This window comes from Pleurodeles waltl, chromosome 4_1 (assembly GCF_031143425.1).
Source record: "Pleurodeles waltl isolate 20211129_DDA chromosome 4_1, aPleWal1.hap1.20221129, whole genome shotgun sequence".
NCBI classification, from domain to species: domain Eukaryota; kingdom Metazoa; phylum Chordata; class Amphibia; order Caudata; family Salamandridae; genus Pleurodeles; species Pleurodeles waltl.
Genome location: NC_090442.1, coordinates 878,682,607 through 878,754,695, shown reverse-complemented (window position 1 = coordinate 878,754,695; position 72,089 = coordinate 878,682,607).

The following is a 72,089-nucleotide window of genomic DNA, read 5'->3' as shown; positions in this document are numbered from 1 at the left end:
TCCTTTCAGCATTGGATTGAGAACAGGACCCTCACTACATTTGGTAGCCTGGGTGCTGGAGGAAGTGTCACAGGAAACACTTGGGGACTCCCCTAACCTACCCAATCTTGGAGAAATCCAGTACCTGGTTGGCTTGGACCCAGAACTCAAAAATTGTCTTGAGTGATCCTTTTTGTGAATTCTACTTATGTAGATTCTCAGCCACAATTTTCTCTGACGGTGTGAACTCTGTTTCATCCCCTTAAGGGTCAAGTTCCATCCTTAGTCCATCATGAGATAGGTATCTTCAACTGTTTTCTGAAAGCTGTAACCCTAATCTGGGAGTCCAAGCAAGTATACCTGTCACAAAAAGTTACAGTCTCAATCGACTTACAATAGCAAACACCAAAATGGTAGCCAAAGTGTTAGGCAGGAAGCTTAAATTCACTCCTAAGTCACAGTTTTTTGTTCAACCGCACATCTCGGTGATAGTAATGTTCAACCTGCAAAATGTTTTGCCTATTAGGGTTCCATGCTTTCCTTTTGTCATTCTTCCTAAATGATATAACTATTAATTTTGTCAGATTGACAACTAGTGAAGTGATGCATAATCATATCTTTTTCTCACCTTTTGCATATTGTTCTTGGTGACTCACAATTTTCATCACTGAAGTGTTACACTGTTGGTGGGAGCATGCCACATTTGGCATGAGTGATTAGTGAAAAGGTTACTACTTCTGAACCATCGGAACACCTAGCAGTAGAAGAACATCCTGCCACTAGACAGATATTTCATGAGTCTGTGAAAACAATGCCTTCTGATCCTGGTATTATTGACTGCATTTTTGAGCCACACCTAACAGACAAGCAAGAGCTAGAGGAACCATAAATGCTGGGAACCCGAAGTTCCTTGGTCAAAATCTATGCTGTGAACAAAACAAGTAACAAAGCAAGTAAAAGAAACATGTAGACATAGAAAACAAAATTAAAATGTCTTGATCTAGCATGTGGCCAAAGGAAAGATCAGCATTATCTCAGACCTGTGGATCTCTGTGTCATTTACAGGGCGCTCGTGTTGGCGCGTCTGACTATAATGAGTAAACTTACCAGGGGATGCGAATAGGCTGATGAACCTTTTGACTGTGCTTAAGATGTTTCCACCATATATCCTGCAGCATGCAGATCAATAATCAATGACAATCAATAACATTAATAATAAATTGGAGTCAGCAATTGTCACACACCATGAACTTGCAGTCATGAATAACTACACCTTTATATAAAAGTTAGAATATTTATTCCCCTATGTTAACAATGCTAAGGTAATGTAGATTAATCTCAAAATCAATTGATAAATATACCGAAACAACACTGGATGTCCAAAGTGGCAGAAGAAACGCAATCTAATCAATGCTCGAGCTACTACACGTTCCAAAGTTATAGTACATATTAGTAGCAGGAATAATTGTGCAAATGATATCACATACATTTAGATTCCGCAAAGACATCAGTTGTAATTACATATAGCGAACTTCATCATTGAGAACCCTGACTAACACCAGATTATAATTAGCATGTTTGAACATGCAAAACAATTTAGTCAACACAAATTTGGAAAAACATCTAATTATGGCTCTATCAAAACAGCGCGGTTGGTACCTAGAAACAAAAGCAAATAGACAAAGCCGTCAAAATCACAGTCAATATACCTATACCTAAGTTTGGATCAGCAAGCTGTGACAGTCTTCGTCATCAGGACATCAGGCCGGTCAATAAGGCATCAGGATTCAGCATCAAAGTTCAGAAAAGGCAAAGTCTTTAACCAGTAAAATTAAGCATGCCTCTTGTCAAGACGGAAAATGGGCAAAATGGGGTGCCTTCTCTCTGTGCAGACTCGCTAAGTTAGATTCCCTAAAACTACTTCACAAGACCCTATTGGTCAAGGGATCACATGTTCACACTTTGTCCAATAAAACTAAACTTCAAATCTACATTTCTACTAGTACACGGTTCATATGTCGATGATTGGCTCCTTTCATACTGTTCTCATCCAACCGGCTCATCAGGTAACAATACTGTTGCAGCTTACTCTCCATTCAGTGTGTTCATTGTACTCCCCTGAGAAAGGCAGTCTTACACACATTACATTTAAAATGTTGCATAAGCAAGAACAGTTCTCATGAGAAAGACTTTTAGCTATAAGCACATTAGGTCAGCACAGTGGAAAATCACAATTTAATTCTCTGAGCAGACATTTTGTCAAACGCCTAAGAGATGCAGCTTGACGTGAAGCAGTGCAACTAGGCCAAGACCTCTGCTAAGTTAAGACCTACAATTAATAAATCTAATTCATAATACATAACCCTAAATATGACATATTACTACATTATTCAAACATAAGCTCAACATTTCATATTACTTAGACATTAATAAGTACACTTCGTGAACATTGGCGGCCACTCACGTGATCACACTTTCAAACGTGTGCATTATTTTCTCTAAGTTAATACATTTTCAATGCAAATCCAACACTCAAAATACATTAATATTCATTAATAATTTCATTAAAAACTTCTGCGTTAGCACTCGATGTCTACCCTCAGCAGGAGTTTTACCAGACATATCACTGAAGTTTGTATGGAACAGTTCCAACCCCAGTTTTCTATGCAAATCCAACACTCAAAATATATTAATATTCATTAATAATTTCATTAAAACCGTCTGCGTTAGCACTCAATGTCTACCCTCAGCAGGAGTTTTACCAGACATATCACTGAAGTTTGTATGGAACAGTTCCAACCCCAAACTGTCATCATCATTAACTCTGCTTTATAGACCTTAATTAGAGCCCTTACAGTATCTCAAGAAAGCAATCTCAAGTTACAATATCAAGAATCAGAAAGTCGACCATCTAGGTGCCAATAATAGGTTTTTTAACAAAATCATACAATGGGAATTTTCAGATAAAATTCAAAGCTAATCTTGATGGCCTCAATTCACAAAGTCATTTACGAGTATGTGTAATGGTACTGCTTCACATACTAGTAAATGCACTTCACACAGGTTTAGGCATAGATGTATGCCTAAAACATTCCTATCTCTCATATATTGAGTTTTCTCTGAGAGTGCATACAACTATAACCACTGAAGGACAACAATCTTGAAACACATTCAAAAGTATTTGCTCTCACCATATGCTACATACAGGACCCAGAATCATTTCTGAACCAAATTAAATCCTAAATGCCAGATGAGAAATGTGTATTAATATATATGAAGGGTTTCTCGTGAATGGCGTAGACACTATTGTGCACTGGGTCACTTAAAGACTAAGGGCCAGATGTATGAAAATATTTTGCACTCGCAAGCGGTGCGAATCGGTAAATTTCGGCATTGAATCGGCACTGTTTGCGAGTGCTAAATAGTGGTCTGCAATGCATGAAAGGCATTCGCAGACCACAAAGTAGAAATCGCTAAAATTGCGATTTCTAGCGTTGCAACCTGGATTTTGTGAATCGCAAAATCCAGGTCGCAAGGCAATGCTGCAAAAAATTGCAAAATTGTGATTTTTCACAGAATGGCATTTTGCACATGCAAGATACCATGATCTGCAACCAGGTAGTAACCTGGTGCAAAATTTAAAAATGCAGTTAAACTGCATTTTTAAATTGAACATGTAAAGCTCACATGCCCTTTTGGCATGTGTGTACCTTACATGTTGCTAAAAATTATTTTGGGGTGCAGCAGAGGGGCCGTAGGCCCCCAGCACCCTAGCCTTTTGCATTTCCAAAATTGCGATTTCTGGTTCAGAAATCGCAATTTTGGAAATGCTAAAAATTTGCAGTTGGCCCATAGCTGCGAATGGGGCTGGTATCGCAATTTGCGATTCGGTAATAGCATTTGCGATTTTTAAGAAATCGCTATTACCGAATCGCAAATGTGATACATGGCACTTTGCGAGTCGGTAATAGCGATTTCTTTAAAATCGCTATTACCGAATCGCAAAGGGCTGTGATGATACATCTGGCCCTAAAAGTCGTGTCAGTATGTTCAGTGGCACTTGTTGAGGAAGGGTTTCCATATGTCGCTGAACACTGGGACACAAAAAATGGGACCCTCTGCCACTAAGTTGGAAATCACATGTTTTGTTTGCATCTGCCAACCTCACCTTTACAGCAAAGTAAACATATTCATTGCGTGGCAGGAAACGTGTAATTTTATATACATTAATGGAAAAAAGACAGCAACACCTAACGAAAATAATTCATGTCCAGACAGAGCTTGAGAACTGGAAAAGCAGAAAGGCGGAACAAAGATGTGGGACGGGACTGAAACTTGTGGCAAAGGATCTTTTATTTACCCAGAGGTAGACTGCAGCAACTTAAATAAACAGGAGTGACATCAGGTACTGGTTCAAAACTCATTGCGATCTTTTCCACTTATGTCTTCGATCAGGTGATCTATTAAAGCTAAGGGCCACAATCCTCTCTTGTCGATTGCGATAGAAGTGTGTTAAGTGCTGCCTATTTCGAGTTCAAAATTGAGTCATTAAACACTTCCAAATGTAATTATTTATTTAAACATTTGTTATGTCGCCACATACAAACCATAAAAGTAGCCAATGGGGTTGGATTTACTTTGGGCACTATCATAGTCCTCTTTATAATGGAACGTAGTAATGCTTATTGTGAAAATATCTCCTTCAATCTACTTCTAGTATTTCAGTATTAATAGGTGTTCTTTGAATATATTCCCAAAATTGTAGCATCAAGTGAAAAGATCAAATTATCGAAAGCATGTTTTGCCAAGGAAGATAAGATTCAGTTTCCAATTCAAAGACATTGTTGGAAAGTGATTTATTAGTAGATGGAGGGAGGTGCCTACAACTAGTAATAATAGCACAATCACACCTCTGCCCGCCAAATCTTAAATCAGGCCCTATGTTCCATCACCAAGCTATGTTTGCATCCATGTCTAGAAAGGGAAGCCACCTTCCTCCAAAGATTACCATTAGGGTGTGTCCCCTATCTGAAGGTCCTTAGCCTGAAAGTAGCTGGGCTACCCCGTCCCAAAAATGAATTAAGTAAACAATTACATGGTGGAAATTCTTAAGAAAGGTTTAATTTGCCGTTTGCGGTCAGCATCAGAGATCTTACACAATTTTCACTTAAATATTGGATGGTGAGAGCAACATCAAACATATAGTGGAAGTTATATTAGATCATGAAAATGCTCAGAGATTCAGTTAGAACTTGCTAGAAACTAAGGGCCACATGTACAAAGATCTGGTTTTGCGACTCGCAAACTGCGAGTCTTAGAGACTCGCAATTTGCGAGTCGCAAAACCGGATGTACAATAGTGTACTTTACACTGTTTGCGATTCACAATGGGGTTGCAAATGACCTACCTCATAAATATTCATGAGGTAGGTTGAAATTTGCGACCCCATTGGGAATGGCCGCCCTCACAGGGATGGTGGCCTGCTGGAGACAGCAGACCACCATGTCTGTGACTGCTTTTAAATAATGCAGTTTTTTTTTTTTTAAATGAAACCCGTTTTCCTTAAAGGAAAACGAGATGCATTTCAGTAACAGAAATTCAAAGTTTTCTTTTCATTTTTCCAGAGCAGGCAGTGGCCCGTGGGATCACTGCCTGCTCTGAAAAAATATTTTTGCTGCCATTCACAAAGGGGAAGGGGCCCCATTGGGACCCTTCCCAGTTTGCCAATGGGTTAGCACCAGTTTGAAACTGTTGCTAACTTCGATTGTTTTGCAACCACATTCACAGTCACAAAACAATCATACATACCGTTTGGATTCGGTATTAGGGAGGGACGCCCTTGACATGCCCATTCTTAAAACTGAATCGCAAAACCCAAACTACGATTCGGCAACAAGTTACCGAATTGCAGTTTGGGCTTTGTACATTCCAAAAAAAAACAATTCAAGTTGCAACCGGGCCGATTCTGTGAATTGGTCCCTTTGCGACTTGAAAAATGCTTCGTACATCTGGCCCTAAGACTAGTATTTATATACTATTTCGCATTTGCAAGGATCGACAGGAGGACAGGGGCAATCCATTTGCCAGAAACGATCCCATGAACAAGGTATGACGTAAGTAGCAGGGCTGGCAATTGCCTCTAATAATAAGGCTCTTCGGTGACCAAGTGCATAAGAACCACCCTTTTTATTGAGAGAGACGAGACGATAAGGCAGCTGTGAGTAACGTCAATCTCTGTAATAATTCCATACAAAGTGAGTAGTGCTTTCTTCATGTACACTGAAGTGTTTTTACTTTCTCCACTTTTCTCCCACTTAGTGCACCAGGTCCTTCTGGCTGGATAACAAGAAAAGAAACTCAAACATCAAAATATGATATGGTATTAAGAAATTGAATCAGTACATTCGCAGCCACTAACACGAAGCCGATGTCGGAACCGCTGCTGTTGCACTAATGCAAAGGACGCAGCTGAGAACATGACGGAAAGCTAAACTACAATTGAGTGTAAACAGACTGTGTGCACAGTGTTTTATGTACAAATCAGTGCGTTTCATTTCCATTTTGTAGCCAGTATGTGTGCATGAAACAGATAATAAAATGGCGGCAAATTACTGATCTGACAAACACGTACATCTGTTCTTTTTGGTTTACTTTCACAAACATGAAACAGCCAACACACCTGCTTTATGATATTTAGGGTTGCTGGCCTAGAGGGCAATCAGAAAGGCCCTTGGGGCTGCTACTCTGGCAAGTTAGTGTGTGTGCTCGTTTTTGGCTGCTTGTCAGCCTGTTTTATGGGCTGATGGGCAGGTTTTTGCTGCTGATTTCTATGATATTACCAAAAACAATGCCTGCAGCAAGCACAAATGTGTGCAGTCTCCAATACCTTGCAAGCAAGGCTAGTCTTCACGCATTTAAAGCTATCCTGATTTTCAAATGTTGGCCACTTTTTAGCTATGTGATTCACCAATGGGTGCTGTTTTTAATTTGGTGCCTGGGCCTATTTTGTGCCCCAGTCCGACTCTGATCATATTCCCACCACAGGGGCCTTGTTTCGTTCGGTAATGTCTCCAATATATTATTTTGCTTCTATTCTAGGGCAGAGAGCCCTTCGCACTGGCATCCTGGCGTTTAATGTATCTCGGTGGAGCTAAGAGTTTGATGAAGGGATGGATCTTTCCAGGAAGGCCTTGGGATAATCCTAGCTCCGCACCCCATTTCTCATCATCATTTTGTTTATTAGAAGTATGCACTGTCTCCAATCCTATTATTTGACAATATTGGACACTGTGACAAATACCCGAAAAGAACTGCATTGATAATCACCGGGGAAAACAGAAAATTATTGAAGAAAAGCGACAGGTTTTGCTTGAACGCTGTAAACGTTTGACTGCCGGGGAAGTTGAAGAAAATTACCTTTACTGGGTTCTGTGCTCGGGGAAGCTGAGCCCCGCACAATACCCCAAGACGCAATCATTCAATGGTACCGGATTGCTTGTATTATTGAGACAAAGTTTGATTTCCAAGCAAGCAACACAACAGGAGGTGGCAAATGAGTTATTACAAGTAATATAGTCTGTCTTCCAGAAAAAATACCCAAGTGTGAGATGTCTTTTCTGTTTTCTGTATTACTGCTTCTGGGTTACAGAGATCTACATTTGTATCAAGAAAGTAATTTGTCTTTCATTGAAAAACACTACTGAAGCTACATAAAGCATTATCCAAAACAGAGTTGACACCAGTACAAATAGGCAAGAAAATGCGACAAAAATACAATAAAATAAAGTTTGAAAAATACACAGCTATGCAGTACAAACATAAAAGTAGGGATCTTTCTTTCCCAGCTTTTGAATTGCTTATCGTTGACACAAAGAGCCATTATTCGGTGTTTTTTGTGGAAAAAAAAAATAAGTGGAGGTGCATACATTTATTTATTTTAGAGGCCAACTACCACTTGCCCATTGTTGCCGTCCTCGTCCCCATTGACTCTGTCCATTTCCGCCACAGGCACTTCCTACCTCCACCATTAGCACAGGATCACCCAAAGGCCCAAAGACAGATTCAAGTGAGCGAGCACAGCACGCAAGCCTGTTTGCCACAACAGCGATTCGGTGCTTTCCGCTTGAACTGTTTGAAACATTTGATCAAATTGTGCTTGTCACCACCAACATTTCCAGTTAAAGGCTACTCGTAAGTCATGAGCCCTGATAGTACATGCATGAAATATTCCATATCTGGTATAGGGCTTTCATTCGTTAGAAATCAAAAACAAAGCGCCTAACTTTAACGACAACTGAGGGAAGCGTATCAGGCATCCAGCACGCTCTTCCAGTTATAGAAGCCATGCCCAGCTTCGGTAAGACTGGGAGCAATGCACTTCTTGGTGACAGAGAATTGAAATGGGCCAGTACAGGTTCTCAAATGTTTATATTCGCCTAAAAAGTTTGAGATGTCTGAAAATAATAAACATGACATGGGGCGCTGAAGAGCTAATTGCGCCAAGTTCTCCTGCACTACCGTCAGCACCCTTACAAGTAACAGCTCTTTCCTACGCTTATATGACCATTTTCTGAAACAGAGCTTGAGTGTGTAAGGGACTGTGGCAGCTGGCTAACAAGGAATGTGCTCCAGATAAGTAGTTGTGTCATCGTGGTGGTGCAAGTGACATCACTGTGACGATGATACACAGCTCAACTCAAATACAGCTGAAGGATATAGGTAGTATGTATGTGGGAGACTGCTACTTGCGCTAATCAGCATGTATATAATTTAACTCCCACGAGAAGCAGTTTCAAACTGCAAGGCACACAGGGCCGTATTTATAGGCCCCTAGCACCACAGGAGCATCACACATTTTGTGAAGCTCCTGTGGCGCTAAGCACTGTGCTATATTTACAAGGTGACGTTAAGCCACTTTCTGTGGCTTTACGCCACCTTGTAAATATGGTCCCTTCCCACGTAGCACTGTGCATGGAAGGAGCGTGCAATCGGTGTTGCTATGGGTGTGCCACAGACCCATTGCATTTTGACGCTGCCTCAGATTTATGAAATTTCGTAAACCTGAGGCAGCGCCAAAATGTAATGCCACCCCCAAGGGTGACGTTAGCAGGGTGCAATAAGGAGAACTACTTTTATTCTTCCTCGTTTGTTGCTTTTTGATTCTGCAGCACGCATAGAAAGAGGACAATGATAGAAATGATTGTTTAAGATGTCTCTCCCTTCACATAAACAATCATTTGAAAATGATGCTTGGGCACTTTTGTGTGTGCTGCATTGTGCAGCACACACAGAAGTGCCAAAGTGCCATTAGTGATTGTTTTTGTGCAGGAAGGGACACCTTCCTGCACATAAATAATCACATCTCTCAACGCAGACATCCCTGCACAATGGTGCAAGGATGCCTGCGTTGGCAGCTAAATTTAGTACCAGCACAAGGGGAAACGCAGGGGTGCGCAGTATTCCCTTAAATACGGCGCATCCCTGCATTTCTAAAGTGATGCAGCGCAGCCCTGACAGTTTTGGCTCAGCACCGCACTGCACCACTTTTCCTTGAATCTGTACCACAGTTCTACGGTCACCTGCACACCATCAGAAATCCTATTCGGAAGCCAATGCACACTGGAACACAGACACTCTTAAATATTCATACAGCCTCACAAAACTTGAGAGACGCACACTCCTTCAAAGACAGACACAAATACAACCTACCCGTGCCACAATCTCAGACACTCAATCATACAACTAAAAACTTCCACTAGATACCCTGAATAAACTCCTCAGACACTCATACCAGTATCTGATATTTTTGTTTTTTTAATAAATATTTTCATTGAGCAGAATCATAAGAACAGTCCGCCATCCGGGATGCACTTAAATACAACAGCAGACATATATATATATATGTGTGTGTGTGTGTGTATATATATATATATATATATATATATATATATATAACAGGCCACAATTTACAATTTAAAACAGTTGATCTCAGCTGGACACAGGTGGACGGAGCTGAACATAGAAGATGAAGTGCCATCATAGCATCATAGAGATAGTAAAGTGCAATTACATAGCCGATTGGATTGAAGAAGCTGTCTCTTTCAACCAGACCAATATAATTATGCCTGAACATAGAATAAACTAACAACATACTAGTGTCTCTCTCTTGAGCAAATAATAATACATCAGCAGAGCATGTAGGGCAAACAGATCATTCTCATACGCCTCCCCAAATCCTCTTTTTATCAATCCTGTTATAAAAATGTGCAAACAAAGAACAGAAGACTGAAAAACCAAGCAAACGCATGCACCCTTAACTCATGTGCATGGCAATACTTAAAGTGGCTCATGCCATTGACAGATTCCAGCACCCTCCCAAACTTGTCTTGTCCTAAAAAGCCACCCAGAGGGAGCTCAGAGGGTCTACAGTAGTGTAGCTGATAGATGAGGCCCCAGCTCTTTCAGCACCTCAATGAATCCCCGTGAGGCCAGAAATCTTTTTGCATATGCCTCTTCGGATTTTGTTTGTCCTGAGCATTTTATTTACCCACTCCTGAAATACTGGAGCCCTGGATGATCTACAGTTCTGCACGATCAGAGAAGGATGACTACCGAGGCAATAGAAACACTTGCCAAGCAAAAGAGTGCAACCTCTGGTTCTGGGGTCAATTTTGTCCAGAGTACAAGGCTAAGAGTGGCAAAACCCTCCTGCCAAAATTGCTTCAACCTCTGACAAGTGAAAAAGATGGGCAACCAGCCCATTGATCCCCGATTATTGGCAGCAGAAGCACCGATCCTCAACCAATGGAAACATTCCATGGAGGGCCTCAGAAGTATAATAAGCCACCCAACGAGATAAAAAGGAGGTTCTTTTAAAATTAGCAGTCCTAAATGCCTTATAGCCTAGTGTTGAAATGGAATTCCATGCAGCCTCCAAGTTTAAACATGGTGTCGAGAGGTGATTTTTTCCCCAGGAAACAACCCAGCTGAGACCTTTGAGCTTGTCCATGAGTAGTCTATACCAGTTGCCTACCCCATTCAACTTCAACCTCACAAGTGATCGCATGACAGAGTGGGGGTCTGATCTAACATTTGACATTTCAAAAAAGAAGAAATCTGCTAAAACCCCAGAAACAGCTGCTTACAGGAATCCCTGCATTGGGCCTGTAATCCCTGCCATGTGATACACTCCCCCTTAGCAAAAATGGCTGAGTTCTCTAAAAACCTTACTATTCAAAAACCCTGCCTGGCTCTGTGGTACTGACAATCCTACATACCTGCACTCCTGCAACGTAAGATACAGGATACCTCCTGCAATACCTTTGGTTTAACAGAATGCTTAGAAAGGGACTCATATCTCTTGCAGCCCCTTATATATGTTTTTCTCGGGTAGCTTGGCTGATTTGATAAACACCTGCAACTGAGTCCCCTGTTTCCTAAATAATTCTATTAATAAAAAAAAGATTTACCAGCTTGTCTTGATCTATTAATCTAGCCAGCAGATTGAGTAGAGCAGCGTCATAATATGTCTTGCTATGGGGTAGTGCCAAACCTCCCTGCTTGGTATCAAGCTGAAGCAGCAACAGTTTGGCCCTAGAGGCCTTCTTGTTCCAAACAAAATACCTGAAAAGTGCATCTAGTTCAGCAAAATACCTCTTATTGATTTGAACGGAGACATTCGTAAAAAGAAAGAGCAGCTCACTAATGTTAATGGAAGCAGAGTCCATCTCTCTTGCAAGTCTCTTATCTTCTTGAGCATCAGCACATAATTCAAATGAAAAAGCTCAGCATAATTACTTGCTACAAAGATCCCCAGGTAAGGATCAGTCTTATACAACAGACCTGTTGCTGCAAGCTTGAAAGGAGTTCACAAGCTGAAGAATTGAATATAAGCAATTCAGTTTTAGCCTGATTAATTTTGCACCCCCCATCTCCTCAAAACATGTGATTTCTCCAAAGATGTCCTGCACATTCTTCTCCTCTAGTCTAATAAAAAAATGATGTTGTACGCAAACATTCATCCAGTGAGGGGTTGATTGCCTGATTCGCCCAGATCCTTAACATCTAAAGGCTCTATAAAAAAGGTAAATGATATAGAGGACAGAGAACACCCCGTCTCGTACCCCTATTTATTTTCACCATCCCTGCCAAATCAGCTTTAACCAAAATCTGAACTTGTGCCCCTAGATAGACTCTGCAGCTTTGTGATGAAACCTCTGGGGAAGTCCACATCCCCAAACCATCAAACAATGCATCCCAGTTGACCAAGTTGAATGTTTTTTTCAAATCGACCATTATTGCTACAGCACAAGTCTGATTAGCAGAATAATAATCTAGTGCCTGTTGCAGAAACCCCGCATTTTCCGACATAAGCAGACCCACAGCAAACCCAGCCTGGTCATGATGTATCAATGCATGGGCTGCAGGGGTTGCCTATCTTGCCCAAACTTTCATTAACAGCTTATAGTCTGTATTTAAAAGTCTAACTGGACAATAAGAATTAACATCTTCAGATCACTTGTCTTTCTTCTAAAAACTGACAATCATGACTCTTTAAAGGACAATGGGACTTCCCCACCATCTTTAACAAAATGAAACAACTCTGCCAAAAATTTCACCAGCTCACTTGCGAAGATTTTAAAAACTCAACTGGGAACCCATTGTTGCCAAAAGTCTTCCCATTAGGCATTGTGTCAAGGGCTTCTAGGATCTTATTCCCCAATATGTTCAGAGTCAGAGATTTGCCCACAGTGGATGTCAAACGGGAAAGTTGAAATGACTGAAAATACTCTGCTATCCTGACCAGGGGTAGTAAATACTTGCTGCCAAATAGGGCCCTATAATGCAGCAGAAAGGCCTGAGACACAGCCGCCTTATTGGAGAGAAGCCCCCAGACACTGGATCCTCTAACGGACTAATAAATGCATTCTCACGCTTCAAGCGAACAGACCAAGCTAAACATGTTCTGATCATCTGGATTTCCTCATAGACATGCTGTTGAAATGCCCAAGAGCTATTGATCTCTTCAATGATGAAAAATTCTCTTAGCTCACGCCTAGCCTCACTCAAATGAAGCTCCATATGAGCAGCATTCGCCTGATAGTTAATCTTGGCCTGGAGGGCAGCATCTACTGCTGCTTGAAGCTCAGCAATTCACTTTGCCCGCTGTTTTGATTGCTGCACCTTGTAAGCATCACCTACACTGAAGTTATGGCCTTAAAGGCTTCCCAAAATGAGAAAAGTGGAGCTGTTTCCTCATTCAAAGAAAAAAAGGTGTGAATAAGAACTCTCATCTCTCCCAGCCACACTTGATTGATGAGAAGGTTTCGATCCAGCTGCCACCTTGGCCTCTCCCTCCTCTTAATTTCCAACTCAAGAATGACAATGGCGAGGGAGAGGTCAGAGAATGATTTTGCCCAGATAACTGAGCTGGTCCACTTATGTGAATGAGAAACTAAAGAGTAATCAATCCGGGAAGGAGTATGCAAGCGACGTGAGAAGCAAGTATATTGTGAGCAGGGGGGAAGATCGGCAGCTGGGTCTCTTGTTTCAAGGCATCCAACACAGTTTTTGTTTGGGGTTTCAATAGTTTTTTTGCTTTATTAGAAGTATCCCACGCCAGATCCAGGATGAAGTTAAAGTCACCTCCAAGCACTATAGGGCCAACCACCCCTAAAGCAATATCATATACCTACTTTAATGGTTCAGGGTCATCCCAGACTGGTGCATCATAGTTAACCTAATTCAAAGGATTACCATTGATGCTAGCTTCTAACCAGATCCACCTACCCTGGGAATTCCTTGTATCTTGGGAAACCTGGCACTCCACCCCTCTATCCAGATAGACAACTAAACTTCTAGCCACTAGGCTAACAGAGGTGAAATAGGCTTTTGAATAATACTTTGGAATAAATAAATCGGAGATTTGCTTTCAAATGGGTCTCCTGCAGAAATAACACCTCTGGAGAGAGAGAAGTTAATCATCTGATAAGCCCCCCCGTAGTTATATTTTTTTTAAATGCCAGTGGCATTGCACAACTGCATTTTGCTTCAACCCAGAACGGTACAGTGTTCTTTTCCTAACTAAAGGCATTACCTCTTCCAGGATGAGACTAAGCATGATCTTAGCATCCCATTGTATTGTAACTGATTTGAGACAATGTTATTGTCGAACCTCTTGCTGCTTGGCCTCCAAAGGGCAAGAAGCTGCCACTGAGTCAATTGGACTCTTCTTCTTAGCAGAAGTAAAAGGCACAGGGCCACCAGGTAGCATTGTTGGGGTGGCAGGGTCATACTGTTGCTGAGAATCTGCACTCACCAAAGAAATAGAGGCTGATATGATGAGGAAGGATGTGTTGTCTAACTTTGAGGAGCCTCCAATACTCCAATGACAGCTTTGGTCTTCAAAAACAAAGGCTAGACTTTTGCTTCAGCAGACTTGGGTCAGACTCTTAAGATGCACCATTCGGAGCCCTGACCATCTTAGTATTGCAATCAGGAGACTCATCCATTATGGCTGCAGTCCTTTAGTTTGACCCTGTCAGAATTAAGACACCACCAATCGGTACCATGTCCTGCATTGAAAGATTATCTTCAGAGCTCCCTGAGGTTGTAGCCGTCCTAAGCACCTTCTGCTGCTGTCAACAATGAGCTACCCGTGTCACTGACTGCCTTGTGCATTTTTGAACTCTCTACGCTAAGCTGAGCCTTCCAAGTTACTTGCCCCTACTGCCTTAAAATGCTTCTGCAGTGTTCACCATGGTTTAGACACCTTTCACTTTTCTCCTGATTTAGCCTTGGGACATCCCAAGTTGCATTCATTGCTGAGGGTTCAGTTCTTCAAAATAAGGAAGTAAGGTTGAAAAGTAGTGGGTGAACAGGCTGCACCTAAAAAAATATACTCAGCCTACAGCACACTTGTCACTCTGGCAGGTGAGTCCATCTTCCAGGAAACTGCAAAGATTGCCAAAGTCCTCCTGGCGGGTTACCTCCACATGTACGTCCAAATTGCCAAATATGCTACATGCACCACCAGAATCTTTTCCAGCACCAGGGGAATATAGGGTTATATCAGGGCAAACATTCACCTGCAAGCCTGTCACCCCCACATCCCAAGCAATGTACCTCAGAGCCTCAGGACCTCAATATAAAATTACAGCTGATAGCTCCCAAGTCATCCTCCAGTGCCAGCAGAGGGCAGGGCCGCCACTGCACACAAACCTCCTCGGGTTCAGAGACCTGTCCAGGAGTACCCATTTTGCCTCCAGGGGCCTCCAAGAGTTGCCACTGACCCCAAGTGTCTGCTATCCAGCAAACATAGATCACCAGGCATCAGACCACACGTTGACAGCCACCGTTCACCACTTGGGGTGAACTACCTGAAGATGCCATCACAGTATCACAGAGCCTCAGCTCCGTCTTGCATTAGAAACCTCCCCAGCAGCTCTGAGACAGAGGAGGAGGGCACGTAACACCGGGGGGGAGGAGCCAAGAGCGCTTCAGAAACGAGTCCTTCAGGATCCACCCACCGCCGCAAATCCGATATATGATGTTGTGTATTATGTAGTTAAATTTATTTGCAAAACATACCTAGATACTATGTTATGTATTTATTGTTCTGTTATTTATTTGCTGTATATATTGCGTACAATATATACAGCAAATATCTCCCACATTAAACCTGTTATTAAGCTCTGTGAATAACAGATGTTACCATCACCCAGTTTATTAACATTTAAATTGACAACCATTGAATGATGGATAGCTAAGTTTGTCTTGGCCCCTTCAAATCACTGCAGATGTTAGCTGTGAAATTAAACTTGGGAGGGACTCAGGCAGCAAAATTACTTGCACCAGCCCTTCTGACATTTCACTTCCTTAGCCTGGCACCATCTACAAGAAATTTAGCGCGTGCTGTGGCTATATCGACATTCATTCATTCAGAAATTCTCACATTTAGAAAAGGATTCCCTCACCCCGTAACTAATGTATACCACAACACTAGTCCCAACCACTGTTGCTTTTTTGATCCACTGTAATTTCTCTATTCTATTATCTGTGGGTCCTTACTGATAGTACATTCGAGCCCTCTTCAAGTAGTATTTCATAAAGATTTCTTGACATGCAATGATCAAGATCTGTGGATGGGGAACATGGTGGCTGGCTAATGACTGTCACAGGCTAATGTCAAGGATGCTTTGTGGTGATGTGATCATGCTGTATCTGATTCAGCTGCTGGACAGTGCTGAGTTGGTGGGAGACAGCAAGTTGGTGAGAAGGCAAGAGGATGGTTTGGTATATTGGGCCTTGGGGAGCCTTAGAGAGAGGGCAATTTATGCTACTGTATGCAAGTAGCCTGTGTCATTTATTACCCAAGAGGCAGGGAGCTCAGTCAACAGAGGAGTGTTCTGGTGGCAGTAACGTCTAGCGCTAACATTGACAGAGCTAGCACAAGCTCAAGAAAGCAGGAGTCACTGAGCTGAACTTGCTTGGAGGGCAAGGAGGAGGTAGCAAGTGCTCTGCTGGTTCCTGCTGCCCCCGCCCTCGGTGGAACAAAGGCAGTGAGGAGGCCGTAGCTAGTCTGGAAGGGTGGATGCAGATAGTGGGGACCCTCTGGGTGAATGGAGACAGCAGACATTTTATCTGGGAACCTAGGTGTGGGAAGTGGCAAAAGAGACTGGAGGCACTGAGCAGCAGGAGAAACATCCACTGCACATAAACAGGGTTTGGGGAAAAATACCAGCCAAGGAAGCTTTGTAGAGTTCTTGACCCAGGGGAACTGTGAGATCCTCCTTTGAAAGTGGTAGACCCCCATTAAAGTGTGCCGTTTTCAAAGACAGAGGCAGAAGAAGTGCCTGAGGATGGTCTGGAAGATCTATTGGCAGGAAACAACATTTGTTAACGCCATTAGACTTACTCTCCACAAAGCCTAAAGTTACTAGCTCCTTCAATTCCTTTTTTCAAATCACAGCTTGCAATAAGGAGGGTCAGAAGAAGGCAGAGGAAGGGCAGATGGTGGACTCAGTGCAGGTGTCCTCAGATCAGGTTGTTGCCACTGGCAACAACACCCCCAGAAATCAATCCAGACAAGATTCAGATTGAACACTTGCACTACACATGGCACAAGGAGGAGATTTTTCTTATTCCTTCTCAGGTCTTATACAGAGGGAACATCATAACTTAGAGTTGTTTGGAGTCCCAATTGAGAATAGATGAGAACCTTTAGGTGGCCTAGTTGTCTCGGCCCAAGGGTGTATGATGTTTCAGTTCAGGCTGAATCATGCCCAATTAGGTTGGCACTCCCTTCTCAGCTTGGGCAAAAGCAACAGTGACTCCAATAGCACTCAAACAGATCCCAGTAGAACTGCACCAAGAGGAATCATTTGAAGATTCCTAATGTCACAAGGGCTTTAAGATCAACCTCCATGGTTGCAGGGGGACCTGAGGGTAACCCAGAGGTGGACCTTGAAAAAGAAATACAAAGGATCCATAGGGAACCCTTAAACCAGTCAGTGGCTGTATTAGACCTGGTATTATTTGGACAATTGTTCATCATAAAGCACTAAGGCACTGATACTCGGCTTTGCTCTGAGACAAGGGAAGTTGGTGTGTGAAGGATGCTCACATACTATGAGATCATATATATGCAGGGTTATTGACCAGAGGCAGTAGGAGTTGGGCCAGAGGATGGGGACCTTCAGACACTGGGAGCAAATGTTCAGTTGAGGTTCACGACCATGCCAAGAGTTGTGTGGAACAACAAGATGTATAATATTAGGCAAACTGAGCAGGCAGATGACCTCATTAAAAAAGTGCCTGGCTCACCTCATGAGCTATGAAGAATCCACACTAATGTCTTTTTTTTATATTTAGCTCTGAAATGTCTTCTGGTGCCGTAATTGTTTACTTTACTTTTTTAGAGCCTGTTAGACCAGGCATCCTTGATGTGGTTTCCCCTGATTTTTTGCCTTCTGACTTCCTGTTTTGCTGATGTAATTTTTGCTGGCTTTAGGATTCTGTGAACTTTACTACTGTTAACCAGTGCTAAAGGAGGGTGGTCTGTACTCTAAACATGATAACATTGCCTTAGTCACAATTGGCATATTTAATTTATTTGTAAGTCCCTAGTAAAGTGCACTATGGCCCTCATTATGACATTGGTGATAAATACCGAATACTGCTGCAGTGACTGCCAACATACTGCCCCGGAGGCGAACATCCATCTGCCAGATTATGACACATACAGGCAAAACCGACAGAATACAGCCACAACCACAAATGTGCCAGACCCACTGAACATGATAAACTTTTGGAACTACCACCCATACCATTACGCCACCAATACTACTCCCTCCAAATAATGACCCACGAATCACCACACTGGACATTCAACGGCTGTAAACCATTGGCATTCAACACCGCCGCAGGGGATAAGGCCACCCAAATAAAAAACAAGAGAACATTGGCCAGAACAAAAAACCCACACCTGACACAAATACACACACCCCACACACCCACTAACAGCACTATACAACACACACCCACATCACCCACAATCCTTTGCTATCACGACAAGACGGATACACTTAGTGCCGCTAACACAAAAGAGAACTGCCAACACATATCACAACTACCTATTCATCCCACACGCACCGCACACCACACCTCACCACATCACACATCACCCTCTGCACAACCTACACACACCACACAAAACCCATGTCCCCACAAAGGCACCCCGTTTCACTAATAAGGAGTTGCGGGCCATGGTTGAGGAAATAGTCAGGGTAGAGCCACTGCTGCTTCGAGCACAGGTACCGCAGATATCCATTTCCAGGAATATGGAGCTATGGCGGAGGATCATGGACAGGGTGAATGCCGTGGGACTAAATCCATGCACAATGGAGGACATATGGAAGAGGTGGAATGACTTGCAGGGGAAGGTGTATTCCATTGCAGCAAGGCACCAGCTTGTCATCTGGAGGATGGGCGGTGGACCCCCACCCCCTCCCCCACAGTTGACAGCAAGGGAGGAGCAATCCTGCATCCTGAGGGACTCACTGGAGTAGCCAGAGGACTGAACACTGGTGAGTCAACATTTATATCCTATCACCCCCCCATGCCTGCATGCCATCTCGACCCCTCACCCTGACTTCCTTCACCCCACCCCATCCCACACAGTGCACCACCACAAGTAACAGACCTAAATGCCAAGCCCTACTCCCACCACCAATGCTTGCACAGCATGGAGAAATAACAATCCCACAATCCATCACAACACCCAAACAAAGGTGGCAGGGCAACAGCAATACTTTAGGGGAAGCTAGTAATGCAGAATATGTCACAGACATGTAGCATAACTCACCACTTACATCCCCACAGGTGCCCCAGCCAATCTCAGCATCGAGGAGGTGCCACGGCTACCCAGCCCCCCACCAGAAGATGCCCCCATTGATGATAGAAACTCAGGAGCTCTGGATCTGGATGAACTCCCTGGCCCATCAGGGGCCACTGGTCACTTGACTACCCCAGCCCACACTCAGTTCACTACAGAGCCTCCCCCCTCAGAATCCAACACCACATCAGCCACACAACATCCCCACACCTCTGTCCCCAGGACACATTAACCAGTAGAGTGCCCACCTGTACAGGGACCCTAGTCCACACCTCACAAGCAAAACATTGAGGGTCCAGGGATCAGTGACAGTGGGTGCACTGTTAAGGGGACACAGGCACAGGGGGCCAGGGAGGGTCAGAGGACAGCTGTGCGCCTGGGGGAGGGCAGGCCCAGAAAACCAACTGTCCAGGAGGCACTTACTAATGTCCTGGGGGCTTACCAATAATCCCAGGACAAGATGGGTAGGGTGATAAACATCATGCAGGAGAACCAGCAGCTGCAGGGGTAACACCACCAGGAGATCAAGCAAGAATTGCAGGCCCTGAACACCACCATGATCTCCATTGCAGGGGTGCTGGGTGATATGGCCAACATCATGAGGGACTATACAGCAAACCAGTGGGCCCTTCCAGTAGCCAGTGTACTCACCAGCCCTCCACATATGCTGCTGCTAGTTGACGGTGCTGGCCACAATGGCCGTGCCAAGGGACCAGTCATCCCCTGGGCATGGCCATTGGGGCCATTGGGGTGGTGGGCATGGCTCCTGTCTTCACTAAGACAGGAGACATGTCAATGGGGGTTGAGCGTCAGAAAATGGCGCTACACTGCTTGGAGGCATTTTTCTGCCTCTAAACAGTGTAGTGCCATAATTCGCCGCACAAGCTCTTGTTTTCCCTACGCCTCCCTCGCCATGTCAGAGTCCTTTTCAAGGACACTAACAGGGCATTAGCGCCAGATAGCACCATTCCATAAATATGGTGCCCGGTTGGCATCTTGGAATGGCGCTAGCCAGCGCTATACTTTTTCACGCAAAACTGCGCTAACGCAGTTTTGTGTGAACAAGTATAAATCTGGCCCTGAGTGAATTGAAACTCTTCTGATTTCTGTACACCTGTTCATTGGCCCTGGGGGGGAATAAGGCAATATGGGTCCCGTCAATGGTCCCAATGAAATGTGGTATATGCCCCATTACATAGAATCCAGCCTTCACCATGGGAAAATCATCTGCCCTGGGGGAATGCGTTGTAGTTGAACATGTGTTTGAGCATGGCAGACAAAACCCTTGCCATCACAATCAAGAACATTGGCTGTGACATTCCTGCAGCCAAGCCCACTGTCAACTGGAAAGAGCCAGTTGCCAGGAAATGGAGCACTGAGAGTATCTGCACAAGAGGGGATATTACTGTGGTGCAACAGATAGCAGGTAGCAGATCAGGCTCCAATTGTGCACACAGCTCTGTGATTGTGGCCCTGTCCAGACGATAGGATAGTATGATGTGCCTGTCCTCCAGTGTAACCAAGTCCACAAGGGGTCTGTACATGGGTGCTTGCCTCCTCATCCTATTCCTCCACAGTGGTTAGTACCTAAGGGACCCAAAAGTAAGAAGGGAGTGACAACAGGAACCATGAACTCACTACATCAGTGTACACAGAGCATGCATGTATGTTGGAAACTGGAATTGTATGGGTGAGTACTTTTGAAAACACTGACATACTTTTAAATCTGTACATGTGTACTAGCATTAGAAAATGGCAACCGCCTGTCCTGCATGCAGGGACAGGTGGAAGTGACCTCACTCCGCTGACCTTCCCGTCATGGCGAGAGGCGGTCTGCACCGCTGTGCAATTCCTCATTGGCTAACATGGTCCTATAGTCAGTATGGGACCCAATGATGAACAACACCGGCGGTGATGGTTTTCACCGCTGCGGACGTGACTGCCATTTTCTTTCTACCACTGCACTTGATTCCTGACTTTCCACAGGACGACATCTCCACTGGGTGTGCTTCTGTGACCTGAGTCTAGAACCCCCCATGGCACATGCAACTTGGAAAAGGGCCCCAGCCTTCACGTCGGAAGAGTTGGAGAGGCTTGTGGATGGGGCCCTACCCCTGTATGGGCAGTTGTATGGGCCTCCAGACCAACAGGTGAGTACATCATGGGTACTTTAAATGCGACATGGATGCATGGAGATGTAGGAGTGTGCCAGCAGTGTCTTATTGGGGGGGGTATGGCTAGTGACAGTGTAATGCAAGGGTACGGGTCATGTGTGTGCCTGATGCGGGGCTAATGCAGTTTGTAGGCCATATATGTAACAGGCTGGATTGTCTTGTTCATGGGGTCCCACTGTTTGTGTTTCTTCTGCAGGTCAGCCCCCATCAGAAGAAAGGGTTGCGGCATGCCATTGTCAAGGAAGTGCCGACCCTGGGGGTCTTCAGCAGGGGGAGCACCCACTGCAGGAAATGGTGGGAGGACCTGAGACGCTGGGCCCGGCTAGGGATGGCCTTCCAACAAGGGAGGGGTGCCCGTCGGAACCTGATCTCCCTGATGACCCGCATACTGGTGGTGGCCAATCCTGAGTTGTGTGGGTGCTTGAGGGCATTACAGCAGCCACAAGTGGGTGAGTACAGTATGTTTGACAACCACCTCTGTTGCCTGGCATGGGATTTGGGTGCAGTGTACTAGTCAGTGGCCAATTTAGACATTGCTGCATGGTCCAGCTAGGTAAATAGGGAAAAATGCATGTTTTTGATAGCTAGGTAGCTGGCTTTCCATGGCAGACAGGGCTTCGTTGGTGCCAGTGGTGTGTATCCGGCAGTGTTTGGGTCCTATCTGCTGTGGTACTTGCCAATGGAATGCCAGTGTGGTCCATACTGCCCATTCTCAGTCTTAGTGTGTGACAGTGATGTGTATGCCGACTGTGCTGTTTGTGCTGTGATTGACCCTGTGCTCCCTTTCTTTCCCCCCCCCCTCTCCTTTTGTGTCCTTGTGTGCATTAGCATTATCTGGCAAAGGCACAGGGGCACCAATGAGTGAGGGAGTTGCAGTTCACGGGACCTAGGAGGCAGAATCCACTGACGGCGAGGGGACCAGCGGGACGGAGAGTGAGAGGAGTCCACAGCAGGGACTGGAGGTGATGCCACTGACTCTGATTCTTCCTCCGATGAGAGCTCCCTGGTGGTGGCGGACCCCTCTGGGACCACCCCAGCTACAGGTTCTAGCGCCACCCCCGTACCAGCACCGCCATCCCAATAGCCCCCCACTGAGTTGCCCATGCCCGCCCACCCAGCATTCACGGTGGCTAAGCGGGCCTACAGAGATTGTTTCAGGCTCTGGCCTCTTCACTGATGGCAGCCAGTGTTCCTGTTTCTTCTGTCCCCCCTCCAACTACCACTTCCCAGTCCCAGTCTCTTCACCCCGCACACATTCAGACAAGCATGCACACAAAATATCACACAAGACTCACACAGACAAACACAGGCAACACACTTCAGTCCAGAAGCACTCACACAGCCAACATACAGATGCACACACAACATCTCCCACTGCCTCCACTGCCTCCACTGTCTCCCCCTCCTCCTCTTCCCTCACAGTCACATCTGCATTCACACCTGCATGCACTGCATCAACAGTCCCTGAACCTGCAACCTACACAGCACACAGTCACCACAACAGCAGACCCGCAGACTTGCACCTCACACACCACATGCACAGTCACCACCACCATCTCCACATCATGCAGCACACCCACGTCACTTGCAGACACCACCCAAACATTCATCCACATGTCCTGTTTGTCCTCCCCCACCATGTCTGACCTCCACAAATGCTTGCGCTCAAGCCCCCAACAGCGATCCACCTCACACACGCACACTGTCCGTGCACCTTCACCCAAGTCAAGCATACCTCCTTCTCCTCCAACCACTCCCTCTACCTCCACTCCCATCCCTCCACCCACATCCCGCCCCATTGGCCCTAAGAAGCTTTTCCTTGCCTGCCTTGCCCTCTTCCCTCCCCCTCCTCCTGTCCTGCCTGTAAGAGGAAGGTACCACCCCCGCAGGACAGTACCTCAAGCACACAGTCTGACATTGTACCACCCCAAAAGTCTCCAGCAGCCACTAAGGGGCACATGAGTGCAACACCACCCCTCCACCCAAATGTCAGTCCTCTACTAACAAAACAGAGAGCTAAAGTGCTGCCCCCTCCCAAACAGACAACCGAGAGCATGGAGCCACCTTCAAAACCTAGGGCCAAGGAGACCCCTCCCAAGACCAAGCCCAAGGGGGCCCCTACAAAAACAAAGCCGAAGGAGGCCCCAAAAAATACAAAGCCCAAGGAGGCCCCAACAAAGACAAAGCCCATAGGAGGCACCAACAAAGACAAAAGCCCAAGGACATCCCTGCAGAACCAGTAGCCAAGGACAGCCCTCCAGAACCAGACGCCAAGGACATCCCTCATGAAACAGTGGCCAAGGACAGCCCTCCAGAACCAGTGGCCAAGGACAGCCCTCAAGAACCAGTGGCCAAGGACAGCCCTCCAAAACCAGTGACCAAGGACACCCCTCTAGAACCAGTGGCTAAGAACAGACCTCCAGAACCAGTGGCAAAGGACAATGCTCAGTAACCAGTGGGCAAGGAGCCCCCTCAGTATCCAGTGGGCAAAGAGCCCCTCCAGAACCAGAGGGCTAGTAGCCCCCTCACAATGAGATGCACCCCACCCCCCCGCCCAGAGGTGCCTGCCCATTTGCAACATGATACCCCTGAACAGTGGAGTCTCGATGTTGTCAGGAGTCAAGTTAGGGTTCGGACTTTGCCCTGTGGGCATTTGTGACTTTGTATTGGCTTTTGGGCCTGCATGTACATATGCAGTTGTATGTTCTTTGAATTTGATTTGCCATCCAACATGATTACAGTGGTTGGAACAGAGGTATGAGTCCTGGCTTTCTTTACACGTGGGTCCTGTTACTGTTGATTTACTCGGCAGCTGGTTCTGGGTGTGTGGTGTGTGTGCATGGTGTGTGTTCTGCGTGTCTGTGTCACTCTCCCTCCTCCCCCTACCTTTTGTGCTAGGCGTCTGTACTCACCGTCATCGTCTTCGCCGGCGTTGGTGCTCTAGGATGGCCATGGTGTGGTACAGCATCAGACTGGGAGTTCTGGTTCCATTGAGGCCGCAGACTCCTCTGTGTCCCTGGAGGTGAGTGTCTCCTTTTAATTGATGTGTTTCTGCCAGGCTTTTGGTGACGTTGCTACCACCCTAGAAATCCTGGCGGTGTGTTATGTCATAATATGGTGGGCGGATCTATGTCTTCCACCTGCCTGTAGGTGGCTACCACCGTGTTCAGTGTACGTACCGCGCTAGCAGTTGGTGTGGTACATTGGCTGTCTATGAGAGGGATCACCGCTATGGTCATTATTTGGCAGTCATTACAGCTGACCTGGTGATGGTACTATCACCATCACCGACGTAGTGGTCACCTGACTGCCAATGTCATAATGACCACCTATATGTGCCCAGGACCTGTAAATTACTTGCTACTAGCAGGCTTGCAGCACTGATTGTGCCACCCACTATAGTTGCTCTTTAAACATGTTTCAGGCCTGCCATTGTAGAGCCTGTGTGTGCAGTTTTAAAATGCCATTTCGACCTGGCTAGTTCACTTGCCAGGCCCAAACCTTCCTTTTTAAAACACGTAAGTCAATCCTGAGGTAGGCCGTAGCTAGCCCCAAGGGCAGGGTGGAGTTTATTTAAAAGGTTGGACATGTACTTCTAAGTTTAACGTCCTGGTGGTGCAAAACTGTTAAATTCTTTTTTCATTACTGCAAGGCCTATCTCTCATATGATAAAAATGGGATTACCTTATTACAGTTTATAAGGTTAATTCCCAATTGAAAATGATAGAAAGTTTGAGTTTAGTATCTCTGGACTCACAATTTAAATTCACAACTTATGGTGAAGTTGGATCTTAAATCGGGAGTTTGAATATGCCACTTTAAGAAGGTTGGCACTTTCTTACCTTAAACATTCTGTGCCTCTCCCTGTCTCTGAATAAACCTCTGGGGTGGGTGACAGCTGGGCTTTGTGCATTTCCTCTTGTCACACAAAAAGTGAGCTAGAGTGTGGCATTCACATCCTGATGGCCCATGATCAGGCTGATGGGCCTTCCTGACCTAGATTGGGAGGTAGGGGCTGACACTTTCACCTGAGTAGGGCTGTGTCTATCCCCACACAAAGAACTGTATACCCCACTGTAGAGTGTCTGGAGACAAGGAAGTAAGAGCAGAGACCTTGTACACCTCAAAAGCCTCGCTTTGAAGTCCATGCCCTTCACTGGCACAACTGGTATATGTACTGGACCCCAAACCCTATCAAATCAGCATACTTCTGTATCTGAGGACATTCTGTCAGGGAAAGGCACTGTTGTGCTGCCAGGAAGGACTGACACTTTGCTGAACTGATTTTCTGTGTTAGCCTGCTGCCTGCTGCCTGTTGCCTGGGAGTGAGAAGGGCTGGACTTTCCTCTCTACATCCTCCAAGAACCTAAGTTACTCCAAGGGCTTGTTGGCTTGCCTCCTGTTTTGAAGTCTCAGGGCCATCAAATACTTCCTTCAATGTTGTTTCAGCTGCTGGACTCGACCAACTATGAGCCCTGCCCTGCCAAGAGCAGGGCAGGACTAGATCATGAAAGTGCAGTACTAGGTCAGTCCAGTTCTAGATCTTGAAAGTGGGCTTTGCAGATGTTTTTCTACAAAAATTAATGCTTTGCCGCTGGTGCGCCGATCGGAACAGCCTCATCTCTCCTCAACTCTTGACGTTGATGTGACCCTCTATCCAAGGTACATTTCAGTGGCCCTGTCTGGGTCTTGTAGCTGGCCTGCTGTCCATCACAGTTGGCTTGAACTTTGGATTTCCCCCAATCCAGCACAACGTCAAGTAACCTTTAAGCGCCTTTATTCTTTAAAAATGCGTGTCTCAAGTTCTACTTATTAGATTTTTGTCATTTTGGTCTTAAGTTACTCATAAACATATTCTCCAATTTTCTAAAGTAGTATGGAGTATGTTTGTGGTGTTTTCACTGTGTTACTGTAATTTAAGTGTTGCACTCATACTTTACACATTGCCTGTTAAGTCTGGCTTATCTTTGCCAAGATACCAGAGGGAAAGCACAGGGTAATTTAGGGTGTGTACCTGACTTACCCTGATTAGGATTGTGGTCCCTACTTGGACAGGGTGCATACCTCTACCAACTAGAGATACAGTTTCTAACAATGCCTTTTGGATTTGTTTATGGAAAGGATGTGGGTCGAATTGGCATACTGTGAATGTTATTATTAGTAGTTTGGGGGCGGGAGATCCTTGGTGGGGTGTACATGGTGGCAAAAGCAGTAACAAAGACAAAAAAAGGAGAATGAAAAATTGACCCTTATGGCCATCGAAGTTGCTTAAGAGTTAGGTTCTCATTATGAGTCTTGACTCGCAGTAAGGAGACCGCCCCAGAGCTGGCGGTCTCCCCACCAGCCGCATTACAATGTCTCCATATGAAGCCAAGGCCAATGCGCATTCCAACAGTGCTGGAGTCCACCAAGAGGCCTGCAGTCCTTGGACCACCAGCCTCGTAATGAGGCCCTTAGTCTTATCTTTTTTAATGATACCCACATTTAGCAGCTCAAAAGGTTGAAAAGTAGTGAATGAGTGGGTGAAGGCTTTGATCAAATGGGTATGAGGATAATTGAAACAATGATACTGACATGGAATGTTATTGGTTTCCGTTGTAGATGGAGACAAAGGTTGATCAGCCAGTACTTGAAAGATTGTCAGGCCCACATTCCAAGTTTTACAAGAGGTGCATCTGTCTGCATCGGATTGCACTGACCTACTTATCATTCAAGTGTGGATTAATCAGGTTGTATGTTCTGACCAATCCCTACCCACTAAGTGAGTAGGACTTATCATCAGGAAAAAAACAGGTTGAAATGTAGTGGATTTTAAAGCTGATTGTTCAGGCAGTTGGATTATTGATAAGCCAATTTTAGAGCAGTTTAAGTTTACTTGTGTGTTTTTATGGCCTTAATTGTCATGTCACTCTCCTGTATGATTCAGATGAAACTCCGCTGGACTCCCTCCCCTCCCATAGTGATTGAGTATGATTGGAATACCTTCCTCAATATAGCATTATTTAGATCATCCCAAAGGCAGGTGGTTGCACACACCAAAGTAAGGAAGTCTTTGAAGAACCTCTTTCTCAGTTTTAATCTATGTGATGTGTGGTGTAAAACGGCTTGGGCAAAAAGAGAGTATGCATTCTTTAGTAATGAATGCCAGAGTGCCACATGGATCTGTTATTTTCTAGAAGATAAGTCATTGTTAACAAACATTAATGAGGTTAGGCATATCCTGGTTCACTGTTCAGACCATGCTGCCTTTCTTGTAAGGGTAAGACTCCACTATATGCAGATTAGTTAAAACTGGACAGTGGATAGACTATTATTGTTGAATTTGGATGTACTGCATATGTTAAGGGTGGAGATAAGTGCTATTTTTTTAATGTTAATACTGGGTGAGCTTCCCTGAGGATAATTCCTCATAAAGTGGTGGCCTGTGGGTTCTTATGCTAGCAGGGATTTGGTAAATTAAGGAAGCCGAAAGGCAATATGAGGAAGAGATGGGGGCAATGGAAAAAGAGATTTTGCTGTCCACCTCAGAAGCAGTGGTAAAGGCAGTCAAGAGGAGGTTGGTTGACAAACAGGTGGCTTATATCCAGATTATTGATAGTAGGATCAGAGCAATATGGTGTGCTAGTAAGTTAGCCCATTTTAATTATGGGGAGAAGAGCAGCAAGTTGTAGACTTCGAAGGTGAGAGTGGGAAGAGGGTGGGACTGTATACATAGTGTGAGAGGGATGGCGATGGTAAGATGCCAGAAGATACTGATAGCTTTACAGAGTGCTTCCACAAATTGTCTGAGGAAATGGGTACTTTCAGGACAGTAGTTAACATAGATACAACTCCTGGGCTTGTCTAGTGCTGTACAACAAGACCTTTTGAAATTCATCAAAGAGTGGGAAATTATTTTTCAAATTGATATATCCCAGAATGAGAAGGCTGCAGGCCTGGATGCTGTTTCAAGTGCATTCTCTAAGGTCATGAAAGAAAACTTAGTTCTGATATGAAAGGAACTGTTTAATGTACTGTTGTTAGGTGGCTCAGAAATTCCTCCACCCTGAAATGATTCTGTGATGCCCTTACTTCTGAAACTTATAAAAAAGACCTCAATAAAGCAGATTCATGAAGACCCATCTCTCCACTAAACTTCGATTCTAAGGTTTTTATTGAAATCTTAGCAAGGAGACTCTCAACGATCATTGGTAATGTAGCATACCCAGATCAGAAGGGTTTTGTGCCAGGCGGCAGCTTCATGATTTGGCACATCAATTGATATCAGCAATGGATATGGCAATGGTGAAAAGGAGAAGAAGGAGGTGATAGAGTGAAATCTAGCTAGCACAGGGGTGTGCTATGAAATTATGATCAGGTATCTGGGCATCTCAGCCCTGCATGAGTTAAAAGAGGTAAGTGAGGCATTATTTACTAGATAGGGTCACCTCACTTTGATCCTTTATGGCAGGGCAGATTTAGATAAGCCACTAATCCTCCCTTAGCTGATGTAGATGTTAAACAACACCACACTATCATTTCCTAAGGGTAGTTTAGATAAGACACAGGGGATATTAGGGGGCTTTATTGGGCCACTAAAAGTCCTGGACTTAGCTGAGAGAAACCAATAAGAAAGTTGGTTAGGGGTGAGGTAGCGTTGCCAGATGTTTTCCTTTGTTATCTTGCCTTCCAATTTAGGAACTGTCGTAGGGGTAGACCCTATGCTGGACTGTTGAATTGGGTTGGACAGGAAGTTCTTTCTGTATATGTTTCAGGATCAGAAGTACGTGAAGAAGGTTTGGATATAGGTGCTGCAGGATTTATGGGAGATTTGGTATCTCTTTAGGAAAATCTTTGGAACTGAGTATTATTTTGAGTTTCTTCAGTTTGGAATTCCCCAGGTACACCCTCATTTATGTTGGCTAAGTTGAGCATCCCATTGATCAACATTGGTATTAATTGCTAGGGACAACTGGTATCAATTGCTGGGAACAGCTGCAGAAAGGTTCTGAGCTAATTTCTTGTAACGCTTTAAGGGAAGAAACTAAGGGTACGTTTTCATGCTGCAAATACTTCCAATTGGCTTCCTGGGGGTCTAGGCACAGATGGGTCACTAAGAAGAAATGGGAACTTGAGGATAGGTTACAAAATCCTTAGCCAATAAAGAAGGACATTTCTATTTGGTACTGAGAACTGGTGAAGGCTGATGAGGAGAGATGTAAGATCCCTTTCATGTTTGTGATGGATTTCAGATGATAGCTAATATTTGGTGGACCTCCTTACATCTCCTACATTCCACAGTTAAATCAGCATCTGTTAGGACAAAAACTTATTTTTACATGGCACAGACTGTACTTGGCTCCTCAGAAACAAACAAAATTTGCTGAAAGCACTTCCTCTTGTAATCGGTATGGAGAAGAAAGGTCAGAAGATATTCATGTTTGCAGCTTGTCCCAGATTGTGCAGCGTTTGGGATGTGTGATGGAGTGTGTAGAGCACTCTCTGAGATTATTGGTGGCCAAATCACACTAAGCTCTCTCTTGATTTTTTTTAAGCAGACTCTCAGTCTGATCTATGCATATCCTACAGAAATAATTGTTTGCTTTTCTACTTGATCTTGCTGGCAAGGAGGGAGATTTGTGTAAATTGGTTGAGACTTTCACCGCTCCTTTTAAGCAGTTGGGTAAAATTGGTGGATAGAGTTTGTAAATTGGAATTGGATTATAAGAGAATCAAGAAGATAGCAGTGCTTTGGACAGCCTACATTATATGAAGAAAGTACAATTCTGATTTCCTCTGGTCCTGGGATTAAGCCTAATTTGATGAAGAGAGGAGGTGCATTTGGGTTTCTACCCCCTTGTTCTCACTCCTCTAGATTCAGCAGCGACAATGGAAGATGGTCAATAGACACCTTTTGGTGCATCTAATTGTGACTGATGGCATAGCAGGACAAGCATTTTAAAAAGGATTTCTTGAAAAGATCTGTGGGTCCTGGTCCTGACTGGTTCTCTAAGTATGTTGCACTAAATTTCTGCAGTGTGCTTCCCTGAAACTGATGCGTGATGATCTCTTACAATGACAATTGTGTTGAAATGCCACCCTGGACAACACTCTTATTTTGAGACTGGTTTGGAGGAGCCCAGGCTCAGTGGCTGTTAGTGGTGTATCATCCACATCACCATGTCCAAATCAGATGGGCCTTCCCCTTTGTTTTCAAGGGAGCAATCTCTCATTAGTGGGACCCATTAATCCTATTATTGCACTCTAGATTCTTCAGAATATCCCCACTTCCCTTTTCTGACCACAGTGGTGTATCAAGGTTGCCATGAGCCTTATAACAGCAAAGAAAAAGGGCACTCATGGTTCGAGATGTATGTCAATGTATTGTCACAGTTTGGGTTCCAGGGGTGCCACTACACTGGTGCACTATCAATAGCTTCACCCATCTTCACAGCTGATGAGTGATTCTTCTTACTATCTACCTGCAATTATGAACCTCATCCTCAGCTCATGAGTAGAACCCCCTGGCCCTGATTCACAAAGATAAACTTAGACCTTTGGTCTAAGCTTACAATTTTCGGGAATTCACAAAGGGCAATTATGAGTAGCATCTTGAAGTCCGCACTCTGGCAGCTTTTCCACCAGAAACCTTCAGCCCACCTTCAATCACCCTAGTCTAGTTGTCCTTACACTTCCCTAGCTGGTCCTTTGAGATCCTCAGATGAACTATAGACACCTACTGGAGGCCATCAGAACCCTCAGAATGTGTCAGTGATCCTAGGCCTGCCTTCAGGCAAACCTTACATACTATCAGTGATCCTCAGCTCACCTTTAGAGAGCCACAGCTGGGACACTCTCAGTCTATCTTCTTGTAGGCTCAGAGATCACTTCCTGGTAGCTCTCCAAGACTAATGTTTTAAATTTAGTGACCCACAACTTTCTATCATATACCTCCAGCTGGTCTTGAACACCCCTAAATGTCCCTGAAAGACATTTGCCATGGTCGTAGAATGGTGTTTGGACAAAATATTGAATAAAAAATGATCACAATACAGAAAGATCGTATCAAGAATATCAGGACTACATATATATTCAGTTAAGTAATATTGAAGTTAAACATATGGGGTCCCATTACGAGTCTGGCGATCACTAGACCTCTAGACTCTCAGATGGCGGTCAGACAGCCTTCAATGCTGTGGTCCAAGTGCCATGTTTTAACTATGGCAGTCGCACCGCAGTGGGACCACCAACACTTGATGGTTGCAATGGTCCCAATCCGCAAGGGCAGGGTTGCTTTGCATTTCATGGCGGTAGCACCGCCATGAAAAGGCTGGCAGAGAACGGGTGCAGGGGGCGCCAAGGGGGTCACTGTCTTCTGTGCAAAACAATTGAATTTTTATTTTTAAGTTAATCATTTTAAAAATGTGCACATTTTTATATAAGTGCTATTTTAATAAATGTTTAATATACATTTATAATTTTTGAGAAATCAGACTCCTTTTAAATTTTTGAAACAAGTGTCACAATTAAAGTAAAAACATGAAAATCATTATGCTATTATTTTTATATATAGTTTAGTTGATATATTTTAATATGTCAGTGACTTTATTCAAAATATAAAATTTCATTAAAACATGTAAACTATAGATATATTTAAAAAAATCATTAAAAATATTAATTTATCCATTAAAAGTAAAGTTTAGACACTATTACATTTGGTGAAATTGTTACATATATATTTGTAATTTTTAAAACATTTGTAAATGGAAATATTGATATTTACATAAATGTATTATTTGGTATTTGAAAAATTAAAAGTATAAATATTTTAAATGCAATTTCTATATAATTATTACTAGTAAAAATAGTGGTTTATTATTTACATAATTTTCCAATTTATGCATTTACTATAGTTTGATATTTTGTACTGTAAACAGTGTTTTGTTGTTTGCTGAAATGTAATATTTAATTAAAAGTTGGAGTTATTATTGGTTAACTTTAATTTAACAACACTTTCCCAAAGTCTTGTTAGATCCGAGTGAGAATAGTAAATGTCAACCATTTAGTGTCCAACACCTCCAAGTTTGTAAATATTGGGGCGGGAACAGGAAATCCCACCCCATTATGCCATTATAGTCTCACTGTTGGCCTCCACCGTGTGTTGTGCTTCCAGTGCCCACCCTAACTGCCCTCCGTGGTCAGCTTGCTGCTCCTCCCACCTTGTCCCCTGCCTTCCATTTTCCATGTGCAGGCCCCCATCCTTTCCCTGTTGCCTTGTCTGGTCCATTGTGTGTCCCTGCCCTGTCCCTCCTGCCTTTTATGGTCTATTATGCTGCAACTGTACCTCGTGCATAGCCCTGTTCCCTCCCTGTTGCTTTCCCTCGTCTGCTGTGCTGCACTGTTGTCCCGCTTGCCCTGTGTGGTGTATTCTGCTGTTGCAGCCCTTGACACCTGCCCTGAAAGTCCAGTGTGATGCCCCTGCTCATCTCCCTCCTGCACTCTGTAATCCAAGTCCATGTCCCTATCCCATTTTTCTTGCCCTCCGTGATCCAATGTACCATACTTGCCAACATTTTGACCTTGGTAAGAGGGAGATTGTGAGAAAGAAACATGGGTAATTGATTTTCCCTATTGGCTTACATTGGAAAGGAGGATATTTTAGGCAGGAGACAGATAAAATAAAGCCCTTTTGGGCTTAAAAGCATTGGGAGCCTCCTTCATGAATTGGGTCTGTTGGCATGTGTGGTTTTACTGCCACTGTCTCATCCTTCTGCTCTCAATGGTCTGTTATATTACCACAGCCTTTCTTGACCATCGAGCATTGTTGGTTTGTTGCCGCTGTCCCCCCTTTGCCTTGCCCTCCATGGTCCATTGTGGCACCATTGCCCCTCCCACTTGCCCATCGTGGTCAATTTGTTGCCTCTGCACCCTCCTCCCTGCCCTCTATTATCCAAGTTTGTGCTCTCTGACCTCAGTATTCTAATGAACGACTAGACTGTTAACATTCAATATTTGTTACAAATGCATGGCGTGCTTGATATCATCTTGATGTAATCAAAACTGTAATACATAAAGCATTTCCTTTAGAAAATATAAAAATGAGAGGAAATCATTTCCATGAAATTATGGTTAGTGCTCTAAAAAACTAAAATTAAGACCTCTTGTCTGAGTTGTCAAACACTGACAAAGCACTTTTAAATAATTTGCTATCTTTATGTTTTTATACAGTTGATCACTTGATTATATGTTTTACTTAGGGGAGAGTAGGTGGCGTTATGGCCAGCACTGCAGAGTTTGCGACTGGGGAACAAGGCTCAAGTTTCGCCATCAGCTTGACATCCTATGATTCTGGGCAAATCGTTTCATTTCCCCATGCCTATACCCAAAATTAATTTGTCCCTGTGCAGTGTAACTAATGCTCATGTAGATCACTCCAATACCTTTGGGTCAAGTCTGCTCTATTTAAAACTGCAACAAAACAAAGACATCCTTAAGTGTTTTACACACTTCTGTCATTGGGATATCCTTGGGCTACATTTAGGTGACATTTATGCTACATTTGGGCTCTATTAACTCTGCTTGTTATCTTGGGAAACTTATTTGTTATGAAGCCCCCTAGTCTCCTCATTCACTGGAGTATCCTCAGTAGAAAAAGCTTTCAGTTTTCGACTTTGATTCCAATGTCAATACTCTAGTTGATCATTAGAACACTGTAAGCTGCTGATCACCAGTGGCAGTCTATCGCTGGTTTTGAAAGCGCATGTTTCAGTCTGCACGTCAGAATGTTTTAATGAAATGTAAGATATTTGAGAACTGACGTAAAACGTGTCCTAATTTTTCTTTCTATAGCACTAACCACAATTTCTAGGACACAATGAACCCCCTCATTTTGTTCCTTCTAAATTAAGTGTTTTACATTTTACCAGTTTGATTCAATCAAGATGGTTTCAGGTGTGGCACAATTTTGTCATAAGTAAGACTGTTAGCATACTAGTTGTTATTTAGAACACTCTGGGAGGCTGCAGTAAAACATAAGGGAATCAACTGACAGACTTCTCCTGTTGGAAGCTCATGTTTTACTGAGAATGTCAGACTTCATTCTTATACGACTGAGAAAGATAGTGTGAATTTACAGAAAATATACTCTTGTTTTATCTTTTGGAGCACCTTCCATATCTTCTATGGGAAACTCATGAGAAAACAGTTTTTTCTCAAACATGATTCATGAAATCCCAGCAGGGTGAAATCACCTTAGAACACACCACAATTCCTAAAATTAGTATGGTACCATAACAAATGATTTATATTGTAACTGAAATTTGTTATCACCCTTTTGATGTTCTCATTTTTGTAACCCTCAAACCGTGCCATTCACTACAATGCATTTCGATGGAGTGATATCATGCATATTGGGCCCAAGATGGCTGCCATCACTTTCTGGTTGAAGTGCTGAAAGCCAATTAGATCTCACCATGAGATCTGTGCTTAGGCATTGGATTTCCTTTAATATCTCAAAAACTACTGAATAGATTACACCAAATAATAAAAAGGATGCTTTCTGGAAGAGCTACCCTTTAGCTAAATTTGGTGTAATTCCATCCAGAAGTTTGACCTGCAGGCGTGTATAAAGACTCCATGGGAATAAACATGGGAAATGCACTCTTATTTAACCACCCCATTTTCTCGGCCCCAGCTTGATGGATCATCCTGAAGCTTTCAATGCACAAGACCCTAGAGGGCACTCCTTTGGGAACATTTAGTGAAGATTTGCCAAAGATATAGGGAAGTAAAAAAAACTTTTTCTATGGAAACTAGGTCCTAACTATAACTACCTGCTCGCGACCGACAGTAGGTAATACATATTATTTATATATATATATATATATATATATATATATATATATATATATTTATATATGTATATATACATATATATATATATTTATATATATATATATATATATATATATATATATACACACACACACACATATGCTAACCAGTGCTAAAAAACTTGTGCTGTCTCCCTAAAACATGATAAAATTGGCTTACACCTGATTGTATTTGATATACCTTTACGTCTCTGGTAAATTAAAAGCTACTGGTGGTCCTGCAGCACTTATCATGACAATCACTTAAGTAGCCCCTTACAACATATCTCAGACTGCCTTTGCAGCCTGGTAGCAATTTTAAACTGCCAATTTGACCTGGAAAATAACCCCTGTGCCAGTCTTTCAACTCCCTTTTTATTGCATATAAGTCACCCCCAAGATAGGCCCTAGGGAAGGGCGCATGGTAAAAGTTGTACATGTATTTTAGTAAAAAACACTCAAATTTGTTTTTCATTATTGTGAGGCCTAGATCTCCCATAGGATAAGATTGGGTTGCTTTAGCACGCTTAATAATTGTTCACTTTTGATTGGGAGCAGGTAGAAAAGTTGTGCTTGTGGTCTGAATTGTTTTTAATTTAAAATATTCTTTAATGATAAAGTGTGATTGTAAGTCAGAATTCTGGAAATGCCACTTTTAGGAAGTGATCCTGCAGCCTGTATCCTGGGTCACATGACTGAGTGTAGTGGGCAGGTGTTCTTTGTGTATTCCTCCCAGAAGTCCACAAAATAGACGGGCTAGGTGTACATGGGGAGGTGGAGCTGTAACCAGCCACACTTACACACCAATAGGCAGAGCTCACACACAAAGAACTTCACACTAGCCCATTGTGTGTGTTATGTGTTCTGTGTTATGTTATATAGATTTGTTGAGTGCACTTATCACCCTTGAGGATATCAAGGCACTTAAACAGGTGTGTAGGTCGAGGGAGAATAAGTGTGAGCCATCCAAAGGAGATCCACTGGGTTAGTTGAAGAGCCAAGTCTTCAGCTTCTAGAGTAAGTTGAGTAGGGAAGAAGAGATCCTGATGTGTTGGGGGAGGTTGTTCCTGGTCTTCGAAGCAATGCAGGAAAAAGTATGACTTCCAGGTCTGCTTCTGTGGGTGCCTGAGGTGTGTGCAAGAGAGAGAGAAACATAGATCACAGTTATCTGGTGGGTTGGTAGAAATAGGAGGTGGTTGAGGTTGGCAGGTCCAATTTTGTGGAGTGCCTCAAATACCCGGGTGAGCAGCTTTAATTGGCAGTGTCTCTGGATGGGGAGCCAATAGAGCTCTCTGAATTGAGGGAAGATGTGCATAAGTGAGGGAGGTCGAGAATGAGGCTAGTAGCAGTATTCTGAGCGATCTGAAGTCTCTGTGTGAATTGGGTTGGGATCTCAGCGTAGAATGCATTGCCGTAGTCCAGCCTGCTCATGATGAGGGCTTGAGTGATAGTGCGTCTGATGGATTATGGTAGCCACTTGAAGATCTTACACAGCATTCATAGGATGAGGAAGCAAGAGGTGGTGACAGTGTTTACCTGAGGTGCAGTGGTGAGTTTATTGTCAAAGGTGAGTCCCAGGTTTCTGGCTTTCTCCAGTGGGAATGGCATGGAGCCTAGCTCTGGTAGACACCAGGAGAATTCCCAGTGTGGGCTCTTGTTTCCGAAGATCAGTACTTCTGTATTGTCTGTGTTAAGCTTCAGGCAGTTCTGTTCCATCCAGTCTGCCATGCTAGTCATGCAGTTTATAAAGTTGTTGCTGGTGGTGTTGACATTCTGTCAGGAATAGGATAAGCTGCATGTCGGCAGCATAGAATATGATGATGAATGTGTGGGACATGTAGCTGTTGAAGGTTGTTTTGCCTGGAGATGATCCTTCTGGGACTTCACAAATTAGTTTCTTAGGTTCTGAAGTATATATTGGGAGCATGACTCTCTGTGTTCGACCTGTGAAAAAGGAGGCTATCCACTTTAAAACTGTTCCTTTTACTCCAGTACAGTGTAGCTCTGAGATGAGGGTGTAGTGGGAGATTATGTCGAAAGCTGCATAGAGATCGAGCAGGATGAGGGCTGTGGCGTTTCTATGGTCTAGGCTGGTCAGAATGTCATTGCCGTGCATTACGGGGGATGGCAGCAGGGTTACAGTGATGCAGGAGGACTCAGTGCCTGCTGCCCTCATATGTAGATGTGTGTGGGCCTATATTGTTTGACGTATCTCTAGGTGAATGGCCATGCGGCAAAATCATCAGCTGTATTCCCTCACGGGGCCTTCAAATATTTTGCCACCCAGTCCTTGCAGCAGACAAGCATATGGAAGTAAGATTGAGTAGGTACTGCAACACGATGGACCTTTTGACGAAGTGAGTACGGTATGTGTGGAGACATGGCAGATGAGAGTTAATTTTATCTCTGCTTTGTATGGGTGCTGATTACTGAATTTTTCTATATTTCTGTGACAATTGATTTTGCTTTCAAATCTCTGTCTCAACAAATACCCTTATTCTAAAGTCCCCTGGAGGAGATCTTGGGGTAAACACATCAGCATGGTTTGAGTATAGTATGCACAAGCCCATGTCCTGACAGTTCCTTTGAATTCTACTATTATTCATGCAAAATCACCTGAGACTTTGAAATGATCAGGATACCAAGTATATTTAGTATGTTAATTTCCCCTCTAGTGTGTGACTACACAGGACATCGCATTATTTCCAGACTGGAAGCTTGTTAACCCTGAACATAGGGTAAGGGGTCTGTTTATCCCCTAGCAAAGTGGCATATAGACCTACTTGTGAGGTCACTTATGGAATGTAGAGATATCCTATGATATAAAGGTAATGTGTAGGTTAGCTTTGTTCAGCACCAGTGTGACACCAGTTTGTAGTGGTTTGCAGTGCTTATCACCTTTGCATGCTCACTGGGTTGGAAGTGGATGTAAAGGCTTATATCTCACTGGAAATCCTGCTACCAAAGGAGCTGATAGGATTGACGTTGCACTTAAAATAGTTTTGTTTCTAAGGGAAAATATTCCCTTTCTGGCGTCTAAGTACTTCAGAACTGATGCTGTTTAGGTAGGTCCTGACTGGCTTTTCCTGTCCTAGGGTAGAATTCCCAAGGCAAGGTTTTAGGGATCCGTAGCCCTGATGAAACCCCCAGACTGACCTAGGCTCATAGAGTGGGCAGAAACATGTTGGCTAGTGCAGACGGTTAAGCCAATTAGGTTCTTAAGTACTGTCACGCAGTTGTTTGGACACCACCATTGAAGGTTATTGATACTGGTAGTCCAGGAGGTATTTTTAATTAAGATCTGGATCCCTGTCTTTATCCAGTAAGTTTTTATTAAAGAACTCCCTCTGGTATAGGCCCCACCTAGAGGATGAGTCCACCCTGGTGGCTTTATCCAACCAGGGTGGGTAGAGGTGGTCAATGATGAATCATGACTCTATCAGTGTTTGAGACCACCTCTTCTATAAAAAAAGATATATCCCAGTTGCTGGATTAGAGCTACATTCTCAAAACATAATTTTGCACGTGATAAATGGTCCTGCCTATGTGAAGTAGACAAATACGTTATACTTTGAGTTCCATGCCACCACACCACTTGTGATTTTGAGTTTTCTCTGGGAAGATGTGTGGTGGGTGGGTTTTTCCTCTCGTTCCACCTCTCTGTGTGTTTCTGTTTCTAAGGCTGAACTTCTTCAGACAGCTACATGTTTTCAAGATGTGGACTTTTCCCTTCTTGGGTAATATGTATCCAGCATGTTAGTCTTTAGAATGTCTGTGCCCTCTAGATCAAACTCTGCAAGGTACTGTATTTTTGGGAAAGACTTTAATACTCTATTACGACTGCTTGCAAAGCCTAGGCTTTCCCACACAATTCCTCTGGACTTGGGGAACAAACTAGCTGAGCTCAACCTATCTGTGCATTCATAAAATCCAATTTCCCATTTTTAAACTGTACAATTCTTGGAAAGACTCTTTTCTGCAGAAATCTCCTTCCACATCTGTTTCATCTCTGTCTTCTCTGATTTTGTTATACAAGAAGTCACATAGCGAGCAACACCGATGCAGTTATCTGCAACAAATTGTAGATCTATATTTGCATTCCAAATCTTCAGAATGATAGGGCTGTAGTCATTTGTATATTTTGAAGCTTCTGTTCTTCTGAGGTTGTATGCATTTTTTGGTAATTTCCGTGTCAGTGTGTGTCTCACTGCAGACAAAAAGCTGTTCACTCTTTCTTCTGCCATGACAGGCCGTGAGAATCCAAAATAACGTTTTGTGTAAAAATTTCCTGTAGATCTGTATTTTCGACTACAGCATTCCCCACAACTATGATTGTGAAATCATAGAACTTGTTATCCCAAGCCTTTCTCAGCAGAATCTTTTGGGATGGCACATGTCACATACTGTTCTATGAAAGACAAGACAGACTCATCAGTGTCTGATCCAAATGTTGGGGTATCTTTTACCCATACCGGCATGTGAATATGTGGAGCACCACCAGCTTGGTACTCTGTGCCAAAAGAAATCAGTCACTTCCCTAAGAGGAGAATTTGTTTTGTTGCAGATGAAAGCCATTATTGCTTAAAACATGTGGTTAAAATATCTGCAAACGTTTACAGGGTCCAACAAGCAGAGTTCTCCGGGTGTCTTCAGATTGACGTCTTTTATGTTTAAGATTTCTTCTTGTAACAATTCAAGCAGGTCATCCTAGGCATACGTAGCACAACTGAGTTTTAGAAACCAAGTAGGTATTCCTAGGTTTCTCAACATGCATTTCACCTCACTGTGATGACAATACCAATACTCGGTGGTACCACATTGACACACCATCAAATTAATCAAGTTGTGTTCCAGGTTTTCATCTTTTGGATTAACTTTGTAAAAAAATTCCTTTGCTCACATATTTTGCAGATTCATTCCTGTTTTGAGAATGTGATTTACTGTCTAAGATAGCTCAGACAAGTCACTCCCAAATAGCAGAGGAAATATATTGGGGGTACACTGCCAAAATCTATGGTCCTCTCAATAAAGTCTAGTTGATCTGTACTCAGCTGCTGGTATTTGTACAAGCCGGTCATCATACCTGCGACCTACTGCAGTAGGAAACAAATGCGGTAAATAGTGAACTTCTAAGCTTTTCTCTCACACAGTTAATGGATCTGCTTTTGCTTCTTTCATTTGAAAGAGATCAATAGCATCACCAATAATCTTTTTAGAATTCAGAGGATGAATACTGTAGTGTTCGTAAGTTTCTTCTGATCCAGGTCGATCCACCTTTTCAATCTGACCTCTCGATGATAGTATGTCACCCGCCAAATGTGCAGTATCTTGAAGAACATCTACATTTTTATAGTACATTTTCTTTTTGTACCAGGTATAATGATGTTTTTGTGATTTACTAAATTCTACTAACTCTTGCCATATCTTTTTGTTTTGGTAGGGACACCATTGACTAGAATTACAAGTCCTTCTTCCAAATTTCTCACCACACCTACAGTGTCAGTATTGTGCTTGAAATCTAATGGCAATGACACAGTTCTACCTTTAGGACCGCTCTGGAGCTTAGTTGGAGGTAATTTCCCTGTCTTTGGCTCCACACATACTATAGTTTGGAATGGATGTATACATTGTATAAGTAAAGATTCATAAACATTAAAATCTTAAAGTTCATGTGGAATTGGTACTAGTTCTAACTTGGTATGCACTGACCTAGCTGCCATTTTATTTTCCTGTAACTTATTATACCACTACATACATATAGGGCCTGATTCTGACTATGGCGGACGGTGGAGGCCGTCCGCCATAGTCCCGCCGCCAAATGACCGCACCGCAGTCAAAAGACCGCGGCGGCCATTCACACATTTCCTCTGGGCCGGCGGGCGCTCTCCAAAAGAGCGCCCGCCGGCCCAGAGGAAATGCCCCTGCAACAAGGACGCCGGCTCAGAATTGAGCCGGCGTAGTTGCAGGGGTGCGACGGGTGCAGTTGCACCCGTCGCGTATTTCAGTGTCTGCAAAGCAGACACTGAAATACTTTTTGGGGCCCTCTTACGGGGGCCCCTGCAGTGCCCATGCCATTGGCATGGGCACTGCAGGGGCCCCAGGGGCCCCGCGGCACCCCCTACTGCCATCCTGTTCATGGCGGGTTTCCCGCCATGAACAGGATGGCGGTAGGGGGTGTCTGAATCCTCATGGCGGCAGAGCGCGCTCCGCCGCCATGGGGGATTCCCCCGAGCAGCGGAAAGTCGGCGGGAGACCGCCGACTTTCCGCTTCTGACCGCGGCTGAACCGCCGCGGTCAGCCTGTTGGCGGTGCTCCCGTGGTCGGTGGCCCTGGCGGCCACCAATCGCCAGGGTCAGAATGACCCCCATAATGTGTTGTGTGGAACAATCAAAGCATTCCTCTAGAATTAAATAAGCTGCAAATTCTCACAACTTCACTCTGTTGTCTTGTTCAGTTTTCGAAGACACAAGAGCATGACTAGTTTGACTTTTGTAGTGCATGCGTCAACAACATATACAAACACAGTCTGGTTTCTCTGAAGACACTGTGTTATACTTTCTAATCTCTTCTTGAAGGTTATCAACAGTAACACCTGTGTCTTGTTTCACTACACCTGCAGATACCAAATATAATTTTTCCTACACTGCTCTTCAGGACCAAAGAAATGGAACTGGACATCATCACAAACTGCTTCTACCTCTGCCACTGAACCATGCAAATAAGTTAAATTCATTTCTTCTAAACATAGTGCAGGAGTTTTCACATAGTAAAGTCTCCTTACTAAAGTTTGCATTTCTAAGCGGTGTACAACTAGCATTCTAAAATAATGAAAGGTATTTTGGCACACTTTCTTTAATAAACATAGTAGTGAATGTCCTGTACATTTGTATATTTCCTTTCTTTGCATGGATCTAATCCTTGCAAAATGACAATTTTCTATTTAAGACTTTTGCATTGAAAGGTACATAAGAAATGATTGCAGCTGAACACTTCAAATTCTGCTACAGTTCCATTTATACACAGGGGCCTGTCTACACCTTCCTTGTACCTCTTCAGCTATGAGTTTCCCTACATATCTATGTACCATTACCTTATTTGAAATCGGAGAATCATTTTCCTCTCATCACATCAACCAGATTCGTCAACTGCGTGAAATAAAGTGTTCTCTTTGACGCAGCTTTCTTCATTGAAGAAAGGCTCAGTCCTAAAAGTATTTTCAATTTATCACTGAAAACTTTGGAAAAGTTTGTTTTATTGACAAGTCTTTTCTTTTGACTTCTTCTCCTCATAGGCAACACTTTTTATTCAGTGTCCTCATTCTGTTCAGAATCAAAATAAATAGCTTCCTTTTGAAAGGAAAGCTCGCTCTTATCAACAACACCCTCAACATGTTCCTTTTCTCTGACAGCTTCTCTCCTACTTTCATGCTTCTTCTTAGTTCTTAGAAGATTCTGGATTACCCTACTATGGAATATTCTAACTTTAATTTCTTTAAAGTGCCTTTGTCTTCTAGGTAAACTCTGTGCTTATTTGTAGGATTTTTTTTACTTATCATCTCATGTACTTTTACCTATTTCTTAGATTACCTCAAATGTTGTTTTTTGTGTACTTGATTTTGCTGTTTTTCCAGTTGACCACATACTATTTTAAGAAATATCTTTGTTCTATTACCAGCAGCTCTTCTCTCTTTCTCTACTATTTCTGCATTTTGTCCCTTTTGTTTTTCAGTTGTGAGGAGATACTATCCTTGTCTCAGTTTTTTTCTTCTCTTACTTTTTGACGGCATTGTAACTGGCATAGTTAAGTAGAAATTGAAAAGAAATGAAACAAAACAGTACCTTTATGTTTTTATTATGTACTATCACAGTACATATTTTAATTAGTTAACTACTAACGCTTTGTATTATAACGCAGGTAACATTATTCTATCAATTTTCAAGTTTATATTTCTGTGTCTTTGTCTGTGTCACTGTATACATTTGTATATCACTGGGTATACTACCATATGTATCACTGTGTTTCTAAGTATATACCATTGTTTAAAGTACTGCTAGTCTGCATGGGTGAATAGGGTATGCCAGATCTTGGCTACATATCTGAATGAGTCTCTGGGTCCAGCTGTTTAAAAAAGTCTGACAGTATACAACTGGCTTTTGTACTAACTCCATGACTCTCTAAATATCATGTAAGTGACTGAAGTAATATCTTAGTGCCTGAGTTAGGGAATAGATGGGTATGTGAATATGTCTGCAATTGTCTTTAATACTCTTGCATGCATATGTAGTTTCTGAGTATGTGAGTGAATGTAGAAGTCTCTGTGTCGCTCTGTGACTGGTTGAGGCAGAGGATCTATACTTTGGAAACTTGTATATCAGTTCCTTCATGAGTGCGATACTCTATGTAGTGCTTAGCTTAGTGGTCTGCAACAGCATGAGTAAGTTACTGAAACTGAAAAGGAAATCTCTCAATCATTTAAGCACAAAGCACCGTACTTGATGACATACCTACACTGTATCTCAGAGGTGAATTATTGTAGTAAAATTTAGGATTAAGAGTTGATAAAAGGCTTTTAGAGGCCAACTTGAGTGGGCAGTCAGAGTGCACAGACAACATCTGCACTAGTAGGCCTGATCCATGTTTAAAGGACTATTTATTTGCATGATGACGAGGTTGTGTTACTACTTGCCTACATATTTGAGTGAGTGTAGAAGTCTACCTTTAGCATCTGATGTTTGAGTAAATGTGTGTAGGAGGCTGGACTGGCTTGTAGTGAGTACCAAGGGGTACTTGCACCTTGCACCAGGCCCAGTTATCCCTTATTAGTGTATAGGGTGTCTAGCAGCATAGGCTGATAGATAATGGTAGCTTAGCAGAGCAGCTTAGGCTGAACTAGGAGACGAGTGAAGCTCCTACAGTACCACTTAGTGTCATATGCACAATATCATAAGAAAACACAATACACAGATATACTAAAAATAAAGGTACTTTATTTTTATGACAATATGCCAAAGTATCTCAGAGTGTACCCTCAGTATGAGGATAGCAAATATACACAAGATATATGTACACAATACCAAAATATGCAGTAATAGTATTAGAAAACAGTGCAAACAATGTATAGTTACAATAGGATGCAATGGGGACACATAGGGATAGGGGCAACACAAACCATATACTCCAAAAGTGGAATGCGAACCACGAATGGACCCCAAACCTATGTGACCTTGTAGAGGGTCGCTGGGACTATTAGAAAATAGTAAGGGTTAGAAAAATAGCCCACCCCAAGACCCTGAAAAGTGAGTGCAAAGTGCACTAAAGTTCCCCAAAGGACAAAGAAGTCGTGATAGGGGAATTCTGCAGGAAAGACACAAACCAGCAATGCAACAACGATGGATTTCCAGTCGAGGGTACCTGTGGAATGAGGGGACCAAGTCCAAAAGTCACAAGCAAGTCGGAGATGGGCAGATGCCCAGGAAATGCCAGCTGTGGGTGCAAAGAAGCTGCTACTGGACAGTAGAAGCTGAAGGTTCTGCAAGAACGACAAGGGCTAGAGACTTCCCCTTTGGAGGATGGATCCCCCACACCGTGGAGAGTCGTGCAGAAGTGTTTTCCTGAAGAAAGACCGCCAACAAGCCTTCCTAGCTGCAAATCGTGCAGTAAGGGTTTTTGGATGCTGCTGTGGCCCAGGAGGGACCAGGATGTTGCCAATTGCGTCTGGGGACAGAGGGGGCGTCGAGCAAGACAAGGAGCCCTCTCTGCAGCAGGCAGCACCCGCAGAAGTGCCAGAAACAGGCACTACAAGGATGCGTGAAACGGTGCTCACCCGAAGTCGCACAAAGGAGTCCCACGTCGCCGGAGGACAACTTAGGAGGTCGTGCAATGCAGATTAAAGTGCCGTGGACCCAGGCTGGACTGTGCACAAAGGATTTCTTCCGGAAGTGCACGGAGGCCGGAGTAGCTGCAAAAGTCACGGTTCCCAGCAATGCAGTCTGGCGTGGGGAGGCAAGGACTTACCTCCACCAAACTTGGACTGAAGAGTCACTGGACTGTGGGAGTCACTTGGACAGAGTTGCTGGATTCAAGGGACCTCGCTCGTCGTGCTGAGAGGAGACCCAGGGGACCAGTGATGCAGTTCTTTGGTGCCTGCGGTTCCAGGGGGACGATTCCGTCGACCCACTGGAGATTTCTTCGGATCTTCTAGTGCAGAGAGGAGGCAGACTACCCCCACAGCATGCACCACCAGGAAAACAGTCGAGAAGGCGGCAGGATCAGCGTTACAGAGTTGCAGTAGTCGTCTTTGCTACTTTGTTGCAGTTTTGCAGGCTTCCAGCGCGGTCAGCAGTCGATTCCTTGGCAGAAGGTGAAGAGAGAGATGCAGAGGAACTCGGATGAGCTCTTGCATTCGTTATCTAAGGAATCCCCAAAGACAGAGACCCTAAATAGCCAGAAAAGAGGGTTTGGCTACTTAGGAGAGAGGATAGGCTAGCAACACCTGAAGGAGCCTATCAGAAGGAGTCTCTGACGTCACCTGGTGGCACTGGCCACTCAGAGCAGTCCAGTGTGCCAGCAGCACCTCTGTTTCCAAGATGGCAGAGGTCTGGAGCACACTGGAGGAGCTCTGGACACCTCCCAGGGGAGGTGCAGGTCAGGGGAGTGGTCACTCCACTTTCCTTTGTCCAGTTTCGCGCCAGAGCAGGGCTAAGGGGTCCCTGAACCGGTGTAGACTGGCTTATGCAGAAATGGGCACCATGTGTGCCCATGAAAGCATTTCCAGAGGCTGGGGGAGGCTACTCCTCCCCTGCCTTCACACCATTTTCCAAAGGGAGAGGGTGTAACACCCTCTCTCAGAGGAAGTCCTTTGTTCTGCCATCCTGGGCCAGGCCTGGCTGGACCCCAGGAGGGCAGAAGCCTGTCTGAGGGGTTGGCAGCAGCAGCAGCTGCAGTGAAACCCGGGAAAGGCAGTTTGGCAGTACCAGGGTCTGTGCTACAGACCACTGGGATCATGGGATTGTGCCAACTATGCCAGGATGGCATAGAGGGGGCAATTCCATGATCATAGACATGTTACATGGCCATATTCGGAGTTACCATTGTGAAGCTACACATAGGTAGTGACCTATGTGTAGTGCACGCGTGTAATGGTGTCCCCGCACTCACAAAGTCTGGGGAATTTGCCCTGACCAATGTGGGGGCACCTTGGCTAGTGCCAGGGTGCCCTCACACTAAGTAACTTTGCACCTAACCTTTACCAGGTAAAGGTTAGACATATAGGTGACTTATAAGTTACTTAAGTGCTGTGGTAAATGGCTGTGAAATAACGTGGACGTTATTTCACTCAGGCTGCAGTGGCAGGCCGGTGTAGTATTTGTCAGAGATCCCTATGGGTGGAAAAAGAAATGCTGCAGCCCATAGGGATCTCCTGGAACCCCAATACCCTGGGTACCTTAGTACCATATACTAGGGAATTATAAGGGTGTTCCAGTATGCCAATGTAAATTGGTGAAATTGGTCACTAGCCTGTTAGTGACAATTTGTACAGAGAGAGCATAACCACTGAGGTTCTGGTTAGCAGAGCCTCAGTGAGACAGTTAGGCACCACACAGGGAACACATACATATAGGCCACAAACTTATGAGCACTGGGGTCCTGACTAGCAGGGTCCCAGTGACACATAACAAACATACTGAAAACATAGGGTTTTCACTATGAGCACTAGGCCCTGGCTAGCAGGATCCCAGTGAGACAGTGAAAACACCCTGACATACACTCACAAACAGGCCAAAAGTGGGGGTAACAAGGCTAGAAAGAGGCTACTTTCTCACAATGTGCCAGTATGTAACCCTCTGTTTTAGTACCACTACAGCTTTCTGAATGTGTATGTAAGCTGCTAAACAAATACCTCAGTGCCTCTGTTACATAATAGAGGGGTACGCATGTGTGTGTCTGCAGCTACCTTCCGTAGTGCTGGATACATAACTAGTTTCTCAGTGAGTGAGTGTATGTATAAGCCCTCTGTCACTGTATGAATAGGTGAGAGAGATAGTCTCTATGCTTTGGAAACATGTATGTCAGTTCCTTTATGGGTGGCATACTCAATGTAGGGGTTTGTATAGGCACCTGAAACTTCATGAGTAAGTTGCTAAAACTCAAAAGAACCTCTCTCAATCATTTAATCACAGAGTACCTTGCTTTATGCCATACCTACACCTTATGTCAGACTTCACTTATGTGTACTAAAACATGTGTTTAAGAATTTGACAAACAGTTTTAGATTGCCTAGTGAAGTTGCAAGTGAGAGTACACAGACAGCATCTGCAATAGTAGGCCTGATCCATATTTAAAGGACTATTTCTCTGTGTGGATGATGGGGTTCTCTCAGTACTTGCCTACATATTTGAGTGAGTGTACAGGTACACCTAAAGTAGTTTCATGAGATGTTTAAGTAAATGTGCTGGTATGTAACTCCGTTTTAGTAACTCTATGGCTCTTTGAATGTGTATGTAACTTGCTGAACAAATAGCTCAGTGCCTGTATTATGGAAAAGAGGACAATGTAGGTTTGTCTGCAACTACCTGTGATACTGCCGCATACATTAGTAGTTCATAAGTATGTGGCTGAATGAACAAGTCCTTCTGTAGCAGTCTGACTGGTATGATAAAAGTTGCATGACTTTGTGAATATATATCACTTATTTTATGTGTGGCATACTCTATGTAGTACTTGACGAAGGGGTCTGCAAGTGCATGAGGAACTTATTGCTGAAAAGGACTTCTCTAATGTTTTAAGAACAAAGCACCGTACGTTATAACATAACTACAGCATATCTCAGAGATGAGAAATGTCTACTAAAACCTGGGTTTGACACTTGAGAAACAGCTCGTATATTCCATGAGAAGCTGGCAGTCTGAGTCCACAGACATGGTCTGCACTAGTAGGCCTGACCCATGTTTAAACACTGCAGGCCCAATTCACAAAGGTAAACTTACAAGTTTAGACCAAAAGTCTAAGTTTGCGACTTTTCGGAATTCACAAAGGTAAGTTCCGAGTAGTATTGTTAAGTCTGCACTTGGTGCTGAATCTCCACACCCTGAATGTACTCTCCGCACCCGGAGTGGAATCTCAGCACTCGGGTGGATCTCTGCTCAAGTGCAGAGATTCTGCCCGAGTGCAGACATAAAGACACTACTCGTAACTTACCTTTGTGAATACCAAAAAGTCGTAAGTTAGACTTTTGGTCTAAACGTAGACCACAAGTCGAGGTTTACCTTTGTGAATCAGGCCCTGTATGTTTAACTATGCCTAGTTATCTTGTTTTGCACATCTGACTCAGTATTAGTTTAAACAACATCTTACCATCTGAGCACATACAAATTTGCCCTATAACTTACCAACATCTACCTTAAATGGTATCTAATACATAGCTCTAACAGGTTCATACTTCACTTACACCTACAGTGCATGCTTTCCCCTTCCAATTCTGAGTCTTGTAGTACTCTTTTAAAATGGAATAAATAGGACCACAAGTCCCATAATTCAAAGGAAACCATCATTTGTGAGCAGCACATCATGTATATGCATTGATAAGTATAAGTTTAACCCTTAGCGTACAGTTTTATTTTTCTACAATTAGAGCATGCAGTAAAGCAGCACAAGTACAATATGAAATGAATTAAATCAAAATGTAATGTATAACGTGCACTAATATTAGTGGTGTCTAGGCACGAAATCTCACAGAAAGAGTAGTTGATTGAAATGGAGGTGGACATTGAAGGAGATTTAATGAGAGAAAAGCCAGGTCTTGAGGGCTTTTCTGAAGGCTAGCAGATCCAATTTATTTTTCAGTTCCACAGAAAGAGCATTCCAGAGTTTAGCCATGTCAATGTCAAATTTTCAGCCTCACCGGGATTTTTTTCTAAATTTAGATTAAAGCGAGTGGCAGATCTGCGTGATCTTCCAGGAATATACCACTGGAAGCTTTGCTTAAGCTATTCAGGGGCAGTGTTATGAAGTGCCATAAAGGCAATGTAAAAGGCTTTAAAATCAATGCGCTTCTTGATCAAGAGTCAGTGAAGGACATTAAGGTGGTCATTACAACCCTGGCGGATGGTGTTAAAGCGGCGGTAAGATCGCCAACAGGCCGGCGGTAAAAATGTTGGAATTACGACCGTGGCGGAAACCGCCAACAAAGACAGCCGCTTTAAAACTCCGACCGCCACGGCGGTACAAACAAACAGCTTGGCGGTCACCGCCAACAGACAGGCGGAGGACAATGTACTGCCCACACTATTATGACAGGCCAATCCACCACCTTTTCCGGGGCGGATTCACCGCGGATAAAAACATGTCGGAAACAGGAATTTCAAAGGGAAAACGCTCACCTCTACACACGCCACGAGAAAGGAGGACACCATGGACCCGGAACTCCAAATCCTACCTGCGATAGTCTTCCTGCTCCTGTACCAGGAGTACCAACGCCGGCGGCGAAGACCACGGTGAGTACTGCACCTACGACACAGGGGAGGGGGGAGGCAAAAAACAGTGACACACACACGCAGCACGCAACACCCCCACCCCCACCCTCACCCACTACAACACACACACTAATACATATCTATGCATTATAGTTACACCCTCAACCCCCCCGGAAGAATGCAAAGACAAAAGGAAATGAGTGTAACCATTGTAATATATCAAAATGCAGTACGCAAAGATATACATATATACACTATTAAAAAAATATACACCAAGAATAGTAGTCCAGGTATTGCACCACTCATAGTCCGTGGACCACTGGGCCCAAAATGCATTGGCGAGGCCCACACACGATACCAGATCAAAACAGAGAGAACACTGCAGGGGCATCAGATAGAAATACAACAGGCACCTCAGGGGGAAGGGAACGGGGGGCACCTCAGCCGGATGAGTGCACGACGCCAGATCAACGAGGGGGCTCCATGCCCATTGATGAATCCTGGGTAGTGCAAAGCCACAGTCTCTCAAGTCTATACAATGGGTGGTTTTCCCACTGCTGCATCCTGGGGAGTGCAAAGCCACAGTCTCTCAAGTCTATACAGTGGGTGGTTTGCCCACTGCTGCATCCTGGGGAGTGCAAAGCCACTGTCTCTCAAATCTATGCAGTGGGTGGTTTGCCCACTGCTGCATCCTGGGGAGTGCAAAGCCACAGTCTCTCAAGTGGATAACAGTCTCCACTGATTCTGGAGGGGGACTGGTGCCCAGAGTGCTTCATCTTCTGAAGGACAGAGGTAGTGGATGTATGTCTCCACTGGTTCTGGAGGGGGACTGGTGCCCAGAGTGCTTCATCCTGTGAAGGACAGAGGTAGTGGATGCACGTCTCCACTGGTTCTGGAGGGGGACTGGTGCCCACAGTGCTTCATCCTGTGAAGGACAGGTAGTGGATGTATGTCTCCACTGGTTCTGGAGGGGGACTGGTGCCCAGAGTGCATCACTCACCCCATAACGGTCCCAGTTGCGTCAGTGCCCCTGCCGTTCATGGGCTACCGGTGCTTGAGTTGGCGGTGCCCTGTTCAGCAGTGCTTGATTTGGCGGTGCCCTGTTCGGCGGTGCTTGCCATGTTCAGCGGTGCTTGCCCTGTTCAGCCATGCTTTATTTGTCGGTGCCCTGTTCAGCGTTGCTTGATTTGGCGGTGCCCTGTTCAGCGGTGCTTGCCCTGTTCAGCGGTGCTTGATTTGGCGGTGCCCTGTTCAGCGGTGCTTGATTTGGTGGTGCCCTTTTCAGCGGTGCTTGAGTTGGCGGTCCTTTATTGCCCAGCTGGGCTGGGGCTGGCGGTCCTTCATTGGTCAGCTGGGCTGTGGCTGGCGGGGCCCTACTGGGCAGCTGGTCTGTGGCTGGCAGGGCCCTCCTGGGCAGCTGGGCTGTGGCTGGCGGGGGCCTCCTGGGCAGCGAGGATGGGGCTGGCAGTGGCCTCCTGGGCAGCAAGGATGGGGATGGCGGTGGCCTCCTGGGCAGCGAGGATGGGGCTGGCAGTGGCCTCCTGGGCAGCGAGGATGGGGCTGGCGGTGGCCTCCTGGGCAGCGAGGATGGGGATGGCGGTGGCCTCCTGGGCAGCGAGGATGGGGCTGGCAGTGGCCTCCTGGGCAGCGAGGATGGGGCTGGCGGGGCCCTCCTGGGCAGCGAGGATGGGGCTGGCGGGGCCCTCCTGGGCAGCGGGGATGATGGCGGTCTTCTCCGCCGTGCTGCTCCTCCCAGACTTGCCGGGTTTCTTATGGCCCTTCCCCACCTTGGGAGGTGTCACAGCTGAGTCCACACTCCCACCTGGACCCCTGGGAGCGGCGTGGGTGGCTGGAATCTTCCCCCTCTCCCGCCGGGCACTGGCCAACTTCTGGTGCTTCACAGAGGGGGGACTGGCTGTGCTGTGGCTCCGTGACACACTGGCTGTCCTGGTGGCCAGTGCACTCCACATACCTGTGACTACAGGCACCACTGGTACCGGAGATGTTGTGGCTGAGGTGCTAGTTCGGGACCTATGAGATGAACGGGGGAGGGAGGTGTGGGAAAAAGGTCAAGGCTGGAGAGGAAAAGTTTTTTGGACACACTGGGACGGGTAGCTGGAGGGGGTTTGGGAGTGGAGGAAGAGGTGGTGGTAGTAGGAGGTGTACGTTTGGTGACTTTGGGTGCAGGTGCATGGGCTGGAGGCTGTCGTGAGGTGGATGGCTGTTGGGTGGGTGTGTGCCTGCGTTTGTGTATCTTCTGAGGGGGCGTCACAGACACACTGGGAGAGGACACAGAGGATGTATGAATGGTAGTGGGGGTGGTGACTGCACGTGAGCGGGGTATGCTGGTGGGTGTGCTGGTGAGGGATGTAGTGGCTGTAGAGGTAGTGAAGTGCATGCAGGTGTGTGTGTAGACGAGACTGGGAGGGAGGAGGGAGATGACGAGGAGGGGGAGACAGTGGAGGCAGTGGATGTTGGTGTGTCTGCATGTGTGTGATGCTTGCGTGAGTGCCTGTGGGATGTGTGGTGCTTATGTTTGCCTGAGCTTCCCTTGTGTGTTGAGGTCTGTGCAGGCTGGTCTGATGGTGTGCTTGGGATAGGCAGAGGTACAGGGGATTGGGTCTGGGTGGAGGAAGTTGGAGGGGGGAGGCTAGACACAGGGAAAATGGCTGCCATCAGTGCTGAGGCCAGAGTTTGAAAGGCTCGGTGAAGGGCCGCCTGTCCAGAATGAATGCCCTCCAGGAATACATTTGTTTGTTGCAACTGCCTTTCTACACCCTGGATGGCATTCAAAATGGTAGACTGCCCAATAGCGAGTGACCTGAGGAGGTCAATGGCCTCCTCACTGAGGGCAGTAGGGGTGACTGGGGCAGGGCCTGAGGTGCCTGGGGCGAAGGTGATGCCCACCCTCCTGGGTGAGCGGGCACGGGGCGAAGGCTGAGGGGCTGCTGGGAGGGCGGTGCTGGTAGGGGGGTGTGGCGGCTGTATCTGTAGATGCGGGGGGCACAGATGTTGCCGCCACCACAAGGGAGCTCCCATTAGAGGACGAGTCCATTTCGCTGGTCTCAGCTCCTGTCCCCGCCGTGGAGCTCCCCTCGCCCTCTGTCCCACTGGTGAATTCTGAGTCCGTAGTGTGGCCCTCCATGGCCATGTGGGATGCAGCTCCCTCGTGCTCTGGTGCCACTGCACCTCCGCCTGATGATGCTAATGCACACAAGAACAGGGAGACCACAAAAAAGGGGGGGGGGAACAGAAGAATTACATGTTGAGTGCATGGATTACCACTACCGTTGGCGGACAAGACAGACACAGAAGCCCCCTGCACTACGCCGCGCTCTTGGGCTCTACAGTGCAATTCCTGGGAAATGGCCTACAAGGCTATGGATGACATCTGCACACATAGATGACACAGGGGCATGAATAGGTGTACTTGACACTCTACAGAGGTGGGCTGGGGGGCCACAGGGCCATGCCTTATGGAGGGGCCTAACCTACGGAACTCGCCCTGGCCTAGGGAAACCCACAGCCCTCCTCCCCCACCCAGACACCTCCACTGCGCACAAAGACAGCATAATGATAGTGTACTCACCCCCTTGTGTCTGCTGTGATGCCCTCAAGCTCCTATCCAACTCCGGGTAGGCCACCGCCAGGATCCTGAACATCAGGGGGGTCATGGTTCGACGGGCAACCCTCCCACGTTGGGAGGCAATCCCCAGCTGAGCCTCCGCCGTCTTCTTGCTCCAGTGGCGAATGTCCTCCCATCTTTTCCAGCAGTGGGTGCTCCGTCTGTGGTAGACCCCCAGGGTCCGGACGTCCTTGGCGATGGTACGCCAAATATCTTTCTTCTGGTGGGCGCTGACCTACATGAAATGTACAGGGGAAGAAGAGAAGTCATTACCAACTGCACCGTCAGAGTGAGTGGCCCCCATCCCTACCCTTGCCATGTGGCACATGCACCCACCGTCTTTCATGCACGCAGAATTCTGCCCCCTTCCTTCTTACAACCAGTCCTCTCCACACAGGCATAGCCCATACAACATGCTCCCTGTGTACTTACCTGTTTGTCTGGAGGACCGTTGAGTAGCGTGTACTGGGGGAGGACCCCATTGACGAGCTTCTCCAACTCCTTCGATGTGAAGGCAGGGGCCCTTTCCCCAGACGCACGAGCCATTGTCTCTTCCAGACCGAGGTCACAGCAGCACTTGAAGTGTAGGTCCACTCCTGTCGAAGATCAGGTATCGAGTGATTCTACAGATAGAAAATGGCAGTCACGTCCGTGGCGGTCACGTCCGCGGCGGTGCGTAACATCACTGCCGGCGTACATCGTCACTGGCTCCTGGGACCCATAGGGTCCAATGTTAACCAATGCAGCATTGCGCAGCGGTCTCCGACCGCCTACTGCAACGGTGTACAACGCCAGCGCAGTTACCTCACATTCCAATGTCCCACTTTAGAGGTCAGGCAGCCGCCATTTCAGGGGCCCACATGGCCTAATTTCCAACTGCGTCACACATACCTAGGCATAGTCTCACCACACATACAGGCCACATTTTGCGTATGATTGGTGTTCTGTGTAAACTGTGGGTACATACCTCTGAGTTGTTTGACTCTGTGGTCGCTGTTGTCCTTCATAGGCACCGTCCACTGGGACATGTGAGGAGATGGCGGAATCCTCCGGTGTACAGAAACCGGAAGAGTTATCATTCCATGAATGTACAGATGGTATGTTTGGCAGACCAGTACATCTCCCATGTGAATGCCATGTTCCCTGGCTCAGTGCATGACACTTACATCCTGCGGAATAGCAGCATCCCTTATGTGATGGCTCAACTCCAGAGGCACCGTGTGTGGCTACTAGGTGAGCCCCTGGAAACAAGACAGTGTGAATGGTTGTCTGGGGTATCCCTACAGGTTAGTCTGTGTCTAACAGTTGTCCCTTGCCATATGCAGGTGACTCTGGGTACCCCAACCTGTCATGGCTACTGACCCCAGTGAGGAATCCCAGGACCAGGGCAGAGGAACGCTACAATGAGGCCCATGGGCGAACTAGGAGGGTGATCGAGCGGACCTTCGGCCTCCTGAAGGCCAGGTTCAGGTGCCTGCATATGACAGGTGGATCCCTATTCTACTTACCAAGGAAGGTGTGCCAGATCATCGTGGCCTGCTGTATGCTTCACAACTTGGCTTTGCGACGACAGATGCCTTTTCTGTAGGAGGATGGTCCAGATGGCGGTGTTGTGGCAGCTGTGGAGCCTGTGGACAGTGATAAGGATGAAGCAGAGGAAGAAGACATGCAGAACAGGGACTCAGTGATCCTGCAATATTTCCAGTGAAACACAGGTAAGAATACATTCCTGCCTACTACATGTACTTTTACCCTACTCCCTCTGTCCTGTCTGTCGTTTTCACCCAGTGTATGGTCACTGAGTTGTCACTTTCCCTTATGGTTTCACAGGTGTGGGTCCCAACATGTTTCATCTGCCTAGATTCCTCATGGACTAGAGATGTGTGACATAGGTATGTTGACATTACTATTTAATGAACATTTTGTCACTGTAATTGCAAATACACTATTTCGAAATCACAGACAGACTCCAGATCTTTTTGTGCTTTAGGTGTGTTTATTTGAATGCAAAATATTGGAGGGGGAAGTTAAATGGTGAGGGGTGATGGCGGAGGATTGTCTATGGCAGAGTCCAGTCTATTAGTCTCACAGGTGAATTGCCCATATGGGCATAGGAAATGGAGCTGGGGCAGTTTAAATATGGACAGGGTGACAAAGTGGGACAGTGGGATGACAATCAGGGTGGTCTCATTTCTTGGCGGGGGTCTTGGCAACGTGCTCTGTCTTGTTCCTGGATCTCAGGCACCGTTTGCGGGGTGGTTCTCTCTCTGCAGGGGGTGGGGTGCTGGTGTGGTGATCCTGTGGCGGGGCGTCCTGTCCACTAGCACCGGCGGAGGTGGTGGGCAGTTAATCGTCCATGCTAGTGTCAGGGGCCCCTTGTAGTGCCACAGTGTCCCTCCTGGTGTTGAGTACTTTCTTCAGCACCCCTACAATGGTGCCCAGGGTGGAGCTGATGGTTCTGATTTCCTCCCTGAAGCCCAAATACTGTTCCTCCTGCAGGCGCTGGGTCTCCTGAAACTTGGCCAGGACCGTTGCCTTCGTCTCCTGGGAGTGGTGGTAGGCTCCCATGATGGAGGAGAGGGCCTCATGGAGAGTGGGTTTCCTTGGCCTGTCTGCCCCCTGTCGCACAGCAGCCCTCCCAGTTCCCCTGTGTTCCTCGGCCTCCGTCCCCTGGACCGTGTGCCCACTGCCACTGCCCCCAGGTCCCTGTTGTTGTTGGGGTGGTGGGTTATCCTGGGTTCCCTGTAGTGGTGGACACACAGCTGATTGACGTGTCCTGGGGATAGAGGTATGGGCCCCCTGGGTGGGTGCTGTGCTGGTGTTTCCAGAGGGGGGAGGCTCTGTTGTGGCTTGTGCCAGTGTGAGGGGAACCGACTGTCCCGAGGCCCACGATGGTCCGGGCTGGTCATCTAGATCCAGTTGGACCGAGGCGCTGTCATCACTGTGGGTGGAGTGGACATGTCTGGACCCTCCTGTCTGGTGACATTGGGTGGTGGTCCTGCAGGGGTGTAAAGGCATGATTATTGCATCTGTGTGTTATGGTGTGCAAGGGGTGGGTGACCGTGTACCCCAGTGCTAGCATTCCTGTGTGGGACCTTGTGTGATGATGGTTTAGGGGGGTGTATGGGTATGTGAAGTGTGCATGTTTTGGTGATGGGTGTCCATGCTTTGTTGTTGCATGCAGGGCTTGGTGTTAGGATGTGTGGTTTGTGATATTGGTACATTTGTGTGGAGTTGGAATGGTAGGGGTGAGGGCGAGGGTGGGGGTATGTGATAGCATGCAGGTAGGGTGGGGGATGTAATAGTTAAGATTTGACTTACCAGAGTCCATTCCTCCACCAACTCCTGCGAAGCCCTCAGGATGCAGAATCGCCAAGACCTGCTCCTCCCATGTTGTTAGTTGTGGGTGGGGAGGTGGGGGTCCGCCGCCAGTCCGCTGAACCGCCTGGTGGTGTCTTGAGACCTTCCCCCGTAGGTCGTTCCACCTTTTCCTGAATTATTGGGTGTTGTCCCACTGCGTTGACCCTGTTGACTATTCTTCGCCATAGCTCCATCTTCCTTGCAATTGAGGTGTGCTGCACCTGTGATCCAAATAGCTGTGGCTCTACCCGGACGATTTCCTCCACCATGACCCTGAGCTCCTCCTCTAAGAACCTGGGCTGTCTTTGCCGTGCCATGGGGTGGTGTAGGTGATGTGTGGGGTGGTGTGTGTGGTGATAAGTGTGGTGATATGTGGTGGTGTGTTGTGTTAGGTGCGTGGAAGTTATGTGGGTGATGGTGTTGTGTGCCTGTGGATGCTAGTTTTGTTGATGGTGGTGTCTCTCTCTGGCCTTCGGTCGTGAATTTTGGTCATAGGGGTTTGTGGGTGATGTGGGTGTGTGTTTTATATTGTATTGGGTGTGTGGGAGTGGTGTGTGTATGTGTATCAGGTGTGTGTATTTTAAATTGTCCAATGTGGCTGTGTTTTGTAGGAGTGTGTGTATTTTGAGCGTGGCGGTGTGGGTACCGCCAATGGAATACCGTGGTTGAAAGACAGCTGCGTGGATTCGTGTGTCGTGATAGTGTGGGCGTATTTCTGTTGGCGTGATGGTGGAGATTTTGTTTTTGCCAGTTTATCACTGACCTTTGGTGTGGCGGACTTGTGTGGGTGTCTGAATTTTCGCAGATTCCGAGCAGTGGGTCATTATGACCGTGGTGGAATTCCGCGGCCGCAGCGGTGTGTTGGCGATCTTCTGCACGGCGGTAAGCGGCTTTAACCACCAATGTTGTAATGACCCCCTAAGGGCAGCGGAGACGGATTCATATTTGGGAATGCCCAACAGTAAGTGTGCCACTGCATTTAGTAACATCTAGATTTTATGAAAGGATTCTTTTGGGATGTTAACAAATAAAGCTTTACAGTAGTCAACTTTAGATGGCACCAAAGCCCAGGTCACCATTTTCTTCATGTTAGTCGGGATGAAAGGGAACACTTTTCTGAGACGTTTCATGGTGTAAAAAGTGTTGAGGTGATGGTATTAATGGTAACACAGTAAAAACGCAAAATCCACCTCCTATAAAGGTTCCAAGACCAAAAATTAAAGTTAACGTTAAGCCTAAAAAGTAACTAGCAATATATATATTTTAGCAACACAGATATGTATTTATTACAATAATTCAAAAAAATATATATTGCAAATATAATTATATAAACAAAATAACTATGACAAACTGGACAGCTCTCTTTCAATCAACACTCATACTCATTTATACCCCATTCAACCATGAAGAAAATACAACAATAAATAACAGGTGCAAATGATTGAATACAGCACATGTGTCAGCCCATATTATTATTTCCGGAAATATAATGTTCATCCGGTTACAATTCCATAGGATCCATTGTCATTGGATCAATTGGCCAAAGTGTGTCACTGGTTCAAACACTTCTTCAAAGAGATATTGTAATGATTCCTCCTTGTATAGTCCTCAATTTTATCAATTGTAGACATCTAGTACTTCAAATTCGCCAATCAAGCAATGGGAATTTTCACCTTCACCAAACGTGCCGACGTACGTTTCGGTGTAATGTGGCCAGACAGTCACACACCTTGTTCAGGGCACAAATATATTGTCCATACTCAATAAAATACGTAGAAAGAGAGATTTCGTCCAACAAGTCAAACTATTGTGGTAATCCGCATTTTCTCTTTAGCACTGATGTTGTCAACACATGTTTCACGGAATCTCCACTTCTTCAGGGCATAGCCAAATACAGAAATTTACTGTAAATAATGTCTTCAAGATTATCACTTGTAACAAAGTGATCAATTACCATCTGGTCATTTCAATCAGACAATATCATTAGGAGCCCAAACCACATGTATTGACGTGACCATCAAAAGAAAGTTTGGTATCGAGAACAACCCCTAGGTTTAATACCTTATTAACAGGGGACGGGAGGGGGACAACCTCCTGCGGCCACCATGCTGGCTACCAAAAGGAGGTGTTATTGGCAAAAAGTAGTGCCACCGTTTTACTCAAGTTGAGTATTAAACAGTTCCAGGCCATCAAATGCTCAACCTGAAGGAGACAATCGTGGTAGTGCGTGGCTGTGTCCGCTGGATTGCTGGCCATGAATATTATAATTTTGGTGTCATCGGCGTATGAAACTACAGAGAACCCAAAAGCCCTGACCAACTTAGCTATAGGGGAGACATATATATTAAACAGAGTAGGGCTCAAAGATGAGCCATTGCGAAACACCACATGGTAATGTGAAAGCCAATGAGTTGAACTCTTCAAGCGTTCTCGATTAGTAAGAAAGAACTTGAGAAGGGTGAGAGCTTGGCCCTTGATCCCTATAAAGACAGAGAGGTCAAGTAAGACCAAGGCAGCATTCCCACCTGCACTGACAGTCTGCCTCATTTGCTTGGTTGCCATGATAAGGGCCAGTTGGTGCTATGGTGGCATCTAAAGTTCAACAGATTTGGGTCCAGATGTCCCTGGTTCTCCACGAAAAATGCTAGTTCTGTGTTCATAGCTATTTCTACAACTTTCACAGGGAAAGGGATGCACTAGGTAGGATGACAATGATTCAGGACTGTGGTGTGGAGATTGGGCTTTTTCAGCAGAGGGAGAATAGAGGCTATCTTCCACTTAGTAGGGAAGTGGCCTGTGTAAAACATCTGATTGAAACAGACCATTAAATGTATGGAAATGATTTCTGATACTAAATTAATAATTTTGGGAAGACAGGGGCCCTGTGGAGAGCCAGAATTTGTCTAACTATGGTGGTCAATTTCAAGGTCTGAAAAAGAGGGAGGCGTGTCTGGAGGTGTGATGACACGGGACTTCATGTCCGTATTAGGCTCACCAGCCCTTAGAAGATGGCTCTCCTAGGGCACAACAGAGCCACACAACTTAAAAAAACACACTCTTGTGAAAACTAGGAACATAAATCAGTGCAGCTACCCACTGTGAGGCTGTGCGGACGTGCTATGGCGGTCAATTTCAAGGTCTGCATCAGAAGGGTGTTGTCTGGTGGTGTGGTGACACAGCACTTTGCGGCACTGCTAAAACCAGTGAAGGGTGAAATTAAAAACGCGAACTGGGGTCCAGCAACCCCACGTGTTATGCCATAAGTTCCTTTATAGGCAGACACTGCTGGTAAAATAATGCAAACTAACACAAAAGGAATAAAACTAAGCAAAGCAATAAATAATGAAAACAGGCCTATCCGTATTGGGCTCACCAGGCCTTTGAAGATGGTGCTCCTAGGGCACGACCGGAGCCAGGGAACTCCAAAAAGTGCACTCTAATGCGTACAAGGAAAATAAATCAGTCCAGCTACCTCCTGCGAGGCTGTGTGGATGCGCTATGGTATGCAGTTCCATAGCAACACATTGTGAACCAAGTTGTCACACACCTAGTCTGCACCTCAGACAAACTGCATTTTAGTCACCTATTAATAAATATATAAAAATACTCACACTACAACTCATAGATCATCTTCGTTACTTTCAATACCTTTCTATATATTTCATGCTCTCTTTTAACAAGCTCATATAGACATATACCTTTTTAATCATTTTTTTCACAAAATTATGTGTAAGTCACATACCTGAAGATTGTTTGTTGGTGAAGTCGTTTTTTTGCTCCTATTAGATGAATTCAATAGTCTCAGGAATTGTAAAAACAAAGCATAATAATGGCACACTAATCTCATACAAAGTAACCATGAATGGCAACCTTTTCAATTTTGCACTGTCTGATACTGCGGAAGACAGCAAACAAAAACATACCTTTCATACTTTAGTTTTGTAAGTCCACTTCTGAATGGTTAGTACGTGTTAACCCTTTCAGGCACTTTTATAAAAAAAGCCCAGTATGGTACACTTTGTGTCCACATTCATGACTTAATCACATTCGTCGAGACAGTACCTTTGAATGTAATTTTCTGCCCCGGGGACCGTGTGGACCGTGTCATGTTACCTAAAATGGCAGTTGCAACTTTCTGCTCAGGTTGCGGCAAGCCAATCACAGCATTCCTGTTGGTGCGCGCATTCACAAATTCGACGGGATCATCGCAAAACATCACAAAGGAACCAAGGCCCTAGATATACAAATTTGTTTTCACTTTAATATCTCAAAAACTACTGAATGGATTTCCCTCAAATAACAAAAAAGCACAATCTTCCGAACAAATTCTAGCCTTCTGCTAAATTTTGTGTAATTCCATCCAGCAGTTTGGGCTGTGGTCATGTTCAAAACTCCTGTGGGAATTAACATGAGAAACTCACTTTTTTAGACCCATTTTTCTGGGCCCCCGATTGATGGATCATGCCAGAACATTCCATGTGCAATAAGAATCAAAGGCATACTTTTTTGGGAAACATTTGTGAAGATTCGTCAAACAGTGACAAAAATATATCAAGTCAAAAAACGCTTTTCCTATGGAAACATGGTCTTAACTATAACTACTTACTGGTCACCGCCAGTAGAAAGATAGAGAGAGAGAAATATAGATAGATATTATACATATTATTATATAAATACATATATATGTATATATATATATCTGTATATATACATAAATAGATATATGTCTGTGTGCGTGTATTTATGTCAGTATATATATATATATATATATACATATATATATATATATATATATATATATATACAATATAGAGTTTTGAACTCAAAACAGGACAGAAATTCATATTCACATTCAAAATCATTATTATATATATTATATATATACATTTATCTATATATATATATATATAGAGAGAGAGAGAGAGAGAAATATACCTTTATTTCTGCACATGCCATAAAAGTGTAAGTAAATAAGCTAAAAATGCAGCAATAAATACAACTCTTAAAGGAAAGAAAATCACCAATAGCAGCGTAGCAGTTGCTACAAAACACAATGGCATAGTGTAATAGTTTCTCACATATAGATGAAAAATAGTGCAAATTTCAACAGATAAAAGGAGTCTCTATATTCTAAAATGACCACACGACTGTAGCATCACAAAATGTCCATAACTTTTCTTGTTTTTGCCCAGATTAGTCCCAAATATTTTGCAACTGCACAAGCAAACTAAGGACAAGAAGCAGCTCTTAGAATCTGCAGGGCAGCACAATGACTTGAACTACCAAATTGTCTAAAAATGGGTGCTAGCCATGTAGATCGAAACTGAGGAGATGCAGGGAATACAAACAACACATGCTGGACGGACTCATTCTGGCCTATACAAAAAGGGCAGAACGCGGAAGCTGAGCCCGCCCACTTTGCTACAAAGGACTTCAGAGGTAGTGACCCCACTTTAAATAGATGGTGTAATTTTCTGTCTAGTGGACCAGTAATCCAGTCACAATCGTTCTCTAGACCATGCGTGGGCTTAAAATCCCAAAACTCCCCAGTCAGTGTGGCACCAGGAACTTTTTGTTGCTCCCTTTGTAGATTATATAGCCAGAACTGCTTCTTCGTTACTACCTTGTGCTGTAGATGGATGCAACCAGAGATCATTTAAGCCCAAAGAAATAAAGAGCTTTTTAACTGAAGAAAACCGGGGAAGTATATTTAATCAATCGAACTTAATGATCTCTGTTGTGTGCAAACAATGAGGATAATGAGTCTATAATTGACTGTGAGGCTCTTTCCACCTTTTATGTAAACCAATATTACCTCAGCACCCTGCCATAAATATGGGATGGGAGCACCTTTGGCAATGGCGTTCACAAGTTTTCATTTATATTTAGCCCAAACGTCTGTATCATGTATAAAGATGTCTACCGGTACACCATCAGGGCTTAGGGTGACCACCTGGCACTGAGGCAAATTCTGGACAGGACCGTAAAAAATTCAGGACAAAGGGTCAAAATTCAGGACAAAAATTCAGGACAAAGGGTCAAAATTCAGGACAAAAATTCAGGACAAAGGGTCAAAATTCAGGACAAAAATTCAAGAACAAGCTTTGGTTTTACAGACACACGCAAGAAAGGCCATGCCTCACTATGTTGTCAGTGCATTTATTTACTCTTTTTTAACATAGCACTATTTATTCACTGTGGGCCTTTTGTGATTGCCTCCTGGTATGCTACATTCAGGTGTCACATTACGTCCTTGTTCAGTAGTAAATTAATGCCCTTCACGGCAAGGCCATTACCCCTACCCAAATCTACCTGATCTTTCCTGAAGAGAAAGTAACAGCAACATTTTGATTATGTTTCTTAACATTTCAAAACCCCTGGCAAACAATTTGGGAAACATTAAGATAATTAACCTTATAAAAGTTTAAACAAATTGAACAAAAACATCTGGCTTACCCCAACCGCCCATGGACTTTCAACCTAATTTTTTTTAAAGAGGCAGGGCAGATGGTGTGGGTGACAGTCTCACACCTAATGACAGGATGTGATGTACCCATAACTTGTCTGTAGTCTCACTGCACTAGAGTGTATGTTTGGGACTCTACATTTATCTCAGAAAAGGGAGCCCGGACTACCAATCAAAGATAATAAAAGAGTAGGATGAAATCGAGATCAAATGGGAGATCCACGGCAAGTAGTTCAAAGGATTGTTGCTAACAACTGGATAAATAAAGAAGAGAAGAACAAGGTGGGACAATTCCTAAAATCAGACAAGATGGGTCCACCAAGACTATTTGAAAGTATTGGGTACCTGGGGAGTTGTCTGCACACAGGAGCGAAACAGAAGAGGCACTGTCAAGTGGTTGAACAATCAACACCCATCCACCTTGGCAAACTCTTCTGGTGCAATGGTTCGCTGTTAGTGCTTGTGAAGGGTGAGCAGGGGCCAGACCCCTTGCAAGGTTGTGCAAGGCAATTGCCCGCTTAGTCCATGTCTTTATATGGTTTTGAAATTGAGCAAAAGCCAAACTAGAGATCTGGGTTATCCCTAAGTGGCAAGTACACATAGAATCTTCAAAATATTTGGGATGTAAATTGCACAAACAAAATTTACAAATTTTAAAATGTAATTAGTGTTTCTTTAACATATGGCACTGTTTTCACCTTCATACACAATTAGATCTCAGATTGAACTGGGAACCAGTTACCTTTTGATACCTAGTGATTAATATCTACCATTCTTACACTGATTTCCAGGATGAAAATCTTGGCAGAGCGGACGGTCCCTCCAAGCCCAGTTTGCTTTTTGGTCTTCTCTTCTGCTTTCTGTAGAGGCCATGTGGCACTAGCGAAGATGGTGTGCTAGCCCAATGATAGTATTATTTTGCAAACCTTCCCCTGCTCGTCCTTCATTCTTTCTTCAGACAGGCTACACATCTGATTTGGTCGCTGCGGCGCCATCGGGAGCTCTTTCCACTCTAAAGCTAACTGTGACTGCGGGTGGATTAGATCTTCTGGACTTAGAATGCTTTTATTCAGCTACAGATGTCCAATGGGTGGCTCACTGGCTTTCTGCCCACCTCCCTGCATGAGATGGGGTTTACCAGTAAAGACTTTTAAGAAAGGCTTAATGCACTGCTCATCGTTTCCTACTGACCATTCTATGGATCACCATCCGGGGTTATCATGCATGGCTTTCTCTTGCCTTGCCAGAACCTGTAAACTCACTGACACAAAGAAACCCTATGCTCCTGCACTACCTTTGCTAAGCCTTCCCACTCGCACAGGATGGCTGTGCTCAGAGCAACTCCATCAGTGGCATGTTGCAGGTGTCTTAAAATTGGGGACTTTGTTTCTGAATAGTGAGCTACTAAATTTCCAAACCCTTGTGGCAGACTACCATCTTCACCCCAGTCAACTCCTTTCTTACAACCACCTTAAATAATCATTAAATGCCCTAGAAGCTCTGTACCATAGGAAATGGTGGCAAACTGATGGAATGGGTGTACAGACCTATCCTGCAACATGGAAACCACTCCAGGTCTTCTTGTCATACTACCTGGGTGATTGATGTAGCCAAACCTCTGCAAGATATGGACTAAAATACTGGACTTTCCCCACAAAGTATCCCACAGCTGTCACTTTAAGTAAATTCATAGTGCTTCCTTGTGAATGCATTCTGCCCGTTGTTTTCCATTGGCCTTGTGGTTTGTAACTCACAATTTGTTGCTTTCAATTTGCTGGCTTTATTTGTTTTAGGCTATGCAGCTTGAATTCGTCCCTTCCCTTGCCAAAACCTTATTTACAGTATCCTGCCGAGTGCTCCCTTTCTGTAAACAGGCCTGTAAATCTTGTTCTTATCTTATCATATTTGCTGTGCATTCAAAGAACATAGTCAAATGTCAGGCTCTGTCTTCGGTGGGAACTTAGGCCCTCATTCTGATTCTGGCGGGCGGCGGAGGCCGCCCGCCAGAATTCCGCCCTCCAAAATACCACGCCGCGGTCAAAAGACCGCGGCGGGTATTTCAAGTTTTCCCCTGGGCTGGCGGGTGGCCGCCAAAAGGCCGCCCGCCAGCCCAGGGGAAAACGACCTTCCCACGAGGATGCCGGCTCGTAATCGAGCCGGCGGAGTGGGAAGGTGCGACGGGTGCATTTGCACCCGTCGCGTATTTCACTGTCTGCCAAGCAGACAGTGAAATACTTGTAGGGGCCCTCTTACAGGGGCCCCGTGACTCCCCCTCCCGCCATCCGGTTCCCGGCGGGAGAACCGCCAGGAACTGGATGGCGGGAGGGGGAGTCGGAATCCCCAAGCCGGCGCAGCTTGGAGGATTCCTGGGGGCAGCGGGAAACCGGCGGGAGACCGCCGGTTTCCCTTTACTGACCGCGGCTAAGCCGCCGCGGTCAGAATGCCCCACCGCGTCCCGCGGCCCTGGCGGTTCTATACCGCCAGGGTCGTAATGAGGGCCTTAGTGTTTACTTTCCTTTCTCTGACTTCAAAGTGAGAGGATTTATGCAACATTCTTGCTGGATACTGGGGTTACAAATACCTTTACATGATTAAAACAAATCATTCTATAGGTGATGCAATTTCCACACATCATCATCTGTGCACAATATAGTTTGATTTGAAAAACTGTATATCTGTGCAAATGTAATGGTCACTTCAATCAAAAATGTGTTGTCTGTAATGGCAGTGTGTTACCACACCATGCATGCTCCACTCCACTCTGCTCTGCACCACTCCACACCACTGCACTCTACTCTGTATCACTCCACTTTACGCCACTCCATGCCACTGCACTCTTCTCCATTCGGAACCACTCCACATTATGACACTGCTCTCTATGCTACTTCACACTATGCCTCTCTACTCTACTCTGTACTACTCTACTCTAAGCCACTGCACTTTACGCCTCTCTACACCACTGCGCTCTGCTCGTCTGCATGCCATACCACTCCAGTCTAGGCAACACCAATCTAATCCGCACAACTCCACTCTCTGCCACTCTGCAACGCTGCACTGTACGCCAGTGCACTCTAAGCTAATACACTCTATGCTAATGCACTTTACTCTGTAACACTCAACTCTATGCCCCTGCACTCTACATCAATACACTGTACATCATTCTAATCTACTCTGCACCTCTGCACTTTATGCCACGGCACTCTACACTACTTTACTCTATGCCATCACACTCTATGCCACTTTATGCAACTCCACTCTAACCTGCACTTCTCCAGTCTAAGCCACCTCACTCTACTGTGAAATAATCTACTTTATGCCACTGCACTCTACTCTGCACCTCTCCACTCTATGCAACTGCACTCTACTCTGAAACAATCTATTCTACGCCACTGTACTCTATACCACTCTGACCACTGCACTCTAGTTCAATGCACTCTACACCACTGCAAGCTGACACTCTGCAACACTGCTCTGGCCGCCACTATACTCTACACCACTCTGCTCTGTACTACTGCATTTTGCACCAATATACTCTAAACAACTGCATTGTACGCCACTGCCCTCTACTCTGTACCACTGTGCTCTACGCCACTGCTCTGTGCCACTCTACTCCACATAACATCACTGCACTGACACTTTACTCTGCAGTGTTGCAGTCTCCACCACCGTACTATACACCAATGTACTATGTACTACTGCATTCTATGCCACTGCAATCTATGCCACTCTACTCTGCATCACTCCACTCTACAGCACTTTGCCCTACACCACTGCACTCCCTGCAACGTGAGTATACTCTGCAATCTATGCCACTGCACCACTCTACACTACTACTCTCTCTGCCACTCTATTGTATGCCACTCTACTCCACTGCACTCTATGCCATTCTACTCTGTCCCATGCTACTCCATGCCACTGCACTCTAAACCACTGCACTCTACGCTATCGCACTCTAAACAACTACACTGTACCCCACTGCACTGTACTTTGCACCACTGGGCTCTACGCCACTGCTCCTATGCCACTCTACTCCACCCCACACCACTATGCCACTAGCTTTAAGCCATGCTGAACAGCAGCTACTCTGGTAACATGGTTAATGGCTAAAACACATTAGCAAAGCCAATAACTCTTTCGTAGATGAGACCTACTGCTTTGCCAATGTTTGTTAGTACTATGAGGTACCGAAGTACCTGAAAGAACTGTAAAAAATACAATTACATCATAATAAAGGCTGCTACAAAATGCGCAAATACATTTCGGTTAAATTTTTTAAAAAGTGCTTCGCAAATACAGATTTGAATAATATACAGTTTATACCTAGTGCTAAAAAAATGTATAACACTACATTAAAACCACACACTCCACAGCTCACCTTGGAACACCATTACAATACCTCTCTGAAAGAAATATCTTTGCCACCAGAAAGCTTCAAGTGACTCCTTTTAGTAAAGTCAATGCAGGTTTTCAAGCCCTCTTGTATTTGCAGATTTACCAGTTGCCCACATTTGCATGTCTTTAGGGAAAGAGACCCCCTGGCAAGAAGGCCTTTTCTTATGTGTCTGCCCCTCCCTCCCTCAGAGCACAGGAGACCCCTTGCCTTCCAGTCCAGCTGGGGAGACTGATCTGCCCGTAATTTCGCCCTGCCTCCGTTTCCCTTTAGGTGAAAGGCTAAAATTACGGACAAATGCCGTCCGTTAAAGCTTTCATCACGGACAACGGACAGCAGGGCGAAATTACGGACAGTCCGTTAATAACCCAACCTCTTGTGAAGGTGGTCCAGGATCCGGTAACATGAGCTAAGCTGAACAGCGGGGTGGTAAAGTTGGAAAGACTACTGTCCAACAAAGCTCCCTCGTGACAGGTAGGAACGTCATATTGGAAGAGTTGTGAAAAATGAATAAACCATAGATAGACGGACGACGGCTAGATAGATAGATAGATTGATATTTTGCACCTTTACGTACAATACAACAGTATTGGTAGAATGATTACCAGTTACTGTAAAGTATGTAACAGACTTGAATTATAAACGAGAGGTTCCAACGCAATCTAAAGACGATCATGAACATTGTTGAACTTCATGAGTACACACAGTTCCTTAGGGCGTGGGTCCTAAGATAATGTACGCCTCTTTATAACATAGTTTGCGATCCTTATGTGTTGTAAATAAAATATATTTTAAATTTCCAAGTTAATGATAATCAATGTATTATTTCAGGAGAGTGAAAGGCCTGTGACCCGTGACCACTGACCCGTGACCTGAAGGTCACACACTGACTTGAGCAAGGAATTTAACAGCTCATTCCAAGGTGACAGCTGTACATTTATGCATGTGTTAACATGCTACCCTCTTGCTATTTTTTATTTCACTCCACAGTAACATACTTTACCTTAATGAGAATTCCCTTTCACATATACACCCACCAATATTTGAAGAGTTCCCTCTTCATTCCAATCTTAGGTATGGGTCTACTCTGGCCTTTCATATAAGTAAATATGGGAATGTTCCCGCCACACATTTGTTGAACCGATTAATGAGACACTTTGCATACCTACCTTAGTTTAAAAAAGTAGTTGCGAGTCTTCGGACTTGACAAAGTTTTACGACCCTAGTGGAATCCAGCAAGTTTACATGTTTATAAATATTTTTCTTCTTAGGCCTGCATCCTCTTCCTTTGGATAATATTTTTATATGTATAATGTTGGCCCATGCCGGCCTTATCGTACCTATACATTAATCCATTTAGATCAGGGCTTTCCACTTTTAAATTCTGACATTTTTATTATGCAGCCTTCTTTGTAGATTTGTGAATCTAGCTGTTTTGCTACACCACAGGTACACTACTACACAAGTACCCTTTACTGAGAAGAGGAGTTGTGTTAGACGGTTTTTGACATATTCCTGTGCATGAACTCAATTCTGCAGACAAATACTAATCAAAGACAATCGATGCAACCAATGAGCGTACTTATGTAAAAAAACAGTAACATTTCTGCTTTCATTTTGTAACCTTTATACAGTCCAAGTTGGTACTGGGGACAGATGGCGAGGGTCAGTACAAGAACACATACCAAAAGAAAAAGAAAGCTTTTCCTGGTGCATCGCTGCATTTGAATTGCCACTCCACTGGCGGCACAGGCTCCCATCCTGCCCTGCGGCCAATCCTAATGCTATTCTCATGTGGGCCGTGCATGATTGTTAAAGTGCTTAAAATGCGAGGAATATCAGTTTTATAATCTACAAATGATATATGTAGGTATCAGGACATTATGGCCCTCATTACAACCCTGGCGGTCGGTGTTAAAGCGGCTGTAACACCACCAACAGGCCGGCGGCAAAAAAAATGGGATCACGACCACGGCGGAAACCGCCAACATAGACAGCCACTTTAACACTCCGACCGCCAGGACAGTAGCAACAAACACCACGGCGGTCACCGCCAACAGACAGGCGGAAGACAATGTACCACCCACAGTATTGTGACAGGCCAATCCACCACCTTTTCCGGGGTGGTACCAACGACATCAAGAGCACGGCGGAAACAGTACACTGAAGGGGAACCACTCACTTTTCGACACTCAACGAAGAACCAGGACGCCATGGAGCCCGAGCTGCAGGTCCTGCCCATGCTGGTCTACCTCCTCATCTATAAGGAACACCAAAGAAGACGGCAACGACGACGGTGAGCACTGCACCTAGCAAACAGGGAAGGGCGGAGGTAAAAGAGAGTGACACACACATGAGACACGCAACACCCCCACCCCCCACCCTCACCCACAACACCATACACACAAACACATGCATCAACAATACAGATACACCCCGTAACCCCCTGGAAGAATGCAAGGACAAAAGGAATTGAGTTCAATCAGTGATATTTTGGAACATGCAGATATAGCAAACGAGTATCAAAAAATGTGTATATACAAATATTTACATTATGTACAGATGGCCGTACACTGTCCCTTGTAAATGTCCGTGGACCAGTGGGCTCAAAAACCATGGGCGAAGCCAACACTTGACTCCTGCCTCAAAACGGAGAGAACACTGCAGGGGCATCAGGTCGAAAACACACAGGCACCTCAGGGGGAAGGGAAGGGGGGGCACCTCAGCCGGAAGATGGTACTACGTCACTGCTCCTCGTGGGGGAAACATGTCCACAGCAATGTCCTGGGGAGTGCAAAGCCACAGTCTCTCAAGTGGGTGGTTTGCCCACTGCTTGGTCCTGGGGAGGGCAAAACCACAGTCTCACAAGTCTCTCAAGTTGGGTGGTTTCCTCATTGCTTGGTCGTGGGGAGTGGAAAGCCACAGTCTCTCAAGTCTCCCAATTGGGTGGTTTGCCCGCTGCTTTGTCCTGGGGAGTGCACAGCCACAGTCTCTCAAGTCGATGCCTTTATCCACTGGTTCTGGAGGGGACTTTGTACCCAGTGTGCTTCATCCTGCTAAGGATTGGGTGAGTGGATGCAGTTCTCCACTGGTTCTGAAGGGGGCATGGTACCCAGTGTGCTTCATCCTGCCAAGGATTGGGGGAGTGGATGCCCTTCTCCACTGGTTCTAGAGGGGGCATGGTGCCCAGTGTGCTTCATCCTGCCAAGGATTGGGTGAGTGGATGCCTTTCTCCACTGGTTCTGGAGGAGGCATTGTGTCCAGTGTGCTTCATCCTGCCAAGGATTGGGTGAGTGGATGCCTTTCTCCACTGGTTCTTGGGGGCATGGTGCCCAGTGTGCTTCATCCTGCCAAGGATTGGGTGAGTGGATGCCTTTCTCCACTGGTTCTGGAGGGGGCATGGTGCCCAGTGTGCTTCATCCTGCCAAGGATTGGGTGAGTGGATGCATTTCTCTACTGGTTCTGGAGGGGGCATGGTGCCCAGTGTGCTTCATCCTGCCAAGGATTGGGTGAGTGGATGCAGTTCTCCACTGCTTCTGGAGGGGGCTTTGTGGCCAGTGATGCTGAACCTGGTGTGTGGCAGTTCCCATTCCCTCACCTGGGTGTCTGAGGCATGAGATTTTCAGGGAACAGGTAGCATGATACTTCATGGAGGCAGACCCACACTCTACCCTGCGGCAACTTAGGCTGCAAACTGCTGGTAGTGCCAGTGCTGGTGCCTCATGTAGTGTGTGTGGGGTCCAGGACGTCTCTTGCAGCCTTAGACGGCTGCCCACTGGGGATGCTGCTGATGTCCACTGTAGTGGCACTGGCTGGGCACGTTGCGGTGCAAATGGCGGTGCAGGTGGCGGTGGCTGCGGCGGTGGCTGCGGCAGAGATGCTGGCAGTAGTGCAGGTGTCTGTAGTAGTGGTGGGAGACACCAGGCCGTCTCCTGCAGCCTCGGACGGCTGCCCACTGGGGAGGATGCTGGTGACTGTAGTTGTGGCAGCTGCGGTGCAGGGGGTGGTGCAGATGGCGGTGCAGGTGGCGGTGCAGGTGGCAGTCGTAGCGGCGGTGCTCACCGTGGTACAGGTAGCTGGCCTGTCATGAGAAATGGGAGTCACCAGTCCCTCACCAAAAGGGTCCGTGCCCTGAGGTGACTTTCCCTTGCTTTTGTGTCCCTTCCCCACCTTGGTAGTCGCTGCTGGGACCTTGGCACTGTCCTTTTTGGTTCTGGATGAGGCCATGCTGGGTGGTGCGTTTTTTCCCTTCTACATGCCGGCCCCTTCTTTACCTTGGCAGGTGGCGGAATTGGGTTGTCCTTAGCTTCGGTAGGTGGCACACTGGCAGCCCTGATGGGTGCCGCCTTCGATCCTCCTGGACTTGCAGGGACCACAGCAG